Source organism: Labrus mixtus, chromosome 1 (assembly GCF_963584025.1).
Source record: "Labrus mixtus chromosome 1, fLabMix1.1, whole genome shotgun sequence".
Taxonomy (NCBI): domain Eukaryota; kingdom Metazoa; phylum Chordata; class Actinopteri; order Labriformes; family Labridae; genus Labrus; species Labrus mixtus.
In genome coordinates this window covers 34576989-34649077 of record NC_083612.1, presented here as the reverse complement: position 1 = coordinate 34649077, position 72089 = coordinate 34576989, and the positions used below count along the sequence as shown (strand labels likewise).

General features: G+C 41.1%; 1 protein-coding gene across 1 annotated transcript; it reads left to right on the top strand.

The window, feature by feature from the left end:
* The first annotated feature begins 39062 nt into the window (after positions 1-39062).
* Positions 39063-58139, top strand: vstm2b (V-set and transmembrane domain containing 2B). The gene is made up of 5 exons (XM_061042844.1): positions 39063-39707; positions 40068-40258; positions 42763-42792; positions 44813-45257; positions 57326-58139. The coding sequence occupies exons 1-5, from the start codon at positions 39635-39637 to the stop codon at positions 57412-57414; spliced, it is 828 nt and encodes a 275-aa protein (XP_060898827.1). The 5' UTR covers positions 39063-39634; the 3' UTR covers positions 57415-58139.
* The last annotated feature ends 13950 nt before the right edge of the window (positions 58140-72089 follow it).

Genomic DNA, 72089 nt, shown 5'->3' with positions numbered 1-72089 from the left:
CTGTCGTCATAGAAAGTGAGGTCGTGGCCAACCTCCCCAGACTTGCCGATGCCTTCCTGGTAATCTTTGGCCTAATCTATGCACTACATCTCAGCTATCCCAAAGGACTGACCAACATTTTTGAATTCACTCAAAAAATATTACTTGGTTTGGAAGATGGTAAACTGTCACCCAGGCTGCAGACTCTCAAGAATGACTTGATGATACATGTGTAGTAGGGATGGGAAGGTCTGCTTATCTCAGGTTATGATTCAGTTCAAGATGCGATACAACACTTTCAGGAGTTCAGGATCATTCCATGTGTAGAAATTGGTCTGAAAAGTGGAAATAAAAGGCTATTTTATGCTAGGCCATGTACCTAGTTCAAAGTTATTTACTTACTGCTACAATTTTCAACCAGGTGTCCTAAAGTACACATTGTGCCTTTGTACTTGTTAATGTAAGATTTACCTTTTAACATTGCTTGTTATATGTAGAGTTTTTCAAGGAGTTTGTAAGCTATTCATGACATTTATGAAGATTGTGTTTACAAAGTTGCTGAACTAGGTTATCAACCGGATGGCCCTGATGTACACACTGTGCCTTTATACTTGTTAATGTAATACCGGTAGTTAAACATTTGAACCGTTGAAGTGAAGAGTGATAGATTTACATGAAGTTTATAAGCTATTGGTGACATTTATGTTATATTGTTCCTAAAAGTTGCCATCCTACAGGTTTTCTGATTCTTTGCTTTTCTGAACAATTTTTATTTTTATTTTTGTATATTCTTTATTTATATAGATTATATATTTCTCTTTTTTTATAGTTAGTTATTTGTCTTTCAAATATTTGTTTTACTGTGTTAAAAGGGAGAGGGTGACATGTAAAGTTTCTATTCTCAACTTTTGAAAGTGTTTACCCTTGACAAAGTTTTGAGTTCCATGCACAGAAAATATGATGTATATGTAAGTTAGTTGTACTTACTGTAACTAAGGCAATCAGTTGCCACAATTTTTTTAAGTTTCAAGGCAAATGATTTTAAGTTTGGAGAACTCAATTGTTTTGAGTTGCGTGTAAACAAAAGATTTTTAAAAAACAACTAATAAATATTGAGTTTATTGGACATGGAATTCTCAAGTTTGTCTACTTAAAAGTATTCAGCTGTGTTAACTTAATGCAATGAGAGCGATAAATGAATATTCTAAGTTGCATTAACTGAAAATATTTGAGTTGACTTAACAAGTTATTTGATTTACCTGTAATCAAAAGGTAAATGTAACACTAACTCCTAATATTTAAGCTCTGAAAACTTTTGAGTTCATAAACTTAAAAAAAGTAAGGCAATCAGTTGCCTTAATGTTTTTGAGTTCTGCTAACTTATTTGGGTTTACAGTGCACGCGGTGATATGAACTCTTTTTAGTGGGGAAGGAGCCAGACCACAGACCAGCCAGAATTAATAATTCTACGATTCTATGGAGATTTTTTTCCATAAAATACAAGAACAATCAAAACGGGTGGGAATTTGTCGTGTGTTTTGGACACAACAAGAAGTAAGACAGGGTCGGCAGTGGCTCAGTTAGAGTCGATCATTTCTCAACCCAAAGGTCGGAGGTTCAATCCTCACATATCTGATGTGTCCTTGGGCAAGACACTCAATCCCAAGTTGCTCCCGCTGCATGTCTGAGGCTTGTGACTGTGTATGAATGGGATCTGTTGTCTCTGATGGTCACTTTATATAGCAACCTCTGCCATCAGTGTGTGAATAGGTGTGAATGGGTAGATGTGACCTACGCTGTAAAAGCTCTTTTAGTAATCAGAAAACTAGAAAAGTGCTATACAATCTCAATTATATTTACCATTTACCATTTAGTCCAAGGGTAACCAACTTGCAATGTCTGAAAAGTGTTGTAAATTAGGAAATGTCCTGCAAAAAGCAGAAACGACTGCTTTGACATACTCAGAAAACAACTGCATTAAGACCAACATTACAAATCCATTGTTAAAAGGACACAATGCAGGCCTGTAGGGGGCGCTCTGTGGAACACTTTATTATTACAGTTTTTTCCAATTTACGGTTCTCTGCATAAGACACAACAATCTGACATAAAGTCACATATTTGCCATTTCAAAACACTGCCATTCAAAATGACACTACATGAACTTATTGGCCAATATATGATACATGATATGATTTTACAAATGTGCATGGTGACTTGTTCGACATGTTGAGTGACTGTGCTGCCACCTCTCAGGCCCCTTCTAACGCTAGTATAAGTGTTCATTCTGTCAGATCCATGTTTAAAAAATGTAACATTAGGAAGAACCCCGGACCAGATATGATCACTGGCAAATTTCTTAAAGTATGTTCAGATCAGTTATGTTTTTACAGAGCTTTTGAACTTGTCACTTCCTGTGCACAAGGTCCCCAAGATGTGGAAGGATTCTGTTGTTGTACCTGTGGCTAAGAACAAATCTCCAAAATAGTTAAATGACCTGAGGCCTGTGGCTCTGACTTCAGTAGTAATGAAGCCTTTTGAACAATTGGTCAAAAGAGTTCTGACCAATCATGTTCAGGGCCTGCTTGACCCGATGCAATTTGCATATCAGGCAAACAGAGGTGTGGATGACGCCACTATTACTCTATTTAACTATTTATATAAACATCTTGAGGGTACAAAAACACATGCGAGGCTTTTATTTGGAGATTTCTCCTCAGCTTTTAATACAATCCAACCCCACATTTTAGCAAAGAAACTGCTGTCCAATTTTAACCTTGATGCTGGGTTGGTGAAATTGGTCTGGGTTGGTGAGAAGCAGCTGTCATCCACAGGCTCACCCCAGGGGTGTGTCCTGTCCCCTTTATTGTATATTTTATACAAACGACTGTAGGAGCACCTATGATGACAGGCAACTCCTGAAGTTTGCGGACGACACTGTTCTAATCAGTCTGCTCCAGGATGGAGAGGTCGATCACGGGCCTGTTGTGAAGGACTTTGTGGAGTGGTGCGACCACCACTTCTTAAAGATCAATGTTAAAAAAACAAAAGAGATGGTCATTGATTTTCGGAAAAGCTCCCACTCAACCTTGGTGGATGATCAAAGGTACACCTGTGGAGAATGTTGAGTATTACAAGTACCTGGGCACTGTGATTGACAAAAACTTAAATCATGACAAGAACACAGATATAATCTGCAAAAAGGGCCTTCAGAGACTCTACTTTCTGCACAGAATGAACACTTTTAATGTGGACAAGACACTGATGGTTTTATTCTACCGGTCTTTTATCGAGTCAATTTTAACCTTTTGTTTTATTTCATGGTATGGTAACCTTTCTGTTCAGAACAAAAATCGTCTCTCCAGTATTGTCAATACAGCTCAGCAGCTTTCATTGTCAGATATCTGGAACAGACAAGTTGTTAGGAAAGCAAAGTCCTGACCATCCTCTCTTAGAGGAATTTGTTCTTCTCCCCTCAGGTCGGAGGTACAGGCTGCCCAGGGCTAAGGCAAACAGATATACATTTTCATATGTTCCTCGTGCAATTAATGCTCTTAATCTTCTTTGATATATGTGCCACCTGGCTAAACACCTCAATGATTAATTGTTATCACTTCAATCAGGAAGTAAGCACTATGAAAAGACCACAAGTGAGCACCTTTTTTTTTACACCAACAATGGAAGACGTTGCAGAGAGAGGAAGAGGGAGGGTGAGAATGAGAGGGGGAGGAAGAGTGAGAGGTAGGGGTAGAGCTGGTAGAGGAGTTCATGGCCAAAGAAGACAACAACTTTCAAATGAAATCAGAGCAACCTTAGTTGATCATGTCATCAACCATGGGCTGACAATGCGAGAGGCTGGACAGAGAGTGCAGCCCAACTTGAGCCGTTTTACTGTCGCCTGTGTCATCCGGACATTTAGACTGGAGTACAGGTATGTAACCAAAATTTCTTTCACACTATGTAATACACCCCATGTCATAGTGTATCAGTTGGGTGACACCTGTTTACTTCATGAATGGCTGATGTCACACACTAACTGTACAATTTTCCTGTACAATTTACTCTACTGTGGGGGAAATATCTTTAGGCTGCATTGTCCAAGCCCTATATTTTTGTTTTTTTGTTTTTCTAAAGGACTGAGAGACGCAACCATGGTGGAGGAAGGGGCCAAATGTTCACCGGGGTACAGGAAGCTGCCATTGTAAACTTGGTTTTGGAAAATAATGAAATGAGATTACGAGAAATTTCAAAGCCACCTCATCCAAAACAACACCATATTCAACAACAGAGTCAGTCTGTCCACATTGGCTCGCATTCTCAAGCGAAACCAAATCAGAATGAAACAACTTTATAAGGTGCCTGTTGAGAGAAACTCTCAAAGAAACAAAGAGCTCAGACGAGCATATGTGGATGTAAGTACAATATTGACTGCAGTACACTACACTTGTTTCCCAGTGTACTGGATAACACCATGTTGACTGATTTTTGTTCTTTGTTTTCAGGGAGTAGTGGAAATGGATGCTCATGCAATCCTACATGAGTTCATCTTTATAGATGATGCTGGGTTCAACCTAGCAAAGACCAGAAGAAGGGGAAGAAATGTCATTGGCCACAGAGCCATTATAGATGTTCCAACGTGGTGGGAACATCACAATGTGCGCTGCCATCTCCAATATGCATGGTGTCCTCCACCGTCATGCCAACCTTGGACCATCCAACACAGCCCATATTCTCACATTTCTGGACAGATTCCACAACATTCTCATTCCACCAGAGCGTATGAATGATGCACACCATCAAAGAAACCGATACGTTGTAGTATGGGACAATGACAGCCCCAGTCCAAAACTGGTATGCTGACCACCCACCATTTCTCGTGCAATACCTCCCACCATACTCACCATTTCTGAACCCCATAGAAGAGTTCTTATCGGCATGGCGGTGGAAGGTATACGACCAGCAGCCCTTTGTGCGCATGCCTCTTGTGCAGGCTATGGAAGAGGCATGTTATGAGATTGATGTGGGTGCGATTCAGGGGTGGATAAGGCACTCAAGGCGCTTCTTCCCTCGGATGTCTGGCAAGGGAAGATATTGCCTGTGATGTGGACGAGGCGTTGTGGCCGGACCCAGCTGTGCGTCAAGATGCTGCCTAATTATTTTTTTCTATATATCTTTTCTGCACATTTTCTTTTTCAGTTTATTGTTTTTTGGGAGCATATTTTTGTACACTCCAATGTAAATATATCTGCTGTGCATATGTTGCACTGACTTGTTTGGTGAATAAAAAAATAAAGGTTTCAACAGCACCTGTGTGTATCTGCAAATATTTCTGTGCATGTGAACAATCTGAAGAATTTTCTACAATTTGAACTTTTTTAGTATTATGGCAAAGCATACTAAAGATGAGAGTGCTTTTAAACGACCAGCAGCCCTTTGTCCCTTTGTTGAGTTGCCCAACAGTGTGTAGTTGGTTAGACAAAGATCTGGTAATATGAATGAAGTGTGTGCCATTTGGTGCAAACGTTTGATTTTGATAATGCTATATCTAGTTTTGGTTGCAGTGCTTCATTTTACAGGATATATGAGGTATTTTGCAGTTTGGGTGTGTGGTTTTGTGAATTGTGTTAAGTATTTTGATAAAACCAGCCTAGTTTGAAAAATTGTGTTTTAGCAATTGGAAAAAAACTGTATTAGAGTTAGTGAGACCAGGTTCTGATTTTTGTTGTTTGGGTGGGAAAGAGAGCGAGCTGCAGGGCTAACTGAGTTGCTAACACAAACCCCTTTACTCAACCCCAGAGATTTGGGCTTTATACCATCAGAAGATTAGAGTTATAAGGCCCGCGAGGCCTCGGTACCTCTGGGGCTTTGATTTACACAGGTCCACTTATTTCAGAGGTGTCCTGTAACAAAAAAGGGAGCAGGAATTACAGTATTCACATTGATGTGTCCTCCAGTCAGACCCACAGACAGTGTGTGTGTGTGTGTGGTAGATCTTTCTGTTTATATCTCAGTTTGACATGTCTTCTACAAACTGCCCCAGCATGTTGGTGTGCTCTGTCAGCTCCTTACACTGCTGCCACCCTGTAAGCTTCCTCGTGCATTGTGTTTGACTGGAAACACGACTCCCTGAAGCTCCGTCGCTTTCATCTGACCCTCAATGTCTGATAAGAAAAAACTGGAGGAATATAAAGCAGTCTGCTCTCCGCCGGCTGCTGCTACCGTGCCAGACATCGGATCACTACACAAAATCAATGTCAACTGTCAATACAGCTTTCACCTGCATTTCAAGAGAATGTACATTACCGGAACCATCGATGACAACAGGGAATGTAAATGAAAATATTCACCTGTACGTCGACAACATTTACAGTGCAGGTACACTCCATTAAAGAAGATAGCACTTTAATTAAGGAAACTTAATAAAATCAGAATTGTGGTCACAAATATCAAATGTGTCCCCACCATTTGGTCTATCTCTTTCCTACTGTTTTTGTTTTTCTTAAATTGCTGGTCATCACCTCGCAGCCACACTTGACTAGCCCATTTTTTATTTGGCAGAATGTGCAGTTTGATTGCGTTACACAACATATAAAACAGTGTGTTAAATACACTTTTTTTATTTGTCTTTTTTTTTTTTCATCTAGCGGAGCACTCTCACGCCGTTAGAACCAAAATGTAAATGTTAAATTCATATTTTCACCTTAACTTCAGTTTTGTCGTGTTTGTCATCCTGTTTTTTTTTTTTGGGAAGCCAAAGACAATTTTCCATGTAGTGGACAATTAAAATTCTATTCTAAACCATAGTCCTTTGCTGACCAAGGCCATTATTAACTTTGTAAAATGATTGGTTAGGTTTAGCACAAAACACTACGTGATTAGGTCACCAAAAAGACCATGGCCCTTTCTGAAAAGCCACAGTTCAGCATGGAGTGCAGACGTTTCAGTAGACTGAACCGTCGTGGTCATTCAGTTGGCATTTTTTTGGTCCACCTCAGTAGACTGAACATTTCAGCCTGGATACTAACTTACTAACTTCCTTTCAGGAAATGAGTTGTATTTTAACACCCACAATGCTGTGCGAAAATGAATTGTAAAAAGTCACTTCATGTGTGCCTCCGAATCAAAACAAACGAGGATGGACAAAAAAAAAAGAGGATGGATGTGCCTGTTCCAGTAACGTACCTTTCAAATGTTAAGTTGTTAAATTGTTTATTTGCAATGTTAAGTTTTTTATTATTTTCTGAGTTTTCATGCATACCACAGGCGGGCTAATGATGCCACTTCACTGAATGAATCAGACGAAGTACATGGCTTGGGTTAAAACAGCTGATAAGAAGCGTTGGAATATGTAAACATGGTGCAGTTGAGACTTATGGTAACGTCTTATTTTCATTGAGCATAAAACTAAGTAGGTATTCGATACAGTAAAAGGTGGGCATAATGTAGTATTTAAAAAAATCACCCAAAAAGACTACGCGAGAAAATGATAAATACAAAAACTGTAAAAAACAATCTCAAACATACGTAGAAGCCTCTTGTGTAGGCACCATTTCATTCCATGTCTACTTGCAGGACTTTTTACTTGCTTTAAGATTCCAAGATCTGACTGTGTTTTGATGGAGGTGCTTCCAGCATGCGTAGAAGAACAATTTTAGCAAAACATATTGTCATTGGATTTGATAAAAATTGGCCTATGTCGATTTTTCTCCAAGGTTATTAGATACATTAAAAGGGGTGTTTATTCTGTCAAGAGCTGAGATCACTTAAGCAAATAGGAGGAGATAACTTGTTGGAAATGTTTTAAGCAGCAATGTGCAGCCATTAAAAAGGTTTAATAATGTGCACACAGACAACTGGGTTATAAAGTAAAATGATCCTGCTAGTTTTATACAGATCAGCTCCGTCTCAAAGTGTGCAAACCAAACCAAAGCTGGAGTGTCAGGAGGTCAAGCTGTTGTTGGAACTCTGATACAATCGTTACAGCTTTTCCAAAATCTTTTTTTTTTTTTTTTGCTTTTTAATAGGACTGTTAACACGTCAAGGCACAGGATTAATCAGAGATCTTGGATATTGATTGTGATTTATTGCACCATTTATGATTAATCATCATTAAATTGCTTAATTGATTGACAGCTCTACTTTTCAGTCAAAGCCCTGACAGGTCCCATCCACAGTGTCACATGTGGTGCAGTGAGAGCAGCTGTATCAGCCCCCATCACTCACTCTTAAGATCATAACTACACTAATGGTAAAGGTGATCCAGTGAAGGCTTTGTGGCCTCTGCTGACTAATGAGGCCTGAAATGAAATACACTCCAATTGGCAATAAATTCTACATTATGTACCGTGATTTGCTTCTCTATGTGGCCGTTAATGGTTCCTGCTTGAGGAGAAAATCAAGATGCAGACAAGTGGATTTGCATGTGACTGTGTGCAGAGTAGAACATATCATCCAGCCATGTTGATCAGCGATTGAAGGGCCTCTGTTGTTAAACCAATATATGTATATAATGAAACTTGATGTTTTATCCAATATTGTGTCATTGCAGAGCAAGAGCACCAGATACTGTATGACCTGAGATATCTGAGCTAAACAGCTAGTGATATTAACTAAATGTGCATTGCTGTTATATGAAACAGCTTTAAAGACATGCATACACAATTTCTACAGTCTGGACATTCTGGCGCACAGCTTTCTGAATCACAGTTTTGAAACCAAACGATTGCGGTCACCATGGTGGAAATGGTAGCTTAACTTAACTGTTGGTCAACCATAGCAGCAGGGAAAAAAGGGGAGATGAGGCAGGCTTTAAGCCTCCTGAGAAACAGCTTTGCAGTCAGATTAGCCTAGCCCCTAAGTATGTATAACTCTTATCCTTCATAAAGTAAAAACAGATCGAGTTATACAAAAAATAAAAAATTCCCCCCTTGTTGGCTGTGCGGATAAAGAAATTGGGTTTTCAGGTCGAAAATCTTTTTTTGTACCAGGCTGTCAAGTATTTATTTCTGCTGTCATTATGGACCTTTTAAAATGGTTGTTGATGGCAACTCCTTGGCTTTTTAGAGTCAGCCTCCACTGGACAATCTAGGAACTGCAGTTTTTTAACCTTTCGCCCCCTCTTCATTTTTCCAACAGTGAAGGTTGCTGTTTGGTCCATTGTTTTAAACTTCACAATGTTCAATCACCAGAAATATAGATTTAGACACCTTAAAAAGTTCTTAAACATACACAGATGTGAAAAAACTGTTACAATTAAAAACAAAAGAATGCCTTAGCCCATCCTTCCCAGTGCCCTCTGGACAAGCTATACCATGCATCAGATAACATTTTCTCACAAATGCAGATTTCTTTAGTTTTGATTACGTTAAAGGTAGCTTAGAGCCCAAACATGGTCGTTGGTTTTCCAATCATAATTAAGATGAATAAGGTAGGTAGAGAAAATATTCATCTGTGAAGGTGGAGTGTGTTTATTTGTAGTTCAAAGTGTTTCACACATTACTTATGAGATGAAATTAGAACAAAACAGTGTGGACTGTAATAATATTTAACAGCTTGGAAACAAGAGTAAAGGAAATAAGATAGCAGTCAAACAAAAATGACAGTTTTATTACATAAATACAGTAACAGAAGGAATAAAAAATGAGTCATTCTTGTCAGATCTTAAATCTGTCACTGCAGTTTAAAGCTGTTTTTATGTTCCCTAAACAACACGGCAAGAATGCACCAGGCGAGAGATAGACACTTTGTAGTCCACCTTCAGTGGATTGTAGTTTTTACACAGCAGACCCATGACACCGCACTTCTCTTTTCCTCTTATTCATACTTTTGTTGACCCTGAGTTGATTTTCATTGACGGTACATATAGGCCTTAAGGTGTCATTTTTTATTACTTTTTCGAATGGACCCCTGTTCCAAGTGTTTCCCGCCTTGCTTCTCTTCCCGCCCTGATTACAATCACCTGCTGCATTTCATTATCCCCTGATTGTCTCTGCATTAAATCCCTGGGTGTCCTCCACCAGTTATTTGTGTATTCCTGTGTTTCCTCGTTCCAGCATTCTTCTTGAGAGTTTCCCTCGTGTTTCGACCATTACCTGTTATATGACTATGCCTTTTGCCTGCGCCTTTGAATTTTTGTGTTTTTGTGGATTAACTGTGTACTGACTTGAACCAAATAAACACCTTACTTGCTTTAACCCGCTCCTGTTTTGACTTGTGTATTTGGGTCCATTTCCCTCTTTCCACTGGTCTCGTCAATGACAAATAAACACAGAAGAAGATAGTTTGTTCTGCTTTTAGTGAGGATCACTCTGTACTGTGTCTCAGCTTTGGTCATGATAATGAGTGTTTTGTCTGGCTGTAGGGGCTCTCCAGCTCTGCGGGGTGATGTTTCTGGTGTCATTAGCATCACTGTTATCACCATGCGTGGATTTAATATGTTTTTACAACCTTTCAGAAATAATGGATCAAAGATTTGAGGCATGAAAACCACAAGATGTCCCTACATCCAATTAACCTTTCATCATCTACAGCCTGTGTGTCTCTGCTCAGTGACAGGCTGCCACCATCTCCGCTGGGCTCCTGAAGGCAGGTGGCTATTTTTATGACCTTAACCAAGAACATTCCCATCACTGCTCTTATTATAAAAGCCTTGAATAAATAATTGCGCACATCTATCACTTGATGGATGAGGAGTACTCTCTGGCCCTGAAACATAGATACTGGGGTTACTTCACAAATTGACACAGAATCTAATGAAAATTGAAAAAATGTTGAACAAAAGGCCAACTGCAAGATCATGTTTCAAGGTGCTGCAACTTAATTCTGCAAGGCTCTAACAAAAGACCCAATGCAGCATGCAGGTGGATAATTGTGGAAATGTGTGACGAGATGCATCTGTTGAATAACCACACCTTGGGGTTATTCCATTAAGGTGACTTAAGGGTTAAGCCTTGATTACTTTGATCAGTGTCTCTAATTTCAGTGAGAACTGCGCTCCATCACCGTGGCTTATATGAGTCTCAGCTCAGTAACCATGGTAACTAAGTCATCTGAACTAGCCTGCTCGGGGGCGCTGGTGGCCTGTTGTTTGGTCCGGCGCCACATGTATGGAGGTTGTGGTCCTCCAGGCCCTGGTTCGGGTCCGACCTGTGGCTCCTTTCCTGCGTGTTTTTTGCCTCTCTCTCCCTGATTTCTGACTCTATCCACTGTCCAAAAAAAAACAAAAAAAAAACAGCCTGCCCGGGGGAAGAATAACTGTCCAGCTTAGTCTAGCTGTGTGTCAATAAATGTCCGACTGGCTGGCTCGTGACAGTTCAAATCGGCTACATGTGTATGTCTCTGTTTTAACTTAATACCCTTTTCAGACTTCCCCAATAGCGCTATGTATATGTAGCTTTGACATGTTGGTTCCATCCCTACATATGAACACAGCAATTGTTAAAGCAAAAGGGGATAGGTTTAAATAAAACTCAGTGACTGGACTAAAAAAACCATCTCCCCTCATGGGTCAGGTGGGACCTCAGCCTCTTAAGGGGGGGATCCAGAAGGGGCATTGTCTCTCAGATGACTGGAAGATGTAGGCCAACTGTTAGGCTATTTATTATCATAGAGAAACTGATACAAAATACAAGATACAAAATCATCTTCTCTTCAATAACTGGGTGCCCTTAAATGATGATTAGTGCCAGCTCCTCCGCAGAAGTTAGGATGTCAGGTGGCAGCAGCCCACCAGTTGCAGAGTCTTTTTTTTTTGCTGGCTAATTTTACATAAAAAAACCTCAACAATTGTTTGAACACACATTTCAAATTTGATTCTAGGCTACTCACCACTCTCAAAAAAATGGTGTCCTTTTTTTTTTTAACTTGGCCCCTCTTTTAACTAACATTACTCCTGTTTGGATAGAAAAGTAAAGCATGAATGTGGGGCAAAGCTTAGTCGGCTAATAGGTTAAGGGGGCTTTATAGACATTACCAAATTAGGTCATTAACAATGAAAGCCCAAGTCTCCTAAAATAGCCGCACAATCATTTTAAACATGATATTATCTAGCTTACTGATGGGTCTAAAATAGACATAATCTTACATTATTTAGTTATCTGAAAGTTCACAGATTCAAAATAAACGAATAGGCTTGTATATTATGTATAGCCTGTTGCCAAGCCATCTCCTTGGATGATGTAATGTGTGGCTGTTTAGTCAGTACTTCTTTGTATTCTTCATAAAGCTCGATCAACATGCGTTGCTTGGCCATGAAAAAATAATTCAGCTCTCCTTTTTTTTGTTGACATTGTATATCGACTTTTCATCAATCGACTGATCTGGGCTCCTTATTAATCCTTTGCATGCACACACATGACGATTGTTCAAGCCCAACTGGAGTAAGTTTGGACCAAACATGGTTGGGTGATGCTAGTGGAATGGGTTGACGCTTAACGATCGGTGTGTGAATGTGTAGGTGTGACATCTGGTGTAAAAGTGCTTTGAGTAGTCAGAAGACTAGAAAAGCGCCATACAAGCTCAAGTCCATTTACCATTTATAAGCTACCAGAACTGAGTGGGCAGTAGTTCCATTAAATAATGAATCAGCAGACTTTTGATCCACAGCTGTGTTTCTTCCAGCCTTGATCTTTTCATACACTCAGATAAAGTAAGCTATACTGCATGAAGATGTTTCACCACATAGTTAGAGACTACAGAAGCAGAGAATACTTTAACTTTCTTGGCCATGTAATGAAAGCACTACAAATTGCTCAATATTTGCATATCTATGTTATATCTATGATATATCTAATATCTGTATCCTGTCCTCACGATTGCGTTTCTGAGCAAGGCTAGACAGATAGCGAACAAAAACTAGTTAATGTTAATGTATGATGTACATTAATAGCTTGAGATGAAAATATGAATTAAACTACTTAAATCCTTATGAATTGTAACCCCATGTATTCACATGTAACATTGCTGCATAACATTCACACATTCACTCACAAATGGAGGCGTAATGTTATCTTCATAAACAGAAATATCATCTTCATAAAAAAAAATTCAAACAATATATGAGGCGGAAAAATGCCAGTAAGGGTGGTTATACAGGAATCAGAATAATCTGTGTTTGCATTTGTTGATGTGTGACTTTTTTCACTACATATTCGTATTTGTTACCTGTTGACTAAAGGGCTGCATGAATAGAATGAATCCATTCAGTCCGGTATGAACGACAGATTTAAATGAAGGGAGAGTCTGCTCGGGTTATAACCATTTGTAAGTCTCACAGTTTGGTCATGTTTGGTAAGGTTTAGGAAAAAGATCACGGTTTGGATTTAAAATTTGTTAAGTTACATAACTAACAGATGTAGGTTTCATAACAACACAAGTTGTGTAACTAACAAAACTTATGTAACTTACGACATAATGTAACTAAAGACGAGTCATGTTAAATGTTGGTGTCCTGGTTAAAAGCAGAGTGGCTGTGTGACCCATCCCTCTCCACCTACACCTCCACCCCAGATGTTTGTTTTTTTTGGTCCTTATATCTTGACGTAAATGGTGCATGAAGATGATCTTTACGGATTAGTCCCTTTTGTATTTCTAAGACTTGGGAGTGAAATCTTTTGCTGGTTTTGGACTTGTAAACTGTGATGGGACTGTTTGATTTTTTTATGACTGCGTTAATGCAACATCTGCTCTGCTGTCTGTTTAAAACAGGTCCCTCTGATAATTCATCCAAATCAGAAATGTTGACATCAGACACTCTGAAAGCAAACAGGAGCAGTGCCGTCATGAATCACTGACATTGTTGAGGGAACGTAAGGGTAATGATATTATTTTTATACGCCTGTCTCCTTTGATTTACCTCTCTGACACAAAGCAAAGAGCCAGCGATCATCAGTTGTTACATCAGAGAAAACAGAAAAACAATACTTCTAGGGACAGCATGACATCCCCATCAGACAAATACGGGCTTCTGCACGTCCTGCCCTATCCATCAATATTTAGTTTCATGCTGTTCTCCTCTCCCCTGTCAGTTCTTAGCATGCTGCTCTGAAATAAGCCGTACAGCAGCCTGCCGCTGCGTCCGCTGTCTATATAAATGCTAATGAAAGGCAGGGCAGCGAGAGGCCGCGCTGCTTTTGTAATGTTAATAATACATTTGGCTCAGAGGAAGGTATGGGGCTGCAGATGAGTGCTGAGGCTTTGAAGATCTAACACATTATTATCTAAAGAGAAATCACATGAAAAGGCAATGATTCTTTAGTACAGGCGATATCACAGCCCTCACATAAAACCTACCTAGCTATTCTGATGCTAAAGCCGGAGCGTAAGAGACAGAGTCTGGGTAATGTGTCAGGTGTGTTTGTTTTTGCTTCAATCATCTTCTTCACAAACATCTGCTCATAATGCAGATCAGGGCTCATCTTTGATTTCAACTTGTAGAAAGTGACAATTCTTTACTTACTTTTATTATTTCTGGCATTGTAGCTATGAATCTGTTTTATTCATTGTTGTTATGTTTGTTGTGATTGATGTGTTTGTTTCTATCTATCCCTCCTTCCATGCCCATCACAGTCATGGTCAAAGTCTTTTCTTGCCACTGTTACTTTGCTTAATGTCGCTGAGTGTTGAGCTTGATGTTGGCTCTCTGTGAATATTATAACAAAGACTGAGGTGTAGAGTTACACTTTTTGAAATGACATTTGCTCTGTACAAATACAATTCTACAATTCAATTCAACAATTTATTGATCAGATGATTTTTTCCAAAGTGACAACAAACAAAACCAATTACAAAATGACTGCTGATGTCATGTCAATTTCGGACAAAAAAAGTATTTAACAATCCTAACTTCTCCAGAAGTAATTTACTTTATCTAACTTTGTCTTGTCTTCATACTTTTTATTTGACTTTTTTACTTGATGATTTGTTCTTGTTCAGTAATTTTGTTTATTTCAGTGTTTGGATTTCATTTCCTGTTTTATTTTGACATTCATCCTTGTGTTCCTGGTGTGTTCCCTTGTGTTGCTTTAATCCCTTGGCAGGTTTTTCTGATCATATTCTGCGGTTAAACTTGAAGTGTTTTCTGTTTAATGTTTTCATGTGTATCTGTCTGTTTCTCTTGTGAGCATTTCTCTAGTCTTGTCTTCAGTGTTAGACTTATTTAGGATTTAATGGCCCGATCTCGATGTCAACACTTTCACACTCACTGACTTTGATGCGCATTCCCATTGAGGCCGTGAGGGCTTAGAGCTATCTCACTGTCAAATCGTCGAGTGTGTAAGGGATCTCTCACAGACTTTTTCAGCCCTTTAGGCACCTTTTCTGAAAGGGGGCATATCTACAGAATTACACATAGTTCATAGCACTGTGACATGAAATATAGGATTCCCAGGGAAAGCCCGCAAGAATGGAAGGGTAAACAAACGGCATAAAGCAGAAATCAATAAAAAAAATAAAAGAGAGACATAAACAGGCATAAAATCAACATTAAGGCTTCAAAATAAAGTTTGCCTGCAAGTATAAATACATAAAACAGCCAATTGAATTAATAAATATCGCCCCTGGTGTTTTTATGACAGCAAAATTCTGAGATGGTCACCCATGCCTTTTGTTCCAGTGTACTGCAATTTGTAACGATCTTTTTACAAGTCTACCTAAAAAGTATATTGGAAAACTAGAGCTTATTCAGAACTCTGCCGCAAGTATTTTAACAAAAAAAAACAGAAAGAGAGAGAGAGCATATAACTCCTGTTTAAGCAGCATTGACCTGGCTCCCTGTATCTTTTAGAGCCTCGATCACATGAAAATCTGGCAGTCTGTCTATTAAGCGCCTTGGCAGTGAGGAAAGTAGAAAACGTCAGCCATGATGTCGTGCTGTCAGGATTAAAGAGAATTCAAAAAGTACTATCCCATTCCTATTAAACCATTTCGAGCCCTTGCAGCCTTGTGCACTCAATCACTTTCTAGGTGACGTCAATTAAAGGGATACTTCACCCGTTGAAACATGAATCTGTATTGACATTGGGTCATATATGTAGAAATGTGAAATACATTTTGAAGTTGGTGCCTTCTTGGCTGTGAAAAGGCAGAAAGTGTCTTTTTGGCTCATATGGATGAAAGACACCAAATCCCAGAATGCACAGCACCGCATGCCACTCCCACTAAGGTCCTCTAGTTCAGAATCAGAAATACTTTATTAATCCCAGAGGGAAATTAGATCATTACAGTTTCTCCAAAATATACAGTATAGCAGTAGAAATATAGAAATAAAAACATTTACAGACATATTTACTTCAACACATAAGACCATTTCCTCAACTGATTCAGAGATTTCTTCCAGAATTGATCTTGTAAATTCCTGTCAGAAAACAGACTCTATGTCTGTGTCCATAGGCAAACAGAGCACCGACACTACCAGTCCGCCCCAGCTCCTCGTCCTCACCGACAGGCAGGCCTTATGTTTCGGCTGCTGAGTTGGCAGCAGCCGCCGGTGGCAATATAGCAATATAGCAATATAGCCGCGAGACGGTTGCTGCCGACAGGCCAGTCTTGTGTTGCGGCGGCGGCCAGCAGCGGCGGCCGCAATATTTATATTTTTTCTCCATTATCAGCATTCTCCATAGAGCCTGTTAGCATAGCTTCCAAGCAATATGGCGGACGTTAAGTTTTGATTCTGGGAGTGAGTTCCCACCCACTGATCTGTGATTGGTCTGTAGCTTCAGTGGTCGAAAATATGAGGAACAAGCGTTGTAGTTTCACCCTGCAAACCGCAGCAGCTCCTTTTCAGACTTTTTTTTCAGATTTCCCATCTCAGGGGAAAATGAGGGCGGGATGCACGACCATTCAGAAATACTACCAGGTTTCTAATGATACAAAGATTAATGCAAATGGGTGAAGTATCCCTTTAAGTCCATAATCACAGTGTCTATTTAAGGTACTTCTCATGACCCTTATTTTTTGTTTCCTCACTCCTCATGCCTCACTTTAATGGGATGTAGTTCTATGTTTAATGATGTTGTTGGGGTTGTATCAAGTCAACTTTGGTTATATTCTTTAATAGTTATATTTAATTATTAATAATATAAATAAAATATCATTAAACTATGTTTAATCTCGTTTTGGGGCACCACCCTGTACTCAGAGAAATATAACCAAAATATCACTCAAATCAGTTATTCAATTACTAATATTATTAATAATTAATAACTATCTTTAATAAATTGAAGGCGTGAAATCCGTACACAAAGTCTTTGCACCCAGCTTATATCACAATGCAAATACACCAGTAATCACAAACAACTGCTCTCTTAAATTATAACAGAATTTATTTAAACAAAGCAACACCAATAAAAATCAATGAACTTAATCAAACAAATAACTATCATAAACTAATCTAAGCAACAAACATTATCAAGCAAACCTTGTGAATGAGGTGTAAATGTGTTTGTGTGTGTGTGTGTATGTAGATGAGAGAGAGAGAGAGAGAGAGAGAGAGAAAGAGAGAAAGAAGACAAGATGGTGGAGAGAGACAATGTACCATGTGGCTTCGTCACATGGTGACAAAATGGTGGACAACAAAGGAAGCCAGGCAAGTTTGAGCTCTCTGAGCTGAGTTCAGTAACTGTTACTTAAACACTAGAAAGCCAGTGGCCGGACTTTGAGTCAATGGCGGGTACACTGGTCTTTCTGATTGTGAAAGCCGTTGACTGAAGATAGCATTACATACATAGGCGAACACAGTGGTTCATTATAATAAAACAAATGCAGCAGCTTACAACAGATAATAAACAGAATGTGACGTGTCATCAACAATGATGCATAATTATCAGTGGTTATAAAAGAAACATAACTATTTCTGAAACTATTTATGGCCAGACCAAAGCTCTTACTTGGGGTAACTCCTGGTAATCATTGCAAAGTTGGTTAGATCTCCACTCTGTTGAATGTTGAATCATCAGATTCAGGCAGGGTTCCTTCGTGGCAGATGTAGGAGGAGGGTAGCGGGATTCAGATCTTTGACCAGAGCGCTGCTCTATAGGGTCTTCCGGTTGCAGGAGCCGAGTTCTTTATGTGTCCTTGTGGATTCAGGGATCAGTGGGCTTCCTTCAGCGCTCCTGTCCAGTTGCGTTCAATGACGTCTTATGAAAAATCAAAGGAAAGAAACTCTTGTTTTTGCTCGAACCTGATAGCATCTGATTGCGACCAAAACTCCTAAAAATATGTCGTGGAAGTAGTCAGCTGAATCCTCTGATGCTTGAATTCAGCATGTGAAGAGCTACCTATACTGAGCAACCTCAGCTCTGGAGTTTAACCTATGTAAGTCAAGAGGAGGAAAGGCTTTGTCTCGAATGCTGGAGTCCATCTTGTTGGAGAGGGTATCCTCTGGTGTCGGCAGACCACACTTGAAGAGAAGGAAGCAATGCCTGGTGATTGCTTTTAAAGACTGGAGCTGCCGGTGGGTTTACCTCAGGCCTCCTCCAATGAGGATAGAGAATTCAGAAGCCCCCAACCCCCCCACTTTTCACACCTATTTGTTAGTTTCTGTTGGGGGGGTTGCTGGGCTAAGACCCCTTTGTTTAGTTGCCTTCAAAATCACTTTAGTCAGGCTCGAGACTGTGATATAGGCCTGAGTCCTTTGTCCCAACCACATGGCTGAGGCCCAACAATGTCTCAAGTTTTTTTATTTCAGCACCGAGGATCAAAGAAACATGAGTGCATCCTTTCTGGAAAACTTTCCGCTGGATACAATGAAGTCAATTTGCTTTCAAGCTTTCACAGCTGGCAAATATAAATACATGGAAAACGCAACAGTTGATGTCGGAAACGTACAAACAATACAAGTGTAAGTGCCCGTTTTTTTTTACTGTTTATCGATATGCCGACACAGGAATGTACAAAGTTCATTTGCAAAAACAGATAAACTCCATTTGGGGAAAAATAGCTGAGAGTTGTATTTAAATGGTAAATAGCCGTGAGCTGTTTTCTATCTGTGTCTGGTGCAAAACACAATAAAGCCTTTGGGAAACTGGATCAAAGCCACCCAACTTCAGCCTGATTTATTTTACCTGTAGAAAACCACAAAAACATCTGGACATGTGTAAATTAGGAGTTGGTATTGCAAATGAACGCATACCTTTTTTTTCATGCCAGCTTTGCATTATTCATCAGACCTCAGTTATGCTACCTCTTGCTTATTTAATAGAAAAATTCCGTCTTCCCATTTCACTGTTTACTTTTGGTAATCCATCATTTTCATCTCCTCTTGTGCTTGATTGATACAAACCAATCATTATTTGTTCTGCAAGTTCTGTGAGTCAAATACTGGTTTGTGGCCTGTTGGCTGCCCTTTACTGACATGTAGGAAGGACATTTAAGGGCCGTCATTCGGAAGAGGTCTTAAAATGACCTCCTCTTTTCAGGGAGGAAACACACAGCCATAAAGCATCTGCACTGTGTGATGAATTTATGGCTAGAATTGTTATTCATCTCAGGTTCTTCCCCTCACATTGCGTGACACTCTCATGAGTCCAATGCCATATGTGTTAATAAACCTTGCACATAATACACATAAGAAACATAAACTTTGAGCAACACAATACAACAGTGGAATATTTAGGGCTTTTTATATCTTTATTTAGTGATAGGACAGTGGATAGAGTCAGAAATCTGGGAGAGAGAGAGAGAGCGAGAGTGTGTGGAATGACATGCAGAAATAGGAGCCGCAGCTTTGATTTGAACCCGGCGCCCCAAGAGATATCCTTTTACTAATATTAAACTTCATACCAGAGATGCAATAAGTTGATGTTACTCACAGTGAGATTGTAAGGATGATGGGCAAGGAGAGAAAAATCACCCACTCCAAGTTCTCTAAGAAATGGGACAAACTCAAAAGGAAATATAAGGTGATGTATTGAAGCTCACTTCACTCTCATTTAAGGCTTTTGTCACATTTTGACATAATGCATTACATCCCTGTCCCTGATAAATCCCTTGTCTGATATCTTCCAGGAGCTGAAGACCCCTCCAGTAGGGACAGGGAGGCCACAGCAGCTACTTGGCCGTGGCTTGCCCTCGTGCATGAGGCCATCGAGGCACAACCCCCCCATTGAGCCCCCAGCCCTGATGGACTCATGTGTGGGGGGAAACCAGGAGTATGTGGCTGATGTGGCCTCAAGTGGTGGCTTATCATGCCTCACTGAAAGTGGAGCTGCTGCTTGTGGCCAGGACCCTGCACAGCCTGGCACAAGTAGCAGCTCCACCACACGGGTGGATGATGAGCCATCCACCTCTCTGTGCCCCTGTCCCCCTCAAGATGAGGCCTCCACTTCAGCCAGTACCCCTGGCCCTACAACCCAGCCTCAAGGGGGCTTAGTCCTCCTGAGGGAGGAGGGAGAGAAGGAAGAGACCAGATTCCAGGACATTTAAGTTGCATTGGAACAGTTCTGAATACGTTTGATAAAATCCTGGGATTAACCCGTGTATTCTGTTATCACACTTAACACTGTAGGCAACAGCAGGTGTCCACACTCCGAGTGATCTTCAGTGCTGTATGACTGCAAGGGAAATTAATATATCAGTATAATCCCTAGAGTAAAGATAACAAAACTTGGACAAGAGGTTATGCTGTTTTTATTTTATTGTTTTTTTTTAAAGGTGCTTAACTCACATTCAACAAAAAAGTGCATTATGATGACTGAGGGCACACAGGTGTGACCCACCTCCAGAGTCTTGAAGAACAGCGATCTCCAGGTGTTGATGAAGAAGCCCTTCCCATCACATGCTGCAGTTGTATGGATGGGAAGAGCTTTCGGGCCATTGGTTCCTGCGGGGGTCTTGATGCGGAAATGGCAGCTATCAATGGCACATACACATCTGGAGAACACTGTACTGTTAGCCAAACTGAGCAAATGCTTGGCTAGCCTCATCCAGGTTTCCAGTGGTGGGCAGCTTGTTGACCTCATGCTTTGTTCTCCACTCCAGAGTGCTCCATTTTGTGGACTTTTCGGGCCATTGGTTCCTGCGGGGGTCTTGATGCGAACATGGCAGCTATCAATGGCACATACACATCTGGAGAACACTGTACTGTTAGCCAAACTGAGCAAATGCTTGGCTAGCCTCATCCAGGTTTCCAGTGGTGGGCAGCTTGTTGACCTCATGCTTTGTTCTCCACTCCAGAGTGCTCCATTTTGTGGACTTTTAGACTTTGGGACTACACCACACTGTATGACAAGCCGTGTGCCGACCAGTAGACAGTGACCAGTACATGCAACTCATGTGCCCAGACTTGTGGGGCCAGCCGGTAGTCAGCCATGGGGTGGCTGTGGCTCAGTTGGTAGAGACGTTGTCACATAACCGGAAGGTCAAGGGACCGATCCCCAGCTCCTGCAGCAACATGTCTGATGTGTTCTTTGGTCAAGACACTTCACCCTGAATTGCTCCTGCTGCTTCGTCATCAGTATACTGTATGAATGTGTATGAATGGGATTTGTTACTTCTGATGGTTTCACTACTCTGCCATCAGTTTGTGAATGGGTAGGTGTGACCTGCGGTGTAAACCAATTTGAGTAGTCGGAAGACTAGAAAAGTCCATTTCCCATGAGGTCGTCCTGGCCATCAAAGTACACATCAAGGACAGGCACATGACGAGTGACGTGTGCATGTACTCAATCTACAAAATAAAGGAAAGCCTGTAAAACTTGTTTTTCAAAACAACATTTGACCAAGCTTACTAGACCATATACATAAAATCTTTAGATATGCTGACTTCACTTATTCACTGGCTGTTGCTTTCTTTCCCCTACCTGGCTCAGATGTCAGATGAGGCTCCCTCTACTCAGATTGAGCTTTAAATACTTTGGGCATCATTAAATGATAGCCTATCTGATGAGACAATCTACATATATCAATGAGTGCTGAATTTGTGAGGTGCTAGGTCATACAGGTTAGTAAGTAAAAATACTGCATAGAGCAGGGCTTCTCAAACTTTTTAAGGTTTGTGTACCCCCTTTCAGAATTGTTTTCAGCCAAGTACCCCCTTATCCGGCTAAAGACATTTTTCAGGAAACAATTTGGTAAAAGAACATTACTAAACAAATGTATGTGGTCTTCATAAAGCTGTTGGCTTATGTCACCCCGCAAAAGACAAACAGTGCTTGGTGAGGAACAGAATACATGGAGGAGGTAAATCCCATAAAAATGTATTAGTGGTGGGCGATATGGAAAAAATATCATATCACGATCACAATTTTATCACAATTTTTTTTCCAAACTGATCTTAAAGAAAAAATGTGCAAGTTACCAACCAGTTGAACCAAACTTCTTTCCCTGTAAAATGTTTTTAAATGCACAAATACTGTGCTTATAAGTTTAGTCTTTTTAAAATGGTCTTTGTTGGGGGTGCTGGATATCTCCCCAGAACATTTTGTAACACCAGAAATGTCTTTCCCTGCTTTCTGAGGAATTTTTATGTACAATTGTAGGCTTTTATGCACCACTTTAAATTAATGATTTAGTATTGTGTCCTCTTTTGTGTCTTTAAATCTATTTTACCTTTTTATACAGTGATGCATTCATTTAAAAACATGTAGACTTCAAACATAATCCAAAATGTGATTATTCTGTGAAACATGGTCAAAGTAAGTTTTACTGAATTAAGAGTTTTATTTACGGGGGGCGGGACATCGTTGATTGACGGACAGACAGTCACCATGGTTACTCACTCTCACCTGCCTGCTGCACACTGAACGAGATGAGAAAGAGCTGCTGACTGACATCACTTTAGCATGCATAGATAATAATGCATGGAAATAAATGTTTGTAGGTGACTGTTCAAAAAAATATTTTAACAACCATTTTTTACCCCCATTTGAGAAACACTGGCATAAGGCATTAGATCTTACCTCTACTGTGTGTCCCGACGCAGTCTGTCTCTCCTGCGCCTCGAGGCCTCCTGGGCATCATGCATTATACCATCCAGCACATCGTCTGTCATGTTATCTTATGAATTTGGTCTTACATTGTCTGACATTTAAAAAGGCCTGGTATCTGCTTAACTGATGAGTTATAGCTGAACGTTTGTGGACACATCTGCCTAACCCAAATGGCAAAGTTGGTGTGGTCAAGTGATGGCCCAATTACTTGACCTACATCCAGCTGCAATCAATTTAATCATTGTTGCCTGCAATCAATAAAAGAGATTAGTTCTTGTGAACGTTTATTCAATTTCACATGCATTCATAGTAGTGTCAATTATATTTAGATACTGTAAATACTGTCATCATCTCTTCGGACTCTGTTGCTTTGACCGCCACTTCTGTCTGCGTTGTGCTTTTAACCCCCCCACCCTGGCCCGTCACAAATAAGGCTTTTGTGAATATGCTTTAGAAATGAGTGAAGCCATAAAGACAGAAGTTGGGTTGTATTAGTGCTCGCATCAAATTTAAAACTCTGCTGCTCGCTTAACAAAACAGACACAAAAACGTCTCCTCCTTACTTTAACTCTCTGATCCAGGTGTACACTCCCTCCCGCCCACTACGCTCTGCCAATGAAAGGCGTCTGATCCAACCTTCACAACAGGGTCCTAAGTCTCTGACTAGACTCGTCTCCTCTGTCGCCCCCCGGTGGTGGAATGAACTTCCAAACTCCATTGGATCTGCAGAGTCCCTCTGCACCTTTAAGAAAAAGCTAAAGACCCAGCTCTTTCCTGAATACCTACTAACTTAATGATGATGGTCTCCATATTATTGATGATGATGATGGTAATGACAATGGTTTTTGTTTGATAACGACGACTTATAACATGGTTTCTATACTGATTAGAGCTCTCAAGAACTGCCGTCAATGTTGTGCTTTGCCTCTGGTCACTTCCTGTCAGCACCTGTGTGTCCAATCAGACTCAAAGCTGATCGTTTGCTCTTACTGACATTGTTCCCTTTTTTCTAGATCCTTGCTTGTGTTGTACTTACTCTCTGATGTACGTCGCTTTGGATAAAAGCGTCTGCTAAGTGAATTGTAGAATTGTAGAATGGAACACGGCCTGTTGTTATCCAGGTAAACAGTGGTCAGGGGGATCACATAGTGCTGCAGCATGCTGACAGAAGAGCAAACACTAAGCAGATATCAGGACAGTATCACCTGTCTGCATTTTGCCAGCAGAGCAGCAACTATCAGGAACCCGTCGATACTTGTACTCGTGTTTAGGCTTAAGAGCTGCCTCTTCAGATTGGTGCTCAGCCTCAGATTACAGTGAGACAGACTCAGTTTGTGTGTGAGCAGCTTTTAATTGGACAGTCTTCATAATTTAAGTGTAAACCTCATCCTTTTTCAGAGTAACTTGAACCCTTTAAGTCAGCGAGAAGAAGTCCTGTTCCTGCAGAAAAAAAAAAACTTTGAGTGATGAGGCTCCACAGGGACAGGCTCCATTTTCACACTGTAACACGAGGGGGGGTCTCAGTGGATTCATGTTCACATAACAGCACAGAGTGAACAGCTGCTGATCATCCTCTTAGGAAATATTTCACGCATATCTGAGATAATGTGGCTCAGGTGTCAGTGCAAACGCAGGCACACGGGAACAGATCCAGGCTTTATATCATTGAACACACTCAAAACTGTCCAACAAAACAGACAGAATTATAATTCAGGGGAAAAAAGTATGTGTAGAATGAGAGAAAAAAAGGGTTCCAAACTTTGTCCCTGCGTGATGATTTCTGTTGTTTGCAGCTAATTCCAAAATGTGACGAGTATCATTTTTGCTGTTTAATGTATTTATTGGTAATTTCATTAAGGTCTTATATAGAGGGACAGAGATAGCAGGCTGGGAAGCTTCTTGCATGCGTCTAAATAGTTCACTTATTTATCTATTTGTCTTTTTAATGTTGTAGGCTCTGTAACTTTCACTGATCAACTTGTTCATCAAACTTATAGATTGAAATCTGCTCACTGTGAGCACTTCTACACTTCTACCTACTCACCATGCGTTTGCACTTTTTATGTTTCATGGATTGTCTGTGATTTATTATGTTACGTGACTCTCCCTGCAATTAACTTAATCTATGGGTACAAAATAAATAACCTGAACCTGTTTCTGTGCAACTCTATCTAGAACCATCTGTTTTCTTTAAATACAGGATCAGGACATAATGAGGGAAAAAGATGTTAAAATGTTGCACTGCCAGTCTGTTCATGAAGACAGGAATGGTGGCGGATGCACTTGTGGTCACGACAGCGCATGTCTCGTGGGTGCACCTGTTTGAAGGACACAGCCCTTTGTAGATGAAACATAGGTATAACAAGTGCTTCTTACCCTGGATTTTATTTTAAGTACATCAGTACCTCTGGATTTAGTTTTCTTCAGTATGGAAACAAAAGCCCCTCTTCAGACTGCCGTTTCACTCCTGCGATATTTACTCCCATGTGATGTTTAACCTTCTGAATGTTGTGGCGGCGTAATGGGTTAGACGAAGTGATCCCCTTCTCTTTCTGTACCTTCTTTGGAGGTAGTGACAGAGATGTTACAGAGGCGAGACGTATCAGCAGAGCCAGCGGGGAGCACAGTGCTGATAACTGCTGAGCTACAGCACTTCAGTGAAAAAAGCAGTCTGAAATGGGCTTTGACTACATGAAAACACAAACAAGGTCCTGTGTAAAACTGTTTTATGATATAAAGTTATGTAAAACCGAAGAGAGGACAAACAGACTGTTAGATTAGATGAATTTATAAAAATAAAAAAAAAGAAGAAAAGAATGGTTAAATGGTGCATTCATGTGCTGCTCGGGTGGTCTAAGTTTCAGAGTTTGGAAGTCGTTCTTCCGACTTCAGTATGTTCAAGTGATTTCAGTTCGGAAAGTCGGAACGTTGTAACAACAGCACAAAAAAGTGTTGATGCTATGAAGAAGATCAGTGTAATGTCACTGTTAAAAAGTTATATTTAAGCAAAAAGTTGATGTGCAATATGTGAATTAATAAAAAAACGTGTTAACATTTACATAACATATTTTTTGCCCCCTATGTGATGACGATTCTGACATCATGTCGGGAAGTCGGGCACCTAATTCTTTTCTGAGTTGTTGTTCCGACTTGAGCAGGTGTTCATGTGCATTTTACATCTCGGAAATTCGTTTTTTCCGATGTGTCCGGCACCACATGAATGCAGCATAAGTATTCCAAGGTAGAAGGGAAAAATGTTGGTCACCAAAAAAAAAATGACAGGCTGCAAGAAACACGGTGAAAACCCAACAACGAGCAGGAGGGACCTTCCATATCAGAAACTAGGTTATCAATCAATCAATCAATTTTTATTTGTATAGCGTCAACTCATAACAAGTGTTATCTCGAGACACTTTACAAGAAGCAGGTAAAATACCTTACTCATTGTCTGTTAACATTACAAAAGAGCAGGTAAAAAGACCTTACTCATTCTTATGTTACAAAAAGCAGGTAAAAGACCTTACTTATTGCTATGTTACAAAGATCCGGCCTATCCATCATGAGCACTTTAGCAAAGCAGCAAAAGTTACAGTGGTAAGAAAAAACTGCCTTATAAAAAGGCAGAAATCTTCGGCCGGATCCCCAGTTCATGACAAAACAGTCTTCACAGGCCTAGACTGCGCCGGGCTTGGAAAGGGATAGGGGGAGAGATGGGATAAGATGCAGGAAGAGGGATAGAGAGCAAGGGGGTGGGGGGAGGTAGACCGTCCATCAGCAATCCGGTGGGGAGGGGAGGGGGTGTGTGTGTGGGGGGGGTTGTTCTGGCAGGCCGCCAACCCACGATCCGGTGGGGAGGGGGTAGTGGTGGGGTGGGGGTTGTTCTGGCAAGCCGTCAACCGACGATCTTGAGGAGCCTAGGAGAGCTCAAGAGCTCCCAGGAAAGTAGGTGGTTAGTGACTGAGATTTATAGATAGATACATGCAGTAATATGATGTACTGTATATGCACAGAGAGAGAGAGAGAGAGAGAGCGAGAGGAGCTCAGGGTGCCAGTTCCCCCGGTAGTCTAAGCCTATAGCAGCATAACTAAGAGCTGGTCTACACCAGCACCAGCCCTAACTATAAGAATTATCAAAAAGGAAAGTTTTAAGTCTATTCTTAAAAATACAGACTGTGTCTGCCTCCCGGACCCCGGCTGGAAGGCGGTTCCAGAGGAGAGGAGCCCGATAACTGAAGGCTTTACCCCCCATAGTACACTTGGAGACTGTAGGTACCACCAGCAGGCCTGCACTCTGGGACAGCAACGCTCTCGAGGGACAGTACGGCACTAGTAGCTCCTTCAGGTAAGATGGTGCCTGGCCATTTAGAGCTTTGTAGGTGAGAAGAATCTTGAATTCTATTCTAGATTGTATAGGGAGCCAGTGCAGAGAAGCCAGGACAGGAGTGATGTGGTCCCATTTCCTGGTTCTGGTCAGTACACGAGCTGCAGCATTCTGGACCAGTTGAAGAGTCTTTAGAGATTTGCCAGAGCACCCTGACAAAAGAGAGTTACAATAATCCAGTCTGGAGGTAACAAATGCATGAACTAGTTTCTCTGCATCACTTTGCGACAGGATATTCCTGATCTTGGATATATTACGAAGGTGAAAGTAGGCTGTTCTTGAAACTTGACTGATGTGAGAGCTAAAAGACATATCTTGATCAAAAAGAACTCCTAGATTCCTAACAATGGTGCTAGATGCCAGGCTGATGTCATTGAGGACAGTCAAATCACTAGAAAAAGTCTCTCTGAGGTTCTTAGGGCCTAGCACAATAACTTCAGTCTTGTCTGAGTTAAGTAGCAAAACATTTCTGGTCATCCAGGTCCTAACGTCCTTAAGGCACGTTTCTAGCTGACATAACTGACTGGTACCATCGGGCTTCATTGATACATAAAGCTGAGTATCATCTGCATAACAATGAAACTGTATGGAGTGTTTCCTCATAATATTTCCCAGAGGAAGCATATATAATGTAAAAAGAATTGGTCCAAGCACTGAACCTTGTGGGACTCCATGGCAAACTTTAGTGTGCATAGAGGACTAGAGGTAGAGGTTAGAAGGTTTAAAGAACAAGCTCGCACAGAAACAGAAGGACTAAATAGACTGTGAAGAGGGGGGCTAGAAGAGGTTATAGAGGGGGTTTCTATCCAGTCCAGGTGTTAACGTACAATAAGTACATTGGGTTGGACATACCTGCAGCTCTTCTGTTGATCAAGGTCAAATCTCACTCACCTGGCTTCAAACAAGTAACATCTCTGTGAGTAAGAAGAAGCAGATCATCAACTAAGGCATCCTGATGACTCCTGTTGGAAAAGCTGAGTCACTGCAGAAATAGCTAATCAGTCATTTACAGCATGACAAAAGTGAGGGGCGTTGGTTTAGCTCAGTTGGTAGAGCCACACATACAGAGGCTGTAATCCTTGTCGCACAGATCAAATGTTCTGTGAGTCTGAACGTGCTCTTTTGTAATGTAATGAGTTTCCCGGTTTTCTTGGTGAGTGAAGCTGCTGTGCTCATGATACAGAGTCTTTTGGAACAGTGGTCGAAAAAGTCTTCGAGGTCGTCAAAATTCTCCATGGGGTCCAGGTCGGTTGAAATTGTATTCTGATTTGAGAAAAAGGAAATGCATTCATAACAAGTCACCTCCGATTATTATTGGGGGGTTGCATAGGCTTGATATGGATGAAAATAAATTATGAAAAAACTATGTTTCATCAGAGTTTCGGCCAAAGAGGTTACAACAATTATTCTTATTTTTTTTTTTTTTTGAAGATTTATTTTTGGGCTTTGTGTGCCTTTAATGCAGAGATAGGACAGTGGATAGAGTTGGAAATCAGGGAGAGAGAGAGTAGGGAATGACATGCGGGAAAGGAGCCACAGGCTGGATTTGAACCTGGGCCGTCCTTCTGGGCCTGTGATTGTGGTGTTGTGAACAAAATACATTTTTATTCAAATAAATACTCCCCTGTGTGTCTGGAGTGCATGGCTGTGTGTGTGAGTGCATGGTTATCTGTACAGGCAGCCCATGTGCAGACCATCGCCCCTCATCATCAAGCATCTACTCCGGTCTTTCTCCACTCGTCGCCTGAGTATCCTATATCTTTCTGTGAGATCCTGTGTTACGGGCTCGTGCCTGCCTACCTGCTCGTTCACTGGTCAGCCGGTGCGCTCACCGTCTCTCCCCCGGAGACCGGTGGGGAGGTGAGATCTCGCACGATATCCCCGAACCCACCTTGCTCTCCATTGGCCCCCGGAGGCCGGTGGGGAGATGAGATATCGAGCGAGATCCCCGAACCCACCTTGCTCTCCATCGGCCCCCGGAGGAGATCTTGCATGAGATCCCCCTTCTCTCTTTCTCTCCCCTGGCTACCGGAGACCAGTGGGGAGATTAAAGGTTTAAAAACATGTAACAAGTAATGGGTGTGGATGAGTCACCTGCCCTCCTTTGGGTTTGTGATTGTTTGTTTGTTTTTGAATGTGATTTGATATCAAATGAAGATTTAAGTGACAAGTGATGAATAAGAGAAGAGCTTCTCACCCACTTTGTCACAATGTTATGTAAAGTTTTCTATGCACTGATTCAGCTGAGTGTAAACTCCCCTCAGTGTTACCATAGGGCTAATAATGCATCAAATTCAGCCGAGACTTACGAGACTAACATGATTAGCTGCTTATATCTATGCTTAAAAGGATACTTCACCCATTTGCATTAATCTTTGAATCATTAGAAACCTGGTAGTATTTTTGAATGGTCGTGCATCCCGCCCTCATTTTCCTCTGAGATGGGAAATCTTTGTATTTCTAAGTCTGAAAAGGAGCTTCCAGTGACGCAAAAATCATCATTTTGCACCATCGGAAGCTATTGCGGTTAGCGGGGTGAAACTACAATGCTAGTTCCTCATATTTTCAACCACTGAAGCTACAGACCAATCACAGATCAGTGGGTGGGAACTCACTCCCAGAATCAAAACTTAACGTCCACCATATTGCTTGGAAGCTATGCTAACAGGCTCTATGGAGAAAGCTGATAATGGCGGAAAAATATAAATATAGCGGTGAGACGGCTGCTGCTGACAGGCCGGTCTTGTGTTTTGGCTGCTGTGGCCGCCGTTGGCTGCCACTGGCCACCGGCGGCCGCCGTGACACAAGACTGGCCTGTCGGCAGCAACCGTCTCGCGGCTATATTGCTAGATGCCGCCAGCCGCTGCCAGCTCAGCAGCTGAGACATAAGGCCTGCCTGTCGGCGAGGACGAGGAGCCCGGGCCGGCTCGAGCTGGGGCGGACTGGTAGTGTCGGTGCTCTCACTGTTTGTCTATGGACACAGACATAGAGTCTGTTTTCTGACAGGAATTTACAAGATAAATTCTGGAAGAAATCTCTGAATCAGTTGAGGAAACGGTCTTATGTGTTGAAGTAAATATGTCTGTAAATGTTTTTATTACTATATTTCTACTGCTATACTGTATATTTTGGAGAAACTGTAACGATCGAATTTCCCTCTGGGATTAATAAAGTATTTCTGATTCTGAAATAGAACGCCACAGGAATGAGTCCTAAAACCCGGAAGTAAGTTAACATTACTTAAGTTATCGTCTAAAAGTCAATGGGGATTTTGAATGGGTTTGTGGTTAGACGCCTGAAATAAGGTTTGTGGTTAACACAAGCTTAAGAGATGTTGGTGTTTCGTTAGACCACATAAACTACCTTAGGTAATACCCCCACTTGTGAATTTTGAAGTTTTGACGCGTCTTTAAAAAGGCGGTTGCTAACAAGTGGCTAAATGAGACTACAGTGGTTGTCAGTGACACAAAGACTCACGGTATGGAGCAAACGCAGACTCAGAGGGAGAGTTATAAATCAATCCTTTAATCCAGGCAGAGTTTGGTACACGAGAAGGCAATAATAAACATATCCAGAGGGCTAGGCAAGGTAGGGTCAAAACGGCAGTGAGGGTCATACACGAAGATCAAAATCAATAATAATGCTGGAATGAGGGAACACTGAGAACGCAACGAACTGGCAACAGGAGGGAGAACACACAGGGATTAAATACACAGACAATCAGGGACCAACAAGACACAGGTGAGGGTAATCAGGGCGGAGCTGACACACAAGGCGGGAACAAAAGGGGCAGGATCTGAAAGACAGAGACAAGGGTGAAAACCAAAACACAACAAAACCCTGGAAATAATATTAAATTTGCAAAACACAAAACAAAACCTAATGCAGACTGAAACCCTTGTCAGTCAGGGACATTAAACGTCGTCACGCCGGACACAGAGGCTGGGAACTCTCTCACTAGTCGGAGATGTCTCCTGTAGGTTTAATCTTTAGGTTAAGGTGAATATTATGTTAGTAAACTATTTATTAAGCTACGTGGATTAGTTTATCGGAGATCGTCTGAAGCATAACAGTAGTGACGTCACAATCATCTGACTGTGGTGTAGTTAGCTTGTAGCATAACGTTAGCTTTTTACTTCTGTCGGCTGCATTAACTCTTCAAACATCATAAAAATGATGTTCATCTGTGAAGATTATCCTGCTGAACAAAATGCCTACGCTTCAGAAACATGTGTTTGCCACAGAGATTATTTTCTGCTATGATCCAAAATCCAATGCAACAATCCCATAGGAGAATTCTCCTTAGACCCCATGGCCTACAAAAATACGTCATATGGTTTGTTCTCTATAGAGGACATTAGTGGGAGTGTTATGCAGTGCTGTGCATTCTGGGATTTGGTGTATTTCATACACATGAGCCAAAAAGACACTTTCTGTCTTTTCTCGGCCAAGAAGGCACCAACTTCAAAATGTATTTCACATTTCTACTACATATATGAACCAATGTCAATACAGATTCATGTTTCAACGGGTGAAGTGTCCCTTTAATGGTTTTTCAAGCCGCCTACCCTCTGTATGGTCCTCTGCCGGTTGGTTGAGTCAATGGCTAATGCTAGCGTGGCTAACGTTAATGCTGGACTCACACTAGTCTTCACTTGGTACTGTCTGGTTTACGAGCCGCGAAGGGGTCACTTCACCTCCCCTACACAGACTTTCACCACATGCTTGGCCCTGTGGGCCTTCGGTAGCTGTCTGGTCTGGAACAATGCATTTCTTTTTTATTAGCCAAGCATCCATGACGGTGATTTTAGCTCTCCCGCCATCCAGCAGCTGGTGGAAGAGCCCTTATTTTGTGCTTTATTATGGTGGAGAGGGCAAGTGTGACATAGCGGAGCTCCCCCATGTGGCTTAAATTTGTATTGCAGGCAGAAATGTCACATTAAATACTGTAGCGTAAACATTCTGAAAACTCATTTGGCGACCCATAAAAAATCTCAGACTTTGGGAATTATTGCTCTAGAGTGCCCTAATGTTTCATCATTATCATACATCACACCAACTTGGCTCTGCCGGCTAACATTTCACAGCTATATCTATATTTTCTGTCTCTTGTAAATCTACAGACACTGAGGACGGCATAACAAAGGATACGAACGTTGGCATCCTCGTGGTGATAGAAGATGAGGTGGTCCTGGAGGATCAGATCACTTAGCATGGCATGAAGGACTGGTGGGCCCAGCTGGGCAACATGTCCGATGTGTCCTTGGGATGTGCTATTAAAGGTTGAAGAACTTACGTTTGGGGAAAAGGTTGAACGCAATTGTGAGGGCCTGTCTGTCGATGGTTAATAGAAAGGATTCACCTCAGGTTACCCAAAGATAGTATCAGATTCTCAAATTGGATTCATTAAGAGTACCGCCTGGGCTTGCCTCCTCATCGGTTAGTGCATCACATTGAACTAGAATTGCCTTTGACTTAAAACAAAATCTTAAAACTGGTTAAAAAATGTAGGTAATAACTGAGGCTGAACTTCTCTGTAGCATTCAGCAGTAGGAAGTCTTTCTTGCCAGCCAGCAAGGCGGCTCCTTAAGTGTGTGATTTCAGGGGGAAAACCATGAATAGCCTACATTCAGTCTCTGTGGTGTTGGATTGCAGATTTGTTCTACACTTTTTATTCCTGGCATTGATTAATGGACATTGATTATGAATTCCTGTGTGGTGTGTATGTAAGCGTGTGTGTGTGTTACAAGCGTTCCTGGTGATCTTTGCCTTCTACTATGTAAGGGGCTGAATGCGTTTGTTGTATTGATCTACAAAATAGCAACAAGTCTTTTTACCCATCAGCAGAAACATACATCATTACCTATGGTCATGATAATTGTCTGGCCTTGGTGACTGTTTTGAAGTGAGTTATTTAAGTTGATGTTTTGACATTATGAAGTTGCTTCAATGAAAGAAATCAAAATATTTTCAATGAATGTGAATTGAAGTCGCCTTTTTCTAAATGAACACAGCACAACCTAAACACATTTTTCCCCGCTTTTTTTTCTCAGGACAGCTGAGGAGAGACAGGAAGTATAGAAGGACTGAGGGCCAGAGTCAAGCCATGAGGACAGTATACAACCACTGAGAAAACCTGCACCCTAAAGCTAAACTCTTCCATCAATATCATCAATAAATTCACTACACCTTTATAAGAAAGCACTTCTACACTTTCTCACAAAATCATGCTGCTGCTTCTAATGCTAATGTCCTCTTGCCCCCTTAATATCATATCTTTTGTTTTCTTGATTGCATAATATGTCATTATGTGTATCTACCTCTGATGGTTTTGTGTGGGTCGGCTGGCTTTGTGGGAGGGATATGTGGACAGATGGGTGTGTGAGAGCCTGTATGTATGTATGTTGTGCGTGACTATGTCTGTATCACACTACTGTTGTGTTTTCCTGTTGGACCCCCTCGGAAACTAGATGGTTCATCTGAAGGGGCTTTCCATCAATAAACAGAATTTCTCACTAACACCTGAATGGAAGCATCCATAACTTGACCTTAAGGAGTTCCCTCCTCTGATATAAAACTTCACAGTGGAAATATGATGGCTCGCAGCTGCAGGTTTTTAAAGTGAAAGAAAAGGGACAACAGCCTTCATCCTGAAAACATCATCATCGCAAACACACTCACATTATTTACAACAACCTGCCATAATGTGTCACTGTGACCCCTGTTTAATGTTAGTGTCATTCTCAGGTTTACCCCCCCAGACAAATGTTCTCATACATTTTCAATCCCAGCCACTGTCACAACTCATCATTTTCAATCATGAAAGTTAATGTGGCACACGGCTGTTCATAGTTTTTCATTACATTTTAATTGTCTCCATAATGAAGGAGTCAGGAGCTGCTCTGCTGAGACACAAATCAAACGAGTTCTTCTGTTTTATAAAACGTCGAGCTCCCCCATCCTTCAGCGGGACTTTGTTCTCAACATGACACATGTCTGTGTGTGTTTCCAGGCTCAGACTACGTCCTGTAGCGTGACTCTGAGTGCGGGTATGTAGGTCAGATCTGTCCCGCCATGACTGCAGAACAAACTAAAACATCAAAACAAATGTGGGATGAGTTGAATGTTGTCAAGGCAATTGTGAACACAACTATTTGATTGGATAAACAAGAATTCTGGTTCTGATGTTAGAGGCCTCAAAATGATGACTCTGTACATCTAACTTAACCTTTAACACAGTCAGCACGTTTAGAATTTGTTTAGGTTGAAATGCAAATATATATAGGGTAGATAAATGAGCTGCATTCAGTTGTTTTATTCCAATTTATTTCCATCTCCACTTACTTACTTACTTGTATACTTACTCACTGTCCTGATTTTATTTTACCTTTATTTATGCTTCCTTTATTTATTTTCCTCTTTCTTTTTTAACTGCAGATGGATAATTATTTTGCTTTTCCTTCAGTCACTTTCATAGACAAATTTAGGCTTTCACAAGAATAATGCATGCAACACTTAGCAGTACCACAAGAGTGAATGGGGCCCCATTAAGGGAGGAGACGATATTCTGCCATCATACCTCTTCATATGGCATTACTTGGGGCCCTTGCTCTTCCACCATGTAGCGACAGGGCTCACGGTTGGACAAGGAGGGGTTAATGTGAAAAAAAAAAGTATGGAACATGCTTGGGCCTCTTAGTGAAACACAACCTGATGCAAGCACTGTCCCGTCGGTGTGAACACAGTGCTAAAAACAACAAACCTAGAGGGAGTTTGACTTCACTGTTTAAAAAACAAAAATTTCTCCACATTATATTTGTCTGCTATATTAATTAATAAAATGTGGCATATTATACCAGTAAGCAACTTTTCACCTACTTGCTTAAACCAGTTAGCACCACTGGTCCATCAGTCAGGAATATGCCATTGGACTCAGAAATCAGAATCAAAATCAGAAATACTTTATTAATCCCTGAGGGAAATTCGATAAATCAGAAAACAATCAGATGCAGTGAATACTGGCACATATGCACTACAGTATTGTGATGTAGGCAGAGATAGAACAGCTGACAGTCAGGCAGCTTCTGGTGTGAAAGCAAACAGGACATTGTGCCTTTGGAAATGTTGCACGGCTGATAAATTCAGGTAAGGAGGGTGAATCAGAAAATGTCTGTGAAACAGAATTGTGTGAAACCATTTGTTTGAGATTGGTAAACATTCTTAATTATACAGACACAGTTTGAGTTGATTCGAAACGCTTTGTGAATTCTTTATACTTTTTTCACATACACAATGAAAATTGCCAACTGAAAGAGAGAGTCAGTCAACATACTGTGTTGTCTGAGCAAGGAAATTGGCTCCGCTGTGGAGACAGCAGGAATACAAAGTAAAAAAAGGACAAACTGAGAGCAGACAAGATAGACAGAAAGAAGGATGTGAGCACAGATGCAAAAGACGTTGCTGTCAGAGTGAATAAATGTACAGAGCTTCTGATTCCTGTTTGAGATGAAATTACTTTTCTTAACTACAGAACGTGTGCGTTTCTGTCCACTCTCTTTCAATGGAGGCTATTAAGATGGAGGTCTGATTTCTCCCAGAGTGGAGAGCAAATACTTTTTTCTCACACTGACTGAATGACTCACTGACACATTGACAGGCAGAGCAAGGTCATTCCACAGCGATTTAATGACAAGACTGCACTAATCAAGTGTGCTATTTGGAGAACAAATGTCTAATTTAAAAAATACATGTCACCATTCATCTCATCAGTCCTATGGCATCCTTCCCAACACATGTCTCCTTACAACCTTCCCCATTACAATCATGCTTTTCCTACTTCCACATCTATCATGCAGCTCAGAGGACGAAATGGGCCCCGTGCTGCGTGGATACGAGGGTTTCAGAAAGCGACAGGAGCCACTTAGATTGAGTCATGTAGCGGTTGACTTCCTTGTCTTGAGCACGGTTGCGTTCACATCTCCCATGGACCGCACTCGTGTTACACATGACTCGTGTCCCAGACCAGACCACCTCTTCAAGTGGACTCAGGCATGGGACCCGAGTATGGTACAAGTACGGTACGTTTGTGTTCACACTGATCAAAGGGACCAAACTTTGGGGTCAAGAGTACTCAGAACCGGGCCCGGGTCCCCTATAGTGTGAAACCAGCCTGAGTGTATTTTGAAAAATTTTCTGGATTGCTGAATTCTGTGATGCTCCAGTTTCACTGAGCAGAAACATTTGATGCATTCTTAGTCAGCTGACCTATCTATAGCTGTGTTGTGCTCAGGCTTGTATCTTTGTGGGATTTCAATAGTTTATTGTTATTGCATTTGTCTCAGCGTATCCGTGGGGGATGGGGGATCCAGTGCACCCAAAAATTTAAAGAGAAAATATATATATATTTTTTAAACTTCTCTTTATTGGGTTTTTTTCTTTTTCAAATACAGGTAAAAAGAAATCGGAGACATGTTTATCCATACCTCAAACCAACACAAAAAACTAAATCATAATAAATAAATAAAAATACAAGATATAGTAAAAACATGAGTAAAAACAAATAAAACACCAAAATAATAAGATAAAAAAAAGAGATTTAAATAGTAATAATAATACAACTTGGGGGATGTCAAGTTCTCTGGATTTTACGAAATTGTTATTTTTTCATGGGGTTGTTTTTTGTTATAGTAGTCTATAAATGGCTGCCATATTGAGTAAAACATATTTATCTTTCCTCTCAGGGTAAAAAAATTTTTTTCTAACTGCAAATGCTTCATTACATCATTCATTAAAGCTTGATAAACTGGAGGATTTTTTTGTTTCCAGTTCAGCAGAATTATTCTTCTTGCTAACAGCGTCACAAAGCATATCACATTCTTCTGGTTGTTTGATAAAGAGAGCTCCATAGCAGCTGACCCAACCCCAAACATTGCAAGAACTGGATCTGGTTTGATATGTTTCTGGAAAATCTCAGATAAAGAAAATATAATTTTTTTAACTAAATTCAGAAATTGTAATGTCTTGTAAGAACCCACCTTTGCTACTTTCCATATATTTACAAATCAAAAAACAAGACAGAAATGTATCAAAGATAAATATCACTACAAGATGAGAAAGAAGAAAAGTGAAAGAAAAAAGTTTCCAGAGAATTCTTTTGGGACACTGGGTTCTTCTTTCTTGCAGAACAGACACATGAAGCATTGCTGGATTTCCCTCCACCCTAGATTTGATTGCAGTACCATAAAGTGTATGAGATTAACCAACAGTTCTCTGGCAACTATCAAAATACCTTAAAGTGATCAGGTGGAGAGCAACCCCTGAGCAGTTTAAATCCTTTCCCTGCATCGGCACAGAAAGTGTGATTTAAAATTTTTTTTGTCTCGATCACTGATGGACTTTCCTCGAAAGAATAACTTGACATCTTAGTACAGAGAGTTGGGATCTTCATAAGACCTGGCAGGTAGATCTTACAAGTACTTGTGCAACTCACGGGCAAGAATGAACTTAAAACCACAAAAGTCAAAGTCACTTCTGTTGGTGAAAGAGGAGTGGACAAAATCCACTTCACTGTTTTCTAGAACACTGTCCCAACAGACATTTACAGAGCAGCCAGTTGAAAACTCCAGCCTGAAGGACACAGCTGTCAGTCTCAAAGCCTCAGAGACCTTGGAAGCTGGCTTTAATGAGCTTGAAAAATCTGCTCTTTTAAAGTTGTGAACATAAAAGTCTTTCTGTCCAAAAAGCTCAGTTCTCTGTGCTATAATAATAATAACTTTATTTATATGATGTTTCTTTTGTAACTGTTGAAGCCCCCTCTGAAGGAGACCACAGCTGTCTGCAAAGGAACCTTGGTTTGCCAAAGAGTTTAGCAGTACTGCAGTGCTCGGGTCCACCAGCACCCGGCGGCTTCCCCTCAGTTTCCTCACAGAAGAATAATGGTGGCTTTTGAAAGAGTGGCCATGTTGTACAGAGAATTAAGCAGTCGATGGCATTGTCAATTGCACTGGCAGAAAGTGGAGTGCTGGCAAAGAGATGCAGGTGGCAAGGGCATTACTCAGGCATTGGACTATATCATTGTGGAGGCTACTTTCACAGCGTCCATATGACAGCTCCATGTTAATATTGGTTAAAAACATGTTGAAAGGTGAATACATTTATCTAAACCAACTTCATTTGCAATCAATAAAATCTATCATCCAGCTCTACCACATACTACAGAGACTAAATTGGTACTCACCATTCGATCAAGCAAAAGGCAAAATAAAAAATCGAGAGAAAAAAAGAACAGCCTAAATAAAATAAAAAAACATCACTGATTTGAATGTAACCTCTAGCATATCCTGCCACTTCGGTTGAGAGGCACAGAATACAGCTCATGTCTATAGCAGCATGGATGTTTTTCATCAGGCAGCAGTGATTAATTCACATGAAGAATTTAAAGCAAATCAAACCTCTGGAGGTGTCCGTCTCAGGCAGCATTATGTTCATGTCCCTAAAGTAAACAGCAGATACAGTAAGTGTGTGTGTGTGTGTGTGTGTGTGTGTGTGTGTGTGCGTGCGTGCGTGTGTGTGTGTTCGTGTGTTTTCTAACACGGAAGAGAAAAACACTTAATTATGTGTAATGAGAAGCAGTGAAGAGGACACACTTAAGAAGAGAGAATATGAAGACATCGACGACGAAGGGGGGGGGGGGGGTAGCACAGAGAGGGGGCGTATGAGAGAAAAGGAAGGGAGGGAGGAGAGAGAGAGAGAGAGAGAGGGAGAGAGAGAGAGAGAGAGTTGGCACAGAGTAGGGGAGAGCGCGCGAGCAGGGACCCCGCTGCTCGCACGGGACGCACATCAGGCAGACAGGCTGGAGATCTGCGACAGGGAGGAGGATTGCGCACCGCGGACAGGCGCACCGCGCGGCTCTTACCGGGAATCACCGCTGTTTGTCTGGAGACACTGGAGGCTGTCCTGCCGGCTGCTGCAGCCTCTTTTCTTGCGCGCTTAAAAGCGGGGGATGTGATGGGTGCTGGAGCAGAGCCCGGAGATGATGAAGAGCACGTTTCTGATCTCCAAGTTGGGTTTTTACGTCCAGACGACGCTCAGTGGGGAATAACGGAGACGCGCCGCTTTCACTGACGGATTAAAAATCACTCTTTTGGTTTGTTTTCAACAGAATCTCTCCGGTTCTTCTATTTTTTTCCGCCACATGTGGGATTCATGATGCTTAAGCTCACCTCAGCATCGTACATGTTGCCCGACTGATGAAGCGGGATTGTTGCCCTTGTATGCCCACATTCGGAGCAATCTGAGTCAACATTCAGGTCAAACGACCGTCTCATGTCCGCGTGAAGAGCCTCAGTGTGACATGGAAACACCGGGACTCTACTGGCTGCTTTACTGCTTCATCCTTAACTGGCCCTTTATGTTCTGTGTGCACGGTAAGTGGAGGAAAAAGGGCTGTAGTTTAATATTAGTGGCAACTGTCTGTGCGTTATAACTGTACAACTGTTGATGGAAAGTGTGAGGATAGTGCAAAGCAAAACAGCTGAGCGGTAAAAACACACGCAGCTGTGCTACATCACAGCTTCCTGCTCTCCATTATTTGATCAAATAAATCCTGAGGCAGATTATAGGTCACGGCTGCTCTAATAAAACCATTACAGTCTATAAATCATGCCTAATGGGGACTATAGGAGGAGGATGATGGCTTAGGACGGACGGGCCAAACGGAGGCTTATGAAACATGTTTCCACTCATTAATCTCTGCCTCTCTCCCTGTCTCTCTCCAACACCAAAAGCTGCATTCACTGAAGTCCCTAAAGATGTCAGTGTGGGGGAGGGAGAGGATGTGGAGATGCCCTGCGCCTTCAAGGCGGCCAGCGCAGCACCCATGTCTCTGGAGATCCAATGGTGGTATCTGAAGCAGGAGGTGCCCAAAGACCTGAACCACGAGCTGCAGATCAGCGCTCCATCTAACAGAGACTACAAGGTGACTACACACACACACACACACACACACACACACACACACACACACACACACACACACACACACACACACACACAGACACACACACGCGCACACACACACACACTGTTCTAAACTGCTCTGGCTCTACCTGTCAGTCTGTATCCAAAATGAGAATCTATAGCAGCACAGATTTTTTGTCAAAATCTCCATTTACTTTTTATTGCAGTTAAAAAAAATCTAATATTGAACTGGAACATTTCTTCAACCTGTTCGTAGAATATGAAAACTTTGCTCACTGGGATGTTCCTGCAGTATCTGTAAACACCACAGGAGGGCGGAAATACACCGCACCTCTGAACTGACTTGTACTAAAAGTGCAACAAATACGATTTTTTTCTAAAATGCCAAAGAAATAGAGATGATTACTTTTCTTTTCTATTCTTCAGCTAGCCATGATTGTAACTGTAGATTTTAAGGCACATCGAGTGTGTTGGAATTTAATCCTTAATGCTCTTCACTCTTGCTACAATTCCAATGAATAATACAATCATACTCAAATAAAAAAAACCACTTACCTATATAAACCTTAATTCTTTCTATTTAGAAAAAAAGTAAGACTCTGTTAAACCTGCATTATATTAACCTTATAATATATATAATAAACCTTGTTATATCAATAAAAGTATGTCTTACTCCCCAACTAACAGAGACTGAACTGGTGGTCCTACTGAGGCATTGACTAAGACCAATTTTGCACAAAAATTCTCCACTGAAAACGCCATTAGTTTTTTGTTTTGCATATTCAAAAAAGTTTCATGTTCAGACCACAAGGTTGTCTAAAATGCTGTAGTATACATGCCGGGCCAGTAGTTGATGATATGACTTTGTAATGAAACAACACATGCACACATTCTCTTACTTCTACAGAGCGGTGAGTTGTAAACATACAAAAATGGCTAACTTTAAAAGATGGCTAACGTACAAACGTTTGTGTGGACGGACGATAAGATGGGGTTGCTGGTTCAAGTGACCCTAAACCACAAAGGCAGTACATTTCAAGAAAATGTCGACAAGGAGTCATGCCAGACCATGAATCACAGCCACAGCCTGCCACAGCAGATACTTGTAATGGAGATACTAACCTGTGCTGCGCTGGGCTTGAGTGAGACAGAGTCAGGCCATTCCAGCACATAGCCCGTGTTAAAGACCAAGAAAGACAGAAAGAGACGTTCTGCAAGCCAAAACAACTACTTCAGGTTGTTGTTGTTTGCTTAATTTTAGAGAGGGTAGAACACAAGTTTACCTGATTGCTATGTAACATTTCATTTTCATTATATGCGTTAACACTCGATCTGACTTGAGGAGTAGGCGGCGCCATTTGGTCAGTGATCGTTTTGAGACCACCGGCTCTTCTCTGAATGTCAGAGCTTAACTTGCAGAAGACCTGGGGATTCAATCTGAGCTATTGTCTGTCATAAATCACTATTTAACACTTCCTGTACTTACCAGCCTCTGTAAACAGTAGGTTTAGCAAATGTTGTGGCCTGGTGTCTGCACTACAACCAAACGTCTGTTTTTTTAAACGGGTGATGATTGTATGGTGAAAATCAATGTCGTGGCAGAGCGTAATGCTGGTGACGGTACTGATTATGGTTTACCGCCCACATCTATCAGGCACTCAAAACCATGTTTTTTGTAAACGAACAGCCAGAAACTACAAACAGCTGAAATCATTGTCATGTAAACAGGGACTTTAATCTCCACTAATCATAACTTTTTAAAATTAAAGTATCATATAGACGTCATATTCCTGGGTACTTTAATCTTAAAGTAACACCGTTACCGATTGGATTGTAGCCGTTGCTACAATCTACTGGCCTATAGAACAATGTTTACATTACTACCTTAGGGGATGCTTTGGATTGCTTCAGGTATTAGTCAAACACTTGCAACTTAACATTTTGATGGCAAAACACAAGAAAAACCTGCAATATGTCTTCAAGTGTGTCAGTGTGATGCAGACAGACTTCTAATCTTTGATGTTTTTCAAGTAGGAATGAGCAGCTATAAATCCATTCATCGAAATCCAATTCAAAGAGGCCATCAGCTTAACATTACAGCCTCATCATATGTGTGTGTATCATCAGACATGTGCATATGCCTCTATCTGCAGGACAGACACGTGTTTATGTTACAGTCACCCTCTCTTGATGAGATACTGTGGGAATTAAACATGACGAATCAGTGTGAGTGTTTATCAGTCTAAGGAGTTAGGGACTTCACAGTTTTGGCATTAGCACATTAAAACATGCAGGGAGGGGTGAGCAGACTCAGAGTGAGAGAGAGAGAGAGAGACTGAGAGCAAGGAGAGAGAGGGTATGAATGGCGTCTTTGAGAAATAAAACACGCTCTGCTAATGTGTTTTTTTTCCCATCAGATGAGAGAAAAATCATGTGTTGTTGTTTTTTTGTGAAGCGATACGACAGCTGATGTTTTGGTAACATTTTGTGTTTGTGTTGCAGGTCACTCCGAGGGCAGCCAATAAAATCAGTGTAAGTGTCCGCACTCCCGCCTCCACACACTGAGGAGTGCTGATTAGCAGCCTGAATGTTAGCGACGTCATGCTCCCACTTTGAGTGTGTTTGTGATGTTGCTTGAGATAAATGTCTGTCTAAACATGAATGATACACCTGACCCCTGGTGCTTAATTAACATACAGGCATAAACACAACTGTATGCAAGCAGAGAGGGAGGCAGAGAACGAGAGGGTGGTCACACAGGAACACATTTCACCTGTAGTCAGATATAATTTAAATTATAAACACAGCAAACCATCATGGTTTGGGCACAACTCGCTCAGACACTTTTCAATCAATATCAATATATGGTGTTGCATGGTTGCTTATAAACTTAATGTGACCTAAAGTTACAAGCTTTGAACAGAGACAAGGTGGATGTCATGCAGAGTTGTTGTTTTTAATCAGAAATCTCAGTATATTCATGTTAATTACAGACTTTCTTATCTAGTACGAATGTGCTGCACCAAACACTGATGTTGTCCCCAGTAATACTAATCCTGTGTGAATAGTACTTGAGCTTACAATAGGGCTCAACAGTGTGGTTCCGGAAGTAAAAATCCAATACATTTTCTCCATAGCGAATTTGATTATTAGCCATGATGTCATAACCATCCAAGGTAGACTTACAACGAGCTCCCCGAGTGTGAAACGATACGCTCCTGTAGGAAACACAAGTTTGCATGATGTCCACCTCGTTTTAAGATAAACAAGATATATAATCGATATCGGGGCAAAGAACTGCTCTACCCACGATCATGAAGTGTCACGGCGACGTCTCTCATTGGTTGAGCTTTTTGTTACCATGGCAATGTTTCCCGCCGTATGCAAACAGATAAGTTTTGCTAGCAGGCTAACTAGTTTCTCAACATGAAAGGTCCTAATAACCTGGTCATGCCACAGTGAATGTAGTTTATATTTTCCACAACACAAACTACAAGACAGTTACAACACTTGTATTGACAGTATAAACACTAGAACAACGACAATAGTTACTTTTAAGAAGAAATGATGTAATTCGCTATGGATTGTGGGATGGGTAGTTCCTTGACTCCGTAGGAAGAATATGTACAGTCTTGTACCTTTGCCTTTCCTTCAGTTTTTCAACGCTGTTTCTGTGGCAAATTGAATGTACTATAGTCACGCTTATTGGGGTAGCTGATTGTCTTGGTTTCAGGGGCCAATCTCTTGATATAAGGTTTTTGTGAAAATCAAGGGAGGATTTGAATGAGGGAAATTTACTTCCGGAACCAGAACCAAACAAGTGGGCGGTTACAGTTGAGCCCTATAGTTTACAAGGTTGGTCCAATCTTGAATCGTTTGTCGATGTTTCAGTGAGTAAAATATTATTAAACAAGTCAAGTCACTTTGTAAAGAACTGTGGATCAACTCCCGATCTTGTAGATTTTTTAAGACAAACAAAACATATACAATATACAATAATACACATAATAATAAAGTTCTACAAATAGACAAATAGAATGTCTCTTATATTTTTAATTTTTATATCAGCAGCTTATTTAAAATATTTGCCATCTAAAATCTAATTCCACATCAGTCAGGGTTTACCTTAAATCATGCATAAGAAATTAACTAAAGTTCCTTTCTTATGTATGTTTATACACCTTTTTCCAATTGGAGTCAAAAAGATCTAGTGTCTCTTATTCACTGCAGAACATCGTCAGTCCTCTGCTCACTCTATTTCTGCAGACATGTTTCATTTCCTGATCTTTTCAGAACTCCAAAATAACATTGGATTCAAAAACCTGCAGCTGGCACTTTTATGATATTAATATTTACTGTTAAACTGTGCCCTTTTATGTGCTGAGTGGGCCTCGATAAGATCTGATATGAGAGTCTGCTGAAGGAGCTAATAGAGGGTCACGTGCCTCTGCCTCTTCTCATGAACATGAAGCTTTTCTCAGTCAGCTGCTGATTCATGCACACTGCTGGTTATTCAAACCATGTTTCAGTGTTTCCTCTTCCTGCGTTTCAGACTGTGCGTGTTCAGGGCAATGCCATCTCGCATCGCCTCAGCCTGTCCAAGGTGAAGAAGGAGGATGAGGGGGTCTATGAATGCCGGGTGTCTGACCTGTGGGCCGACGACACTCAGGAGTTTACAGTCCACGCCTCGCTGCACGTGTCGGCAGGGGACGGCATGGTGGCAGAGGAGGCCGTGTCGCACATCCAGAACCGCTGGCCTTTGAGGAATACTAACACAGGGCTGGGAGGGGAGGGGGTGGCAGGCAGGGCCACCTCAGAGCCGGGTCAGGGGCTGGCAGGGGGGCAGAGGTTTGGGCAGGGGAAGCACCTTGTGCATCAGCAGGCTCATCCAGGACTCCTTCCCTCGATCTTCACCACCACCACCTCAACAGTGGTCAGGTCTTCAGCCTCAACGCTACCCAGGATCAAAGACATCCTCCGGCTGCAGCATGGAGCCGGTAAGTGAGGGATGGGTAAGGGAAGGGGGGGAAAACAGTGCCACAGTGACCCCTGGTGGTGGTTAAGGGAGTAACCACCTGATGAACACACAAAGCTGAGTGAAGCTGTTTCAGGTCTGTAATGTGTGAAGTTCAGATCTTTGACACAGACTCTGTGTCTGTGTCCTAATGATTTACACTGAGACACACTGCAGGCCCTCTTGTATCCATTTGCATCTGCTGAATAGATTGTTAGTGTGAACATATTCTGCTGCATAGTGTTGGATCTGCATGACTTTCACATCAGAGTAGATATAGTTTACTTCCTAAACTTCTAGTGTCAGAAAAACAGTCAGTGTGTGAAACGATGTTGAAGTTGTCTCAATTGTCTCCATTGTGTTTTGTCCCTTTTTTCTCCAGCAGTTATTCTTACATGTTGATTTAACATCAACATGTTTATGCTTTGTTTAGCTGTGACATTGACATTTGACATGACAGCATAAGAACTGGTTAATTTTCGTCAAAGAGGATGAGGAAGGAATATTTGTTAAAGCTGCAACCGCAAAATAACAATAGATAAAATACAACTTTATAAAACTGAAACCACCAATCCACACTTTGAATCAACCAATTTAATACTGAATGTCAATCAATCAATTCTACCCTGGTCCAGACTGTTGAGAAAAAAAAATCAAACCCCTGGTTAAGATTGTTAATGAATAGATCAAACCCCTGATCTACACCAGGGTCTGGACAGGTCACCAGTCCAATCAGAGGGCTTTCACAAACATTCAGGCTCATACTCAAACACACAAATCATTTAGATTCACCAATTGACCTAACAAGCATGTCTTTTGGACTGTTGGGAGGAAGCCGGCGGCCCAGTGTTTAATAAATCATTTACATCATCTGGACTTTAATTCCATCATCAAACCCTTGTCCAGACTCTCGAGAATTGAGTTTCACCATTTCTTACTGTAAATTAATCAGGCAAACTTATATGATCAAAAACCTGACTTGTTTTCAATTAATCTATCAAATCCTGGTCTAGCCTTCAATCAATCCACCTAACCTAGTCTTAACTTTTAATCGATCCATCAAACCTTAGTCTGGACTTCAATCAATCTATCAAACCTTGGTCTAGAGTCTAGTTTGATAGATTAAGACTCTTAATCAATCCATCAAACCCTTGTCTGGACTGTTAATCAATCAATACAACTCTGGTCCACGCGTCATTTATTTATTGTCCCTGGTCTGTCAATCAATACATCAAACCCTAGTCCAAACTGTTTGATTGAATATGATAGGGGATTTGAACCACAAACCTTCTTGCTGCAGAGCCAAACACTCCACCACTGTGAAGCCTCAAATTCAACCAACCCCCCACACATCTCTTCAATCCTTAAAACGTTAGTCATAAAGTGCAGCTTTACCAAAAACTTGACCAATCAATCTAATTCACCATGCAATGTGTTTATGTCTACAAACTCATTTCTTAGATTTTCAAATAGATTATCCTTTGTTGTATAAATATTGGAGGGTGTTGTTTACTGAGTCTTCAGTATTATCTATTCATTTATTCTATGGAAATCTATGGATGACAGCATGCTAGAAACGTGTTTTTGCTGTGAAGCAGACAGCTGAGCCATTCTGAAGCATTGTGATGTCAGGTGTGATGGTTGTTTTAGTTTTAAAGCCCAGCCTCAAACTACAGAGTCCCTATGGAAACTGTACATGCAGTGGAAAAAACACTACTCTAACAGTGCCTCAGGGGTTTGCAGTCATTGTTAGGTACCTGTTCTTTTTGTCCTTTATGAATCCTCTCATGTGGTATGGAAAGACAACAGGAAAGTGTTAGTTGTTTTGCAAGTCCAGGACAAAGCTTCAGAAATCTCCTTGACTATGACTTTCCATCCAGTTTTATTCAGGACACAAAAAAGCCGTGGGAGACTAATGAGTGTTTCCTCTGATAGTGAAGACACTCACTAGCTGGTTCTGATCTGAAGTTACAAAGTGGCCGAGGAGAAACCTTAACTCAAAGATGCTCGAGGGTTTTGAACTGTAGCTGTGTTGAGTTAAAATGAGAGCGATGGAGTATTCATACACCCTTTCCACACATCACACACATCTCTAACCCCTTCATATCAGGGGAGCGTTTTAGTGGACTTGTGCATAACATGTATCATCTCTTTATGACAGCAGCCTGGCAGATGGTGGTGGTGGTGGTGGTGGTGTGTGTGTGTGTGTGTGTGTGTGTGTGTGTGTGTGTGTGTGTGTGTGTGTGTGTGTGTGTGTGTGTGTGTGTGTGTAGGAGTTTGTGTAATCCACCTCGCTTCAATTCGTCTACCTGCCTCGCTGGAGTTCCACGAAGCGTATTGTGAATAATTAAAACTCTGCCAAGTTTAGAGAATCTGCTGAGCCCTGAGGAGAGCATGACAGCTGCTGTGTGTATGACTGACACACACACACACACACACACACACACACGTGTTGATATGAAGTGACTGAGTTGTTGGTTATGACAGAGGTAATCCTGCAGTCTGCTCTGTGTGTTGATGAGCTGCAGTATCAGTCCTGTGCTGTCACCGCTCTGATCAAACACTCCTCACATGGAGAGAACTCTGCAGCAGCTGTGTCTGCTTATGTGTGTAAAACAACCTCAGCCAATAATCAGGCAATAAAAGCATCTAAATATGTTTCCTTCCTGCTGATTAGTTATGTTACATTATGATGACGGATTCATTATACATACTCACACAAGATTATCACAAAAACCACCCCAGCTGACCTGGACGCACGTCAGCTGGGGTGGTCCTCTGTTAGAGAATTACGAATCATGCTGTAATAGTTTAGGCATCAGACCAGACTTTCATAAATATACTTTGTCTTACTGCATTACTTCGAGGCCCACTCAAACCTTGTATTATGGGTGGGATAGGGTTTGTTTATTGCAAATGAAGTACTTTCCCTTAAGGTTCCAAGCTTGTAAGAATTTTCAATACTTCAATAAAAACTACAATGATTTGTTATTTCTATGATACCCAGTATCGTAAATAGTAAATAGCCAATTCTCTTTACATTAAAAAAATTACATTACACTACAAGAAATCTAAATGTAAAAATTACATTTTGAAATTGAAAGATGTCTCAAGAGGGAAAGAAAGACAACACGGTCTAAATTGTACAAAAACATTTTGGTACTGAAGTGTTGCCAGTGTACAATTTAGACAGTGTGCAGGAACTCAGCACTAGTTGTAGAGTCTTTAGAGACTAACTAGGGCAGCCTTATAAAAGAGAATTACAATAACGTTAAGAGGTAAAAAATGCATGAACTAGTTTTTCTGCATCATTTTGCTACAGGATATGTCTGATTTAAGATATATTACAAATGTAAAAGAAACGCTGTCCTTTAAATAAGTTTTATGTGAGTTTAAGGACATATCTTGATCAAATATAACTCCTTGATTGAACAGTGGTGCTAGATGCCAGGCTGATGTCATTAAGGACTGCTATGTCATCATAAAAGCCTCTTTGAGGTTTTTAGGGCCCAGTACAATAACTTAAGTCTTGTCTGAGTTAAGCAGCAAAAAATGTCTGGTCATCCAGGTCCTAACGTCCTTATGGCATGCTTCTAGTTTACATAACTAACTGGCATTATCAGGCTTCAGTGATACATAAAGCTGAGTATCATCTGCATAACAATGAAACTGTATGGAGTGTTTCCTCATTATGTTGCCCAGAAGAAGCATGTACCTGAATAATGTAAAGAGAATTGGTCCAAGCACTGAACCTTGTGGCACTCCATGGCTAACTTTGGTGTGCATAGAGGACAAACTGAGAGTGATCTGATGAATATGATTTAATCCAATTTAAAGAAATCCCTGTAATTCCAAGTAACTGTTCTAGTCTCTGTAATAGGATGTGATGGTGATTCATGTCAAAAGCAGCACTAAGATCCAACAAGACGAGCACAGAGAGAAGTCCCCTGTCTGAAGCTAGAAGTAGATCGTTTGTAACTAGTGCAGTCTCAGTGCTATGGTGGACTCTAAATCCTGACTGAAAGTACTCCAATAAACTGTTGTCACGGAGAAAGTCACATAACTGATTAGCTACCACTTTCTCCAGGATCTTCGAGATAAAGGGAAGGTTAGATATAGGCCTATAGTTAGCTAGAGTTCCTGAATCTAGAGTAGACTTTTAAAGAAGAGGTTTAATTACCGCTACTTTAAATGACTGTGGTACATAGCCTGCCTCTAAGACATATTGTGGATCAGTGGATCTCTCTCTCTCTCTCTTACTCTCTCTCTCTCTCCCTTTCTCTGTGTGTGTTTTGTTTATAATTTTCCCTCACAGCAGCTGTTTGCAGTATCACTGGTTTCTGAAGCCCTGAATGTTGTCTGATTGTGGTCTTGACATTGTGATGTAGCACTGCTTGCCCCTAGCGCTGATTGTGGTTCTGTAGTTTATTTTATTTTTCAGGAAATTGCAAATTAATGATCTATTAATACTTTAGTACTAAAGCAAAAAAATTGTATAATCATGAGCCTATTGCGGCCCACTAACTGTTTGGAAATGTTCTCACTGTGGCATCATCAATGTGATATGTTTAATTTGTTTGTGTTCAGATAATCAGTTTTGAAGGATTAAGTGAACATTTAATTTTCAAGGGAGGAAAACTTGAGTTCACATGAGGAAACTGTGTGTGAGACTTAAAGGGACAACTATTGCAATATAACTGTTCATCAGGAAATGTAGTCATAAGACAGTCTCTCTTCACACAGCTGCATCATCTCCCAAACCCCTCAGGGATAATGAGGAAACCCTCTGCTGGTCTGTGCAGAGAGGCGTGCTGCTGCAGGGAAATAAAATCTACTGAATGTGAGCTGCACAGAGAGGAGCAGGTCTTTTCAGAACAAATGTCCTGGTGTCCGTCCAGTGACAAACTGCTGTTACTGCTCACTGATTTCTATCTCCTGTAGGTTGATCTACTGTTCATGAAGCCAGGAAGTTGTGTGTTCACAGTTTAGTTATGTAACTCACATCTGTTGTTGAGTTGTGGAGAATGAGTGAAGCAGCACAGAAAAGCTCACAGTCAAAGGCTTCATTGACGTTACTGGACTGTTCTTAGTGCTTCATAACTTTTATTGTTTTGATTTACATCAACTGTGACAGTATATGTGGGAATGTCCAGGAAACGTACTACCAGTGTTGGGCAAGTTAGTGAAAATTAGTTCCGTCGGAAAACTCAGGTTTGTATGGTTTGAATTTTTTATTGCAGCAGAAAATAGTTTGAATTTGTTGTCTATATGCTCCGACCTTATCACTCCTCGCAGATTTAATTAACATGCAGGAATTTGCGGAGTGATGGGATGATATCTTAAACCCCGGTGCAGCTTGAGTTGACTTTGTTTTGCGACAGGATATGCCTGATTTTAGATATATTATGAAGTTGAAAATAGGCTGTCCTTGAAAGTGGTTTTATGTCAGAGTTAAAGGACATATCTTGATCAATAGAACTCCCAGATTCTGAACAGTGGTGCTAGATGCCAGGTTGATGCCATTAAGGACTGTTTTAGAATTAGAAAAGTCTCTCTGAGGTTTTTAGGGCCAGGCACAATGACTTCAGTCTTGTCTAAGTTAAGCAGCCAAACATTTCTGGTCTTCTAGGTCCTAACGTCCTTAAGGCTTGCTTCTAGTCTACATAACTGGTTGGTGTCATCGGGCTTCATTGATACGTGTAGCTGAGTATCATCTGCATAAAAATGAAAATGTATGGAGCTTTTCCTCATAATATTACCCGGAGTAAGCATATATAAGTTAAAGAGAATCAGTCCAAGTACTGAACCTTGAGGCACTCCATGGCTAACTTTGGTGTGCTTAGAGGACTTATCATTAACATGTACAAACTGAGATCAATCAGACCTGATAAATAGGATTTAAAACAACTTTAGGCAGTCCCTGAAGTTGGGATGTTTAGCATTTTTAACGTCAGACAACTGAAATAAAATATCATGTTTATTCATTAACTGAGTTGGAGTGAGGCAGGTTTGCTGCATCAAGTGGTCCATCATGTCCTCCTGGTTGGATCAGAAGAATTAAGCACCGTCAGTTTAGCAGTTTAGAAGCTTCATGTTTTTATGCTTTTTTTTATTTGAACTCATTTAATGAATGAACACAAGCCGTGTTCAGAGCCTGGCGCTGCTAATTCACTTTAATCCTTTTCATAAAGCAATAAATGAAGGATGATCCAGATTCACATCAGCATGTCAGCTAGATTAAAAAGCTTCTCTATAATCAGGAAATATTTCACTCTTTTTTTCTGTCCTGTAATTTGTGTCATCAAAGTGGGCCATCAATGATTAGCTATCTGTTACATTGTCATAGTGCTCTAGAGCAGTGGTTCTCAACAAGTGGATTGCAGAGCCATTTTCAGTTGGTTGCGAATGTGTGCCTTCGATATTTTTTTTTCATTGAGTAAATCTGATTGGTTATAAGATATGGGTCGCAATGTTTGATGAGAAAGAAGGTGAGGGGTCCTGAGGTTTAGAACGTGTTGAGAACCGCCGCTTTAGAGTCCCTCTTGCTTTACCTTACTGACGGAAACAGAGTTATCAGTGTAGAAAGGAGAGGTGTAAGCTTAAAGTTAAAGGTGGTCAGAGTCAGGGGCGATTATTCCAGGTCTGTGCGGCATGATAACAAAATGCTGCTTCTCCATGTTTTAGAATAAAATAGAAGGTTTATTGTCTTTGTACAGATGTACACAATGAAAGTCTGTTCCACTCAGGCTGTGCTACAGATTTTTGTTGTATACACCGGACAATGACAATAAACCTTCTTTTCTATTCTTACAATTAAATTGATCATGATATCAATGATGACGATATCTGGGTTTGATACTTATTAGTTCTCTCATGGGAAGCTGTTGATGTTGATGATGATGTTTTAACTTTGCAAAAAAAAGTGCTCTGCCTCTGTGCACTGCATGTCAGCATCTGTTTCCAATTGGGCCTTAAAACTGTTCGTTTGCACTAACTGATGATGTATCAAAATGCAAATGCAAATGTTTGTTGCTAAACATTTCTGCATGAATTTTAGTCTGGACTGTGTAATGCTAGCACCTGTAATCTAATCTGGATTGTCCTTAAATGTACACGTGACGCTGCTGTCTTTAACAAACATTCAGCTTGATCAGACAGTGTGAAACAGCAGAGCGTGTCAGAGACATGATAGTGATCCCCCATCCTGCTGCTACACTCTGACTCATCACACGACAATACTTTCCTCTGCTCTTAATCCAGATCATCCTGTGTTGTCCTCTTTGCTCAAATACATTTTATGTTGTTTATAAAACTGTTTCTTTTTTTTCCCTTTGCATGCTGTCATTTTGTGTAGAGCACAACAGAATCAAACAAACAAAAATGTTCAGCTTGCTGTTCTTGAATTTGTGTGTCATTTTAGTTTGACTTTTCATGACTGTAGTTTTTAATGTCTGTCACATCATCCTGTCAGTTTTCTGTATTTCAAAGCTTAACAGACTAATAGATGTTGATTAATTTGACTGAAATTGAAAAGCCATGTGGATGAAATCTATAATATAATTGATCATGTACTTAGGGTCATGTTTATAGATCTATAGATATTTGCTGGGATTAGATTTACCTCCTAAAGGTATGGTGTCTAACTTTCAGAGTAGATGTCCAGTATATGTTTAACTTAAGTCTCTTCAGCACACCGCCTCCCTTCTGCATCATAATGTAATGATTTTTTCAGCAGCGGTTTATTGCAATTAAATGACAGTACTTTTTGATTTTTGGGGTTCATAACGATGTAGTAAGATTATGATCAAATTTGATTCATCACTTAAGTGGTGTTCGGTTCTTGTAAACTAGGATTAAAACTCGGGGATGTGTCCCATGTCAGAATTTGTCAGTTTCAATAAAAAAAAAAAGAGGTGTGACATTAAAGGATTACACTTTAGATTCTTGAGGACTGTGCATATTCGAATGTTGTAGTTCACCAGATTAATATTCCTGCGGTGAGGTTTAGTATTTTCATGTCCAAGTCTTTGAATGGAGGCTGCAGCTGTCAGTCACACACTGAGTCAGAGACAGTTTCAAATTCTCAGAGACAGCTTTCTATTGACCAGGTTGAGTTTAAATATATTACTGAGTGTTTGACAACAGATGAGGGATAACAACAACCTTCTGATGTTCTGACATTGAGATGCTTAAACACGCAGGAAGATATTTTTGGACCATTTATGTCAACACAATAGGCTATAAAAACCAAATTTCATTCATTACTTTCTGTACAGAGTTTGTGTTCCTGTCTGATTTTACCCATACACTCTGCAACAGTAGAAAAACTGAAGTCCTACAGTCAAGAAAATGTTAAGCCAAAGAAAAGGCCAGTCTGAGCAAGGTGAAGCTGTACAAATATTCCACTTTTAACACACTTTAAAAAAAAGAGATTTGTTTGCCTTCATTTTAGAGACAGGACAGTGGATAGAGTCAGAAATTGGGAAGAGATAGAGTGGGGATTGACATGCCGGAAGCGGCCACAGGTTGGATTCAAACCCGGGCCGCCTGCTTGGAGGACTATAGCCTCCGTACATGGGAGTTGTGCACTTAGTCTACCTGCGTCTGATAACTTACACTTTAAGTGATAATCTTTTTTGTTTGTTTTTAGGTTTGGCCTTTTTCAGGTTGCCAGATGTTCTAGGACCCAGTATTAAAGCATGTTAAAGGCAGAATATGCAATTTTTCACACTTAAATGTAGCAAAGTCTGTGATGTTTTCAGAGCATTCCGAGCCATAGCTTCAGTTTGTTTATATAGCCGGGACGGCCGGCCAGCTCATCCCCCGGCGTATAAAAGTTGTTTAATTGAGGGACTAGAGAAAAGAAGAATAACATACTGTACTCACTGCTTAACTGTGTTTCTAGATCACGCTCATTTCAGGTAAATTTACATGCAGTGTGAAGATACAAGCATAATAAAGATCGCTAGCATTAGCATGCTAACACAACAATGCAGCGCAAGTTGTTTTGGTTTCATGCTGGTGCTCAAGGGCGACATCTGCTGGATCAAAAAACCGCATATTGTTCCTTTAAAGAAATCTAAGATTTCAAGATTAAATTCAAAGACTAATTATGTAAACTTACTAAATTGAAGTCATAATTTACATAATTAAAATACCAAATGTATTAGGTTAAAGTTGTATATTTCCAAGAATAAAGTTACTTTGATTTTCTTAATTAGAAACGCATCAAGCTGTCTGTACTGAAATGAGGAGCGTGGAGCATCTTGTGTGTGAAGATACACTTCAGGTTTCACGAATAAGGACATACTTAATCTTTTGGCACTTCAGCAAAATATTTTCACAAGTACAATGGAACGCTAAGGATTGTGCAAGAAACAGAGTCTCCCGCAAGAAAGAGAACCACACTGATTTTTGAGGAAAGTCTCTTTTGCTGTGAAGGAAATGGCTATGAGTGGTCAACTACAAGGTTATCATTGGTGTGTACCATCCAGAGGGCTTTTTCTTTTTTTCAACAAACAATGAGATTGGTAATCAAGGGTTTGGATCCGTTCACATATTCTGTGAGGAGACAGTTTGAGCTCTTCCTGTCCTTCCTGAGAGCATTAAATCAAGTGAAAGACTTGATACTGAGATGATAATCGTGTGTTACAAGGGAACAATTAATCATGGTGGGGGATGGGCTGCACTGGGAAGTACACAATGTTAATGAATTATTGTTGCTTGCAGAAAACAAGATGTTGCATGATTTGTGTTGGTAAAGCGATACAGCCCTGGCTGTCAGTGATGCAAACTGAACCGTGCTGACAGAAACAATGATGTCTCAGCAGCAGCAGCAGTGACAGTGAGGGTGCCTGAGTGCTGCTGAAGCAGTTATGAGCTGTGCGAGTCTGTTTCAGACACACCAACACTTCAGATCGCCTTTATCTTCAGTCAGAGTCCAGAGACTAGAGCTCAGCTGGAAGGATGTAATCCATTCAGATAAACCACTGTGTCCTGCAGATGTCATGTTGATGTCCCTGAGTGTCTTTTAAAGAGAGAGAACAAGTGACTGCTGCATTACTGGTGGAAAATAGAGCTCATGTTGAACGCTTTAGAAAATGTAACAGACTAGAGGCTGACACAGGAGTGGTTTATCCCAATCCCGGTAGAATGACTACCATTCTATCCCGCTCCCGTTTATTTATTTTCACTTTTGGTTATTTCTACTCCATTTGGCACCATACATTTAACAAACTGTAGATTTTCAGCTGCTTTACAATCCCACCTACTTTTAAAATGTGTGTCTCTTGTGGCCACTCGTTCCTTAGTCACTAGTGTGACGTCAATGAAATTACATGTTTTACAAACAGCATAAGGTGTCGCACTACCATACCTCTAAGGGGCAACAGTTGCTCAGTCTGTAGGGACTTGGGTTGGGAACCGGAGTGTCGCTGGTTCATGTCCCGGTGCGGACCATAATATGGAAGTTGGTCATTTAGCTGGAGAGGTGCTAGGGGACTTCCCGAGCGTTGCCGAGGTGCCCACTGCTCTGGTGCGCTATCTGCTTAGCAGCTTGTAGCTGCCCCACTCTGACATCTCTCCACTAATGCATGTCCACAGGTCCTGTTTGTGCATGTGTGGGATTCGGACCTATGTGTGTGAGAAGTATGTCCATATAGATAACAGAGTGTAAAACGAATTTCCCCTCTGGGATTAATAAAGTATATATAATAAAGTGTATAAAAAAAGTATGTCGGACCTGCCCCAGAACTCAGACAGTCGAACAGACTGATCATTGTTTTTAACTTTATGTTGTAACTCTGCCTTTTTCGTATAAGTTATGCCCGCTGTCTCTGAATCCATCGCTTTTGGATTTACACAACAGCTGCAGCACTCGCATACGACATACATCATACACGTTTAACCAACAGACAGACACAAAAGCTGATAGAAAAATTACCCTTTATTCATTTATTTGTGTGTGCATATACAACTTGTCTACCCGTCCGCTCCTGTTGACTTTCTTTCCTGTCCCCACCCATATCTTGTGCTGAGTAGTGAAATCCATTCTCGTGCCTCAGGAATCCTACGGGGATTCCTGGCGTCGTGAGACACCAGAAAAAATGTCAGCCTCTTTAACAGATACAACATTTATGGTTGGTGGAATAATACTAATGCATTGTTTTGGCAAAGAAAAGCCTGCCTTCAATATCGAGGAATCTCAGAGTGTTCTGGCTGTATCTGACCAAAATGACTCAAAATAAGCCACAAAGTCAGTAAGATAGCTTTCTTGTTCTATGTGTTGTTCTCCCTTGTACGGACACGGACCAGACAGCGCATCCTTTTTTTTTTCTCCCTCAAGTCCGCCTGTCTTGTAAACTAAGCAAGCTTCATAATCACGTGTCATACATGTGTTGTATTACAACCTTATGTACTAGAGGTAACGGCAAGTGGCAGGCCCGGTTAGTCCTGGAGCACTGTGACCACACGCCAGCGGGGAATCAATGAACACCCCATAGCTGATCAGAATCAAGTACTAAGCCAGACCATGGTTTAAAACTAGAGGGGTGATATGCAGAGTATGTTTTTATGGACACAAAAATATAAATAATAAAGCCTGATCAGAATAAAAATGTGTCAGAAGAGACTGATCGATCCGGCTTATTAGGAAAGAAATTGAATTCAAGAGAGGCATGGTTTGTGATGATGGTTGTTTCAGATCCTGAATCACACTTTTTCCAAATAGCGTCTTCCTGGTTGGGGTAAATCTGTTCTTACTGAGCATGTCTGGAGGTCCTTTCCGCGCTATCCCCTTTATATATGTCCGCCATGACGCCATTTTCTCTGTTGAAAGTTCATGTACTATTCGATCCAGTTTGAAAAGTCTATTTTAAGGTGGACAGGTTACATATTGTTGCTTTAAACGCTTGATGCAGATAACTTTATTTAGCGTCCACGTAAACAGTGATGTTGTGATCCCAAATCAGAATGAATTTATTCATGTTGAGGACATTTTGCACATGTGAACACATCTTTATTTCCTCTTCTCTCTGTCTCCCTCTCCTGCAGGCTGTGCACTGATAAGCTCCTTGGACCCCCTCCTCTGCATCTCTGTCCTGCTGCTGCATGAGCTCCTGACCCTCCTGCTGGCCCACTGAACAGAATTCAACCAAACGTGTGTCGACTTGCAACCCTCTCACTTTTTATACCAAAAAGAAACAAAGCGGCAGCAGGCAGCTTAAACACGTCACTGCAGGGAGTCAAAGACTGGAAACTGACGCAGGACTCCTACAGTGTGTGTAGGAGTAGGAGGAGTTGAAAGGAGAAGCGATGGGAGTGTCAGTCCTGACCCACACACACACAGGTGTCTGCACCCGCTTCATGCACGGCCTCCTCAGAATCCACAAACTCACCTCCTTCTTCTTCTTCTTCTTCTGCAGCGTTTCACTGTGAATTCTTTACAGATCACCTTAGTGTGAGTCCTGCTGCTCATACTTGCACCGTCACCGAGGAGGAGGGTGATTCAAACCGTCAGTCATTCTTTTCTGTTCAAATCTCATTCTACAGAAGCTACCCTTCAAACATTGTGTTAGTCTGACCTACGCCAGGTCCACTTCCTTGCACACACACACTTACACACACACACACACACACCTACCGTACCTCTGTTCTTCATAGCTGTGTCCCATCATTCACACGAGGAGTTATAAGCTAAAATATATTTTGATGAAGATAGGGCACATCTTACCATCCGTGTTGTTCTTCACCTCTAATAATGTTTATTTTTATTAAATCTGTGGTGACTTTTGATTTCTATGAGACAGAACTTTCCCACAGCAGTTCAGAAGAAGTTTATTGTTTTTGTAATAAAAGGTAGATTTCACACCTGTCGTGTGTTTGTGGTTTTCTTTTCACAATGGCACAAGCAAGGGCAACCTGCAGGTTCATTTATATCACATTATTAACACTAACACCTGTTGGAAAATGGCTGTTGACGAGGCCAGACCTTGATTTTTTTTGTTTTTTTGGGCACTTTTGATTTTATTTGAGAGACAGGACAGTAAATAGAGTTGGATATCGGGGAGAGGGATAGTAGTGAATGACAGGCGGGAAAGTAGGCACAGGTTGGATTTAAACCCGGGCCACCTGCTTCAAGGACTACAGCTCATGTACATGGGGCGCTCAAGCTAACCTCCCTCCCACTGGTTCCCCCAAAACTTAATTTAAAACATCAAATTTAGTGAAGAAAAAGGCAATTTTCAATAAAGCTGCTAAAACATTTCAAAAAACCATTGGGTCATATTACGTCACATTGTGGACTCTTACAGTGTGCGCAATATAAGTATCTAGTGTATGAATAAAACAAACGTCCTCTGTGACTTAGTTGACTTGGTTAGCAGAACAGCCTATTGTGTCTTTATTATATAACATAATGTAACATATTATTACATAATGGTGATGATGGTTGGTCGGAGGGGCCCCTTGTGGATTTTTGCCTAAGGCACCAGACTCTCTAGGATCCCCACTGGTTATTGTCATGAAAAAGTATATATCTAATATAAGACTCTCAAGAGATTGAATACGGTGAGCACAGTATGCAGAACAAGCTGAGAATGAGCAGCAAGGCCTACAATTCTACAATTCACTTTGCATACTCTTTTATCCAAAGCGACATACATCAGAGAGTAAGTACAACACAAGCAAGGATCTAGAAATAAGGGAACAATGTCAGTAAGAGCAAACGATCAGCTTTGAGTCCAATTGGACACACAGGTGCTGACAGTGCAGACAGAGTGAACCTACTCAGAGCTAATTTAACAAACTCATGTTTTTATCTTTGTGATGTTGTACAGGGCAAATCGACATGAACATGTTAGCTGGTCATCAATCATGACAACCAGGTTCCTACAGACTTTGTGGGCATGAGTTTGGTTGTTCCAAGCTGGATATTGATCTGTGGTTGCATAGAGGGACTGGCTGGGATGGGGGCTCAGTCTTTGAAAGGTTGAGTGGAAGGTGGTGTTAATTTGTCTATTTAGAGATATCAGCAAGGCATGACGAGATTCTTGATGAGACTGTAACATCGTCTGGCGGGAATGACAGGAAGAGCTGGGTATCGTCAGCATAACAGTGGTACACTGCTATCTTTTTTACTTTAAGTTACTAAGTTACTACTAAGTTACTTTAGGTTTTTTTTTTTGCCTTAGATTGGACAGCTGAAGAGATACAGGAAACATTAGGAGGAGAGAAAGCGGGGAATGACATGCAGCAAAGAGCCAAGGTTATATTCTAACCCCAACCACCAGGCTGAGGGCCGGTACCGGGCCGTGGATCATTTCGTACCACAAAGAACGAAATGGCCGCAAAGAAGGAATAAACTTGTTAAAAAATATGTTTTTATTTTTCATTAGTCTTTTGGGTATTTTATTTAGAAAAATTGCCACATCCACCTGCCCGCGACTCCCGCACTTGAGTCAATCGTGCGTCTTTTCCATGCATCAGTAAGTCCGCAAGCTAACCCTTGCAAAAATGACCCAAAAACAAACGTCACTGAAGAGCTTCTTTGAAAAGGTTGAGATTGCAAATGATGGTGGCCTTAAAAGTATGTTTGAGACAACTTCAAACCTCCTTTCATTCTGGATTAAAGTCAAGGCAGAATATCCTGACATCGCCACAAAAACACTGAAAGCTCTGCTTCCTTTTCCAACATCATATCTTTGTGAAGCTGGGTTTTTCTGCAGTGACAGCAACCAGAACAAGATTATGGAGTAGACTGGACATAAGGAACACACTTCGAGTGTCACTGTCTCCCATCATCCCCAGATGGTACCGTCTATAGTTGCAGGGAACAAGCTCAGGGCTCTCACTGATTCTACATTATGCGAGTTGATATTTATGTGACAATAGTGTAATAATGATTGAAAGTGCATAATATCTCAGTTTGTACATGTTAATGATGAGTCCTCTATGCACACCAAAGTTTGCCATGGAGTCCCACAAGGTTCAGTGCTTGGACCAGTTCTCTTTACATTATATATGCTTCCTCTGGGAAATATTATGAGGAAACACTCCATACAGTTTCATTGTTATGCAGATGATACTCAGCTTTATATATCAATGAAGCCTGATGGCACCAGTCAGTTATGTAAGCTAGAAACGTGCCTTAAGGACGTTAGGACCTGGATGACCAGAAATGTTTTGCTACTTAACTCAGACAAGACTGAAGTTATTGTGCTGGCCCTAAAAACCTCAGAGAGACTTTTTCTAGTGATTTGACTGTCCTTAATGACATCAGCCTGGCATCTAGCACCACTGTTAGGAATCTAGGAGTTCTATTTGATCAAGATATGTCTTTTAGCTCTCACATCAGGCAAATTTCAAGAACAGCCTATTTTCACCTTCGTAATATATCCAAGATCAGGAATATCCTGTCGCAAAATGATGCAGAAAAACTAGTTCATGCAATTGTTACCTCCAGATTGGATTATTGTAATTCTCTTTTGTCAGGGTGCTCTGGTAAGTCTCTAAAGACTCTTCAACTAGTCCAGAACGCTGCAGCTCGTGTACTGACTAGAACTAGGAAAAGGGACCACATTACTCCTGTGTTGGCTTCTCTGCACTGGCTCCCTATACAGTCTAGAATAGAATTCAAGATCCTTCTTCTCACTTACAAAGCTCTAAATGGCCAGGCACCATCTTATCTTAAGGAGCTACTAGTGCCGTACTGCCTCTCGAGAACATTACGGTCCCAGAATGCAGGCCTACTAGTGGTACCTACAGTCTCTAAGTGTACTATGGGAGGTAAAGCCTTCAGTTATCGGGCTCCTCTCCTCTGGAACCGCCTTCCAGCCGGGGTCCGGGAGGCAGACACAGTCTGTATTTTTAAGAATAGACTTAAAACTTTCCTTTTTGATAAATCTTATAGTTAGGGCTGGTGCTGGTGTAGACCAGCTCTTAGTTATGCTGCTATAGGCTTGGACTACCGGGGGAACTGGCACCTTGAGCTCCTATCTCTCTCTCTCTCTCTCTCTCTCTCTCTCTGCATATACAGTACATCATATTACTGCATGTATCTATCTGTAAATCTCAGTCACTAGCCACCTACTTTCCTGGGAGCTCTTGAGCTCTCTTAGGCTCCTCAAGATCGTTGGTTGACGGCCTGCCAGAACAACCCCCCTTTTTACCTGCTCTTTTGTAATGTTAACAGACAAAGAGTAAGGTATTTTACCTGCTTTTTGTAAAGTGTCTCGAGATAACACTTGTTATGAGTTGACGCTATACAAATAAAAATTGATTGATTGATTGAATATGAAGTGTAATAGGACATTTACATATTTACATTATATTTCTTTTAAATTACACAATATGCCCCCCAGTCAACCCCGGATCTACCATATGGGCAATCTGGGCACGTGCCCAGGGGCCCCTGAGCAAAAAAAGGTGCATTTCCATCCTATCAGATGGCTAAAAAAAAAGTGATGACTAATTAGCAAACTGCAATGCACTTTATAGGTTGTAATACTGTATATATTTCTCATGAAAAGTCTGTATTAAAAATGTAATTCATTTTACCTGACTATCAGTTAAGATGTGTGAATGTGTGTTAGAGTAATGGAGGGCGTTGCTGAAGCATAACTGTGCTCAGCGACAGGCTAGCAAACCAATCATGTGTAATTAAAGTTTTTTTTTTAAATGTATCAAAAACAAATGTGTGAAAACTCGCCAAGCGACAGAAAATGGACATCCAAAAGCCCAGCGGAGCGGCGAAGAGAAAGAAACGAAAAGAAAAAGACGAGAAAGACAGTAATAAAAAAATGTCCCTCTTAGAAGTAGCTTTTTCAAAAAATCTAAACAAAGTGAACAGACGGAGGATGAGCAGCTAGCTAACGATTGCCTGGAAGCGGCTGCCGTTACTCAATGCAGCCAGGGGTGGAGCAGCGATTTTAAAAGTGCAGGTGTTCTAATGCTAGTATATTACCACCCTCTAGCAAATCAACACATTCTGTTTTGTTTAATGTCCAATAACTAATGTTAGCTGACACATCATACAACAAGACAAAGTTACAAAAGATCATTAGACACTAACTTTATGAACATCCATTGTGAGTAACCCAGTTAGCTTAAGCTCTAAAAACGAGATTCAAAACTGCTCTTTATGATGCTTTTAATTTGCTTTTCTTATTGCCTTATGCCTCAGTCTCTTTATTTCCAGTCTTCATATAAAATGTGCTTTTATTTTGAAAAACTGCAAAGGGGACTTCCGCTACATCGTAAAGTTACAGGAGTAAATAAATACAGCTAAAAGAACAACCAAGAGGAGAAAATGTTACACTTACGTTGTTTTGTGAGGTGGATTTATCTTAAAAACATTTGTTTGGGTGACTAACTCTCTTTCAGAAGGATGCTACATGTAGCATGTATCCATTTGTTAGCTCTGAGCTCTGACTCAGCCAGTGATGAGTGACAAGAGGATTAAATGCATGTAACTTTACCGTGCTTCAACTGTAACCAAACAGCTATGATTGGCTTAATAGTCACTTAATAAATCTTACTTGACCAATAGGTTTTCATCAATGACTCCACAGGTAAAAAGTGTGGAGGATGAAAATACGTTTCAGTGAAAAGTGAGACGCGCCTGGATGCAGCAATGCACAGCCACAGCAAGTTAACGAAAACGTTAGCCTGGAATCACTTTAGCAACAAAATAAGGAAAAACGCAAAGAAACGGATAAAGATGGGGATGACTAGGATGACCAAACAGTGGAAAGTAATATCACTTCAAGTTCACTGGAAGTGGCAGGTGCATGACCCTGAACCATGGGGACCGATTACAGAGGCTATACGGGAAGAAATTCTGATGAAAGGGCTTTCTGCCTTTCAAAATCGAGCCGCCAAATATCCAGCATCCCGGAGGACAAACGAGGCTGGCAAGACACGTTCTCTCACTAACGAGGCACTGACCAGACACCTTCACAATGGGGAAATTGTACCACGGGATTGGATAATATATTCATCGTCCACCAGAGCCATCTTTTGCTTTGCTTGGAAAATTTCGTCTCCACATAACAATGCATTTATTGCTGGATATACTGACTGGAAACACACCGAGAGAATGAGAGAACATGAGATGAGTGGCGAGCACAGACAATGCATGCTTTCACTTATAAATCGTACTAAAAACCTGGGCACTGTTGATGCTCCCCTTGGGAGACAAGTCAAAGTAGAAGGTCAATACTGGAAAGATGTATTGAGGCGTGTAGTTGCCGTCATCAAGTTCTTAGGTGAATGGGGGCTTCCTTTGACGGGGAGACACAATGGTAATTACCTGGGGATTCTGGAGCTGATCGCACAGTTCGATCCATTTTAAAAGGAACATTTTGAGAAGTGTGGTCAGAAGGGGCGTGGTTAGACTTCATACTTGTCGTCAACTATTTGTGAGGAGTTTATTGCACTAATGGGTGACAAAACAAAGTAAATGGTAAATGGACTTGAGCTTATATAGCGCTTTTCTAGTCTTCCAACTACTCAAAGCGCTTTTTACACTGCATGTCACACCTACACATTCACACACTGATGGTAGTGATTGCTATGTAGTATCATCCATCAGAAGCAACTAATCCCATTCATACACCACCACTGAAGCAGCGGGAGCAATTCAGGGTTAATTGTCTTGCCCAAAGACACATCGGCCCAGCTGGGAATCAAACCCTCGACCTTCCGGTTGAGAAGCAACAACTCTACCAACTGAACCACAGCCGGCCCAAGTGATTGCTACAGAATTACAGCGCTCAAGGTATTTTTCTGTGATCGTAGACTCTCCACCTGATATGTCTCACGTGGATCAACTGACTTTTGTGTTCCGATTTGTGAGTGAGGAGGGAAAAATAGTTGAGCGATTCATTGGATTTGAACTCATTCACAGTCACACTGGGTCAATTCTGGCTGACTGTGTGCCGAAGATGGTCAGTGATTTGGGACTGGATCTCTCCCAATTGCCGTGGCCAGGCATATGACAATGCAGCAAATATGTCGGGGAAATATAATGGGTTGCAAGCTCATCTGAAGAAACATAACCCACTCATTCATTACGTTCCATGCGCGGCACATTCTTTGAACTTGGTTGGTGTGAACTGTGTTGAAAATAGTTGTCGTGAAGCAAGCCAGTTTTTTTTTACTTACTACAAGCATTGTATGCTTTTTGCTCCGCTTCCACCCACTGATGGAATAAAGTGTTAACTACCGACATCACACTGAAGCTAAAATCCCTCTCCAGTACGAGATGGAGTTGCAGAGGAGAGAGCAATTATGGTGAAATAAGAGCAGATGTTGTTGTATGAAAACGAGGAGCGACAGGACACATGGCGCGAGGCTGCTGCCCTATGGGGGTCAGCCCTCTGTTCCAACAGCCCAATGGTCCCACAGCCCTAGGCTCCCACATTTCTAAGATTTTTCTGGAAAGTGACTCCAAGCATCCCAGGAGCACCCCCTCTCTATGCCAACCCGGCTTTCCAGAGGTATTGATGCACTGCAAACTATGGTTTGCGTCCAGTTGTTGCGCTTCATTCAACTGATCTGACTGGAAGCTAGTCAATGTGAGGCCTCTGTGCTACTTAGTTTAGTTTGTTTATTTGAAAAGACAATGTGCACTTACATTAAATGTTTGCAATAAACAAAGAGATGGGTGCACCAGATTTAGCTTAAAGCTACATTCCATCTGTAGTCCATTGCTACTGGATAATAGGTTGGGTGTAATTGGCTACCAAATTGGGAGAAAGGGGGATAAAATCCGATACAAATTTATGAAAAAGGAAATGTGGGAACATAGGCACGTTCCCGCGCTATGTACCAAGCTCGAGAAGCTAGGAGATTGCGCTGATGACCATATTCTGGGACACTGTGCTGCACCGATTCAATCTTACAAGCAACGGCCTGCAAAAAAGAGACATGGACCTAATGACAGCTGTGCGCCTTTTAGAATCGCTGCACACTTACGTTGCATCACTACGGGGGCAATTTGCAGACTTTGAGAGATCTGCCCGGGCTGTCACAGGTGTGACACAGACATACCAGTCCGAGACTCATCGCGTATGTAAAAGAAGAGCCTTTGATGATGAGACAGCCGACAATGAAAGTCGTTTTCACTGGGAGTAAAAAGTTCCAAGTTGAGACATTCAGTGTGATTGTTGACGGTTTGCTCTCTGGTCTGAACAAACGGCTGGATGCATACAGAGACATGAATGGTCACTTCAGTGTGTTATTTGACATGCACTGTGATGACACTGCTCTCCGCAGTGGGGCTGAATCTCTCTCCTCTTTGTACCCAACTGACTTGGACAAGGCCTTAGCTGATCCAATTCAGGGCATTTGTCAGCACCGAGCAAGATAGGACTCCGGGAAACCTATTGCAAGTTCTGCTGAGGAATGGACTCCAGACAGCCTTCCCCCAACGTCTCCGTCGCATTCAGACATTTTCTCACACTGCCTGTATCCAACTGCGAGGGAGAGAGGACGTTTTCACAACTGAAACGGATAAAAAATTAGCTCAGAATAACCATGGGACAGAAAAGACTTTCAGCCCTCTCTTTGATGGCCATCGAGTCTGAGCTTGTGAAGGAGCTGGATTTTGAGGACCTCGTCACAGACTTTGCAAAGACTAGAAAGAAGAACTTCTAAAAGGTAATAAAAATTTGATTATGCTGGCTGTGAGTGTGCATTGAGCATTCATCTGTTGTGTTTGTGTGCTGCTGTTAACTTTGTGGATGAATTTATCTGATACTGTTTGCATGAGTTTAATGTGTAATTCATCACTATGGTGTGATACTGCTATAGGCCTATGTGTTGGACTTGGTGTGTGATGTTCAGTATATGCTGGCTTTTTGCAGTTGTGTGTGAAGCTACATATCTCCATAGTGAGCCTTCTTTTGAAACCTGTATTCAACTGTGCTGTTTCATTACCTTAGGATGGCATTGTTGTAAGTCACATTATTATCAGTAGTGAACATAAATAGTGCGTGCGTGTGCGTGAGGGGTACATGGGATTCAGTACCCAGGGGCCCCTGGGGGTACTAATCCAGCCTTGCCCCCAGTCCTCGGAAAAATTGTCCGGCATGAAACTGGTCCATGGTATGAAAAAGGTTGGGGACCGCTGTTATAACCCACTGCGGTGACAACGACAGCCTTTGTAGTGGGGCGTGACTTAACCACTAAGACCAATGTACTCAGATCTTAAATCTTTGAAGTTAAGATAATTTACCAGGTTGAATCACTTTATTGATAAAACCCGCAGTAATCTAAAATAATATTCCACTATCACTTCCAGGAGACAGCCTGTTGTCATTTTTGTCTAATCAGACTGTGTGATGGTCTGTTTTTGTGGAAACGGGGTGAAATATACTCTTAATGACATTCAGTAAACAGATGTGAATGCAGTTAGCTAAAAACAATACAAATATATGATATGGTGTTTGAGTCTGACGTGACAGCATGTGATGTCCCTCAGAGACATCTCAGGCTGTTCAGGGCAGTATGGACTAAATCTAAAACGAACTTTTACTGAAACTGGAATCTCAACACAAGCATGACTTGATGGAAATGTGCAGAAGCATCAGTCTGACGTCCAACACAATCAGTCCGTCTGCAAAGTGGGTTTAAACGTGTTTTCCCCCGATGGTTGAACACAGATAAAAGCACATCCTCACAGTCATGCAGATGTGAAGAAATTTCTACGAGTCATATAAACATAAATTAATAAAATAGATTGAGATCTCAGCGGGCAGCTGCCTGCAGCACGACACAAAAACTCAATTTCCACTCTTCCTGATCCAGCTCTCAGATTATTTTGCATCCAGAGAACAAACATGATGTCAGAGAGAGAGCAGCTGAATTAATCTCATCTCACGGATGCTGAGTGAAGGCCAGAGGATGTGACTAACCTGGAGTTTATATAAGCCTCAGTGTGTCCTGGTAAATACTGTCCAACAGTCAACACCTGAGGAGCATTTTCACCTCGTCTTGCCTGTGTAAAAATAACACCTGACACACATAGAGTTGCCCCAGGAGATACAGCCATTCACACTGGTTTACTCTTTAAAATTCATAAACACAACACTTCCTTCCTTTTTTCAAACTGTTATGATGCTCCACACTAACACAGACAGGACACACTCGTGTAATTATTGCAGGAATAATTAAATATAAATCCAAGAACATCAAAAGAGGGACAAGGATGTAGAATATGAAGCTAACCTGCAAACCAAGCTACCAAAATAGCAGGGATACACATTGTTTTATGAGCTGATGAATGATGTGATTACAAGGTCAGTTTGTAAGTTTGTAGTATTGTGGGATTTCAACAATGGCCAAGCTCCACCACAGTAAATATGTTCTGTTTGTATCTGAGATTAGGCATTTTATGCAACAACGTAATCTCATCCTTATCGGTCTTTATGGGTCTAAAATAATGGACCTGAACCCTCCCTGCACTCTTCATCTTTTAAAATTCTGTGTGGCAGAGTGAAATTTGACTCTGGAAGTATGCTTGGGATACTGGCCATCACTAAACCTATAAAACCACCTCATGTTACACTTTTATTACAATGCAATGCTTGGTAAATGTTATCGCTTATTTCATCTCCTGGCCAAGCTTCATAAGGTTGGATTCCTCATTGGAACCCAAATGTGTATACCTGGAATAAAAAGCCTTCCTCTGTTTGCTCTATTGACTTGAAACTTGAAAATCTTTGAGCTGGAACTACTGTGCTGTCTTGGCTGGCTTTGAGCCCCTCGCAGAGGCCAAATTCAATGTAAATATATGAAGGTAGATATGTTGCAAAATGTGAGAGCTTGTAGAATGAGATGTGAGCTTGTAGAATGACATGTGAGAGCTTGTAGAATGAGATGTGAGCTTGTAGAATGACATGTGAGAGCTTGTAGAATGAGATGTGAGCTTGTAGAATGAGATGTGAGAGCTTGTAGAATGTGATGTGAGAGCTTGTAGAATGTGATGTGAGAGCTTGTAGAATGTGATGTGAGAGCTTGGAAATCTGGACCCAAAAGTAAAGTAAGTGAAGTAAGCTTGAGTAAGGTTAGAGCAGGGGTGGGCAAACTTTTTGACTCGTGGGCCACAATGGGTTCTAAAATTTGACAGAGGGGCCGTGTGACACCACTGAAGTACCTGAGGACGGACAGAAACAGGTACAAACAAATGATCTCGGGGCCCACCACCGGGATCTGGGTTAGTGGTGAGGGCGGTCCTAACCAGGGATTCAATCTCCCAGGTTAACGAACCCACTAGGAACGACGAAGGAAGGACATCGTAATTCCTTTCTGCCGGTGATAGTTTCTTGGAAAAGAAAGCACAGGGGTGTAATTTGTCATCACCTGCAGCTCTTTGTGACAGGACAGCTCCCACGCCAATATCTGAGGAGTCCACCTCCACAATGAACTGGCGAGAGGGATCAGGCTGTACCAGGATGGGGGCTGTGGAGAACCGCCTCTTGAGTTCCCCAAATGCCTCTTCTGCTGCAGGAGACCAGACAAAAGGAACAGACAGTGAAGTAAGCTTGAGTAAGGTTAGATCAGGGGTGGGCAAACTTTTTGACTCGCGGGCCACAATGGGTTCTAAAATTTGACAGAGGGGCCGGGCCAGGAACAGATGGATGGAGTGTTTGTGTGAACTAATATAAATGACATGTAAAAGCCATTACATGAAAGGATTTGGCCTTTAACAGGTAGCAAAGTATGAATATGCAAGGCTCATTGTACAAATTGATTTCCAAATGCATTCATTTAATTGATTTAAATTTTAATAAACACAGTAGAGAAACTCACGGTCAGTTTCAGTGGGAACAGTGTTGTTGAGCTCCCTTTTTTGCCAGTGCATTAAAGTCTGGAGTTAGTTTTGTAGTGGTAATTCTCAGGATAGATCCGAGGTGTTGGTCAGTTAACTTGGATCTGTGAGGGGCTTTGTTGATGTTCATGACGCTGAATGTCTGCTCACATACGTAGGTATATCACTTAGCTCAGGAAATTTGTCGGATTTCCCCATTAACTCCAAAAATGCGCTGATCTCCTCTTTCAGCTCCCACACATCAGTTTCCTCCAGGAACGTAATAAACTGACGATGCTGAAGTCCCCTTGCTCGTATAAAGTTAACAAGTTTTACAACTGGATTCACGACATGATTAAGCTGCAATACAGACTTACACAGAGATTCCTGATGGATGGGGGCAGGCACAATCATGTGTCCAGGTTTCCCACAGTAAATGCAGAGTCTTTCTTGAAAACGCCTGTGCTGGGGTTAGGTGATTCCGTCCCAACTGCATGGGTTCCTCGTTCCGAAAGTGTGCCGTGGAGGAGTTGTTGCTGGGTTGCTTGTTTTCGGGGAGCTAGTGGGAAGGTGTAGCAGCAGCACCGGGGACATTAGCTACACTGTAAGACTGTTGCTGTGATAATCACAGTATTATACTGGCAGCTGGTTGCCAGTGACTTACTGTGATATACTTCACAGTAATGCTACTGTAATTGCAATTACAGTATAATTTTGATTACTGTAGAGCCAAATACAATACAGTACTGTATTTGTGATTGTTACTATGAAATTAAAAACAATACAGTACTGTACTTTTTAATGCTGCTGTGAAATTGAACACATTACAGTATTGTATATGTTAATGTTACTGTATTCATTATAACAGTGCTGTAGATCCTACCTCTACTGAATATCTGTTGCCAATGTATTACTGTACTTAAAATATTGTTTATTTAGCTAAATGATAATAAATGAGAATGATATTTGAAAGTTAAATGCATTTCATTTTATTTCTCAACCTCAGTTCGGTGTTACAAAAATATTACATAAAAAACAAAACATGAACATACATAACAGCAGGCCTGACCAAAAGAAATGAACAGACCAAGGTCACTGTGTTGTTGATCCTCTACAAGTCACCAAGTTCGATAGGCGAAACAGCTACAAACCTGAATGTTGCCACCACTTTATCTAGAATTGGCAAAAAGATACAGAAATTTCCCTGCTGATGACTCAAAGGAAGTCATGAGCAGTTAAACGACCATGACGGCAGTAACATTCAGGTTTGGGGATGTTTGTTTTTTTCTGGTGACATTGGCTTGCACAGGATCAGCTACACACTAACCAAAGAGAAGTCTTACTCTATTCTATAGAGTCATAGCAACCCCAACCACAGGCTATAAATAAGGAAAAAGTGGATATATTAAAACAAATTCATGAAAAATATAATCTAGCTTCAAATACACTATATCAACAAGTATTTTGTTCGTTTTAATGAATGTAACTGTAAAGTTACAGACAATCCCCCATCCTATGCTAGAACAAGTACAGCTGACAGGTCAAGAGTTCCATGTTTTAAGTAGAAACACAACAGGAACATTTCAATTTTTTTTTTTTATACATTAAAGATGCAACATTTGAAATTTTGAACATTATTACAGCATCAAACAACTATTTGCTACATAGTTACAGAGAGGTTATTTTGTCCTGAACAGAGAATGATGTACAGCTATCTTTCTGTGTGTTGAGTTTCCAGTTTGTTGTGGTCAGCCTCAGCGCGCCGGGTAAAAAGTCCACTGAAATTTGATTCGGACTCATTTCAGACAGGAAATAGGAAATGCAGTTGCTGAATCTGGATTCATTTTAGATCTTAAAAGTTCACACTTTGTACCTCGAGAAGACAGCGATTGACGGGCCCAATGACAGGCGGTTGTGGCTCAGGAGAGACCCTTATAGTTTTGCCAATCAAAGTCTAAAAAGTCCTTGAGAAAGGATGCAACTCGGGGATTCACGGCTGTAGCCTTTAGCTGGACTGTCTTACCACTCCTTTGGCTGACCTGGACCCTTGAAGTGCATTTGGTGTTGTCTGGGTTTATCCTCACCATAAACCTGTAAAACAAGAAACAGTCTATTTCAAGGGAAACTCTTTTTGTCATTGTGAAAAGGTAGATCCTAAAATGTAAATCATTTTGTCTTTGTTGATTATGTGTGTGGTGATATGGGGTAACATGTCTTTATGCTAGGTGGTAGCCAGGGTGTTAAAAGTAAACTTCCATTAACAACTGTTCCGCAGCAGACTGCTCTGAGGAGAGTTTAACAATGGATATTTATTGCTTGTTTGCTTTTCTTTATTTTAAATGGGTAGTTAAAATAGTTCATAATAGGGCTCAAGACTAGCAGCGACCTGTCCTCCCGGGGATAGAAAATGTGTTTGCAGAGAATGTCCCCAGGATGCCTCCTAGAACAACAGGGATTTTAGTATGAAGGCCTATGTATGTTACGTTATAACCTAACTCTCTTAGTTAAAGACTAACTGAACCAAAAGTTAAGTACCTTGGAGCGTCTCTTCTCATGCTTTGACATTTATTTAAGGTTAAATGGAATTGTTTGTAATAATTCTGTAAAAATAAAAATGTGTAAAAAAAAAATAAAAAAAATTCTGCTCAACTTTTAGCATTGTCACTTTATTAAAGCCGTTTGAACCTTTGTTCAAAATGTTAAAACGTTATAAATCAATTAGTTCACCATTCTACATTGAAGTCTGCTTCCAATTTTTCTGAAAAAAGTACATGGTGATATAAAACCCTAAAATATCCTAAGAGAGGTCTTGGACGATTGGAACACAAAGTCCTCAACCTTCCTTTAACAGGCCTTGGCATGATCCTGGCATTAAAGGGTAACTAAACCCCATATTTTCAGCTGTAGTGCTCGACCCTGGAATTTCAAAAAATACATGTAGAATGTCAATGTATCAACTTCGAGAGGGAGGGGGGGGGGGGGGGGGGGGGTAAACTCGCCCACTCA

Excerpts from the sequence above, each read along its gene's own strand:
- vstm2b (XM_061042844.1), top strand. The coding sequence starts at position 39,635 with ATGGAAACACCGGGACTCTACTGGCTGCTTTACTGCTTCATCCTTAAC. Across the intron at positions 40,259-42,762 it reads CATCTAACAGAGACTACAAG|GTCACTCCGAGGGCAGCCAA; the intron begins GTGACTACACAC and ends TTTGTGTTGCAG. Across the intron at positions 45,258-57,325 it reads CCGGCTGCAGCATGGAGCCG|GCTGTGCACTGATAAGCTCC; the intron begins GTAAGTGAGGGA and ends CCTCTCCTGCAG.